Source organism: Trachurus japonicus, chromosome 3 (assembly GCF_045865225.1).
Source record: "Trachurus japonicus isolate A0001 chromosome 3, Traja_1.0".
NCBI lineage: Eukaryota > Metazoa > Chordata > Actinopteri > Carangiformes > Carangidae > Trachurus > Trachurus japonicus.
This window is the reverse complement of record NC_140909.1, coordinates 19,239,263-19,311,351: the sequence shown is the minus strand read 5'-3', so window position 1 is coordinate 19,311,351 and position 72,089 is coordinate 19,239,263. Positions and strand designations below refer to the sequence as shown.

General features: G+C 40.6%; 3 protein-coding genes across 3 annotated transcripts; all 3 read left to right on the top strand.

The window, feature by feature from the left end:
• The first annotated feature begins 6,128 nt into the window (after window positions 1-6,128).
• On the top strand, window positions 6,129-19,768 carry mmp2 (matrix metallopeptidase 2). The gene is made up of 13 exons (XM_085765625.1): window positions 6,129-6,402; window positions 6,578-6,804; window positions 7,850-7,998; window positions 8,492-8,620; window positions 9,162-9,335; window positions 10,119-10,292; window positions 11,105-11,278; window positions 11,926-12,081; window positions 12,241-12,367; window positions 15,718-15,854; window positions 16,468-16,627; window positions 16,897-17,006; window positions 18,588-19,768. Exons 1-13 carry the CDS (start codon window positions 6,247-6,249, stop codon window positions 18,689-18,691), a joined length of 1,977 nt encoding a protein of 658 aa, XP_085621751.1. The 5' UTR covers window positions 6,129-6,246; the 3' UTR covers window positions 18,692-19,768.
• A 2,077-nt stretch (window positions 19,769-21,845) lies between these two features.
• Window positions 21,846-30,499, top strand: lpcat2 (lysophosphatidylcholine acyltransferase 2). The gene is made up of 14 exons (XM_085765615.1): window positions 21,846-22,129; window positions 22,539-22,681; window positions 24,026-24,243; window positions 24,489-24,601; window positions 24,912-24,972; window positions 25,164-25,222; window positions 25,554-25,588; window positions 25,790-25,844; window positions 26,182-26,264; window positions 26,531-26,656; window positions 26,774-26,927; window positions 28,095-28,193; window positions 28,830-28,971; window positions 29,133-30,499. The coding sequence occupies exons 1-14, from the start codon at window positions 22,019-22,021 to the stop codon at window positions 29,309-29,311; spliced, it is 1,578 nt and encodes a 525-aa protein (XP_085621741.1). The 5' UTR covers window positions 21,846-22,018; the 3' UTR covers window positions 29,312-30,499.
• Window positions 30,500-36,029: 5,530 nt separating this feature from the next.
• On the top strand, window positions 36,030-56,684 carry slc6a2 (solute carrier family 6 member 2). Its single transcript, XM_085765603.1, has 15 exons — window positions 36,030-36,137; window positions 36,578-37,040; window positions 38,688-38,819; window positions 40,126-40,363; window positions 46,319-46,457; window positions 46,701-46,835; window positions 47,342-47,445; window positions 49,735-49,859; window positions 49,966-50,078; window positions 51,227-51,355; window positions 52,164-52,263; window positions 53,036-53,136; window positions 54,396-54,563; window positions 55,694-55,765; window positions 55,859-56,684. The coding sequence occupies exons 2-15, from the start codon at window positions 36,758-36,760 to the stop codon at window positions 55,880-55,882; spliced, it is 1,863 nt and encodes a 620-aa protein (XP_085621729.1). The 5' UTR covers window positions 36,030-36,137; window positions 36,578-36,757; the 3' UTR covers window positions 55,883-56,684.
• Window positions 56,685-72,089: the final 15,405 nt, after the last annotated feature.

The window sequence follows — 72,089 nt, the reverse complement described above, 5'->3', positions numbered from 1 at the left end:
CTTAGGCTGTACATGGTAAATGATCATTTTATTGGCTTTATAAATAATCTAAATCAATCTTGTTTTGCTTTTTTTATTTGGTTTGGCAATGCAAACATATACTTCTCCAGCAAATACAGTATATTTCTGGAGAAGCCTTGTTATTTGAGGTTTATAAAAGATAATCAGTCTTGTGAGTTTCTAGGAAGTCAGTGGGGTACTTGCAAGAGGAAAAAAAAAACTGTAATTCAACTCTCTCTTACTAACAAGGTGACACGGGGTCAAAAAAAAAAGAAAAAGAAGAAAAGACAAGTAAACTTTATTGAATCATGCTCCTTCACCCTCAGAGGTGACATTTAGCTTGTTATTGACAGGGAATAGGAAATTCACTTTTGTCTGGAATTTGTGAAGGTGAGCTTAAACCATAATAATGAATGACCTATTGAGCTCTAAATGCATTCCTGTTATCTTCCAGGAAACAGGTTTAGTAAGGTAACTGTGGGGTTTTGTTTGAGCAACTTCAAATAGGACTGATGTTTGAATTTCAAGGAAAAAAGCAAAAAAGAGAAAAAAATGAAGTCCAGCTGTTGAAATTTGCTCTTTTACTCAAAGTAGGCATGCATGAAGATACACATCAAATTAAATCAAACTCAGTCTGTTTGCCTGTTTGTGTGCTTTAATCATATTAAACTGCTTTACCTGGGTGTTTTTCACTTTCTCCAAACAGCCACTGAGGGACAGATCATTCCAGGCCTTAGCTGACTGACTCTGCGGCATCCTCTGAAAACTGAGGTATTTATGACAGTCAACAACTTTGAATTTACACTGCATGGCAAAGAAATATGTCAAAAGGAGCTGAGCCAGTTTTCAAGCTGAAGGAGGCAGGATGTTGCCAGCCTTGGCCCTCTTCTTCTTTTAATGAGTGAAAGGAAATGATAGTGAATCTGATTTCCCAAAGGGTCTCTGTTGTTTTGGAAGCACTATTCTTATTTTCTTTTAATGGACGATTACTTATCTTCTGATTGTTTTTTCATTGCTAATTACACTCCAAGGTGGGGGGTGTGGGGTGGGTGGGGGGGGCACCATTAGCATAAGAAACTGGTGTTAATGTATGAACTATGGCTGTGGTGGGACCTCAAGATTATGAGCCAAAATGTTGAGATAAATTGTCCCAGTGAAGGATGAACATTGGTGTAAAGTGGTAATTATCACAGGGTTTACTCATTCATATGCTCAAAGTGACTAGGAGACATACAGAAGTTTCTGAAGCCGACATGTGCAAACAACATAATAGCTAATCTGCGGCACAAGTCTCAGAACTGTCAAGAGCACCAGACAGACGACAATGTTTCAACACTCCTTTCATTCACTTTCATCATGCGGTATTTTATTTTCATCCCAACAATCCAAGTAGCAATGCTTTTGACTCATCAAGGCCATTCATTTACTGTGACGGCCAAATCAGATCACTACTGAAAAATTCATCCCAGAGTGTCAGCCTTTGCACAATAAGCAGGAGCTATTGCACTCCAAAAATACCACTTTGAATATTTCAGAATTACTAAAAGCAATCCAAGGTAGACATGCATATTTTATCTGTGTGTCCTCATACCTCAAGATATCTTTGAGAGTAATTTGTCTTTGATGTGAGAAAGGCATCAATATTTGAATTTCTTAAAAGATCGCACGCACAGGCTGATAATGTCTCCATCAGGAAACATAGGATTAACAAACAAGCTGTTCAGTTGTTCTCAGTTGTGAAAACTACAACTCAGAGGTCACATTCAACCTGAGTGAGTGTCCTGAGAATTTACAGGGAAATTTAGGAAGGGATGTCTGATAATAGTGGCATCGCAGGGAGTTCCTATGATACATAAATCAGATTTTATATAAATGGACCTGTCCATATAGAAGAAACAAACTAAATCGTTACGTTATAGGAAATAAAGAATCAAAAACCCAGGAGTTTAGAGAGAGACAGAGTGAGACTGAGAGGCGAGGAGAGGAGAGGAGAAAAAAAAGAGAAACATTTTGCTCAAAGAGAGTACAAACTGTGAAGTGCTGTAGTAGGGTCAGCCCTCCCCTTTCCTGCTTATTTCCATCTGCTGTTGCCAGCCTCTGCCACAGAGTGGTGCCGACACCGCTGTCTTGGAGTGAGGCAGGGCCAGCCCCGTGTCCTATAAACACACACAAATCATTTACATGCTGTACTCATCAAAGGCAACTCTTCCTCATCTCCACCGAGATTTGCTGCTGATCTGAGCTTCCAATATTGCATCTCAGAGCGTTGCGGCTAACCTTTGCAACTGCCAAGAATGTGATTAATTTTTTAAATACAGCTGTTGACCTATTATTGAGATGGAGAGGAGCCACGAGAGACACTCATCTCCTCTCCTCTGTATAATGGAATGCATTATTGCATCAGTGTTTACAAGGCGTCCTAAAAGAGAAACAGAATGAGGGAGAAAGCATTAAATAAAGCAATTCAGCTAATGTCGCTTTGGGCCTTGTGCTCACACAAAATGTCAATCAAAAGTCGCAAATCTTTGATTCATTGCCGTTTGCTCTGGCAGCTGCATCTGAGAGAAGAGTGGTGACACAATGTGGAACAATAATTACACTGCAATGTTAAAGTCCTCCAGTGTCTTGGTGCATTCATAAATAAAATATGTTCAAGATAATGGATTTATGTTCAATAATTCATCATCAGAATGTTTCAAACCGAGTGATATAATATGTGTCACACTATTCTGTAACACAGTGCTTAGCCAAATTAAGTTATCTTGAAACAGATTTATTGACAGGGCTGTTGCTGCATTCATTTACTCAGCAACCATTGCTTAATTACTCCTGCAAAGCACATAAAACAAACAATGCCAATAGACTGATTCTAAACCACTCAGTGTCAGAATTAACTGCACACCCAGGCTAACTATGCACTCATGTCTGAACCAAACCGCACTGAACATTACACACTTCATCCTCCCAAGCACTCTGAGCGGCTCTGAGTTGGAGTGAGAAGAGAGCAGTGGGACTGTGATATTTGTCATTCATGACCTTGGTGCTAGCCAGCCATACAGGCAGTTTGGTTTGATGACCCATCAGAGAATCTGTCTGGGTCCTTGCAAGAGCCAGAGGACCAGGGTGAGGGAAGAGGGTGACATCCAGGGCTGCGGTCTGTTCAGCTGGACTGGGGTCAATCAAGTGGGCCTGAAGATCCAGAGCCAGCTGGAGAGCTATGATACGACTGGCCCTCATGTCCAGAATGTCCCATTCCCAGTCACAAGAGGAGGCCACGCTGGCATGCTGGAGGACGCCACTTGTCCTCATAATTAATTACAGGAGTTTGTATGGTGTAGGAGCAGTGCAAGCATATTGCAGCTTTGCTTTAAGTTGCATTTGTGGAAATATGTCACTAAACTAAAAAAGAAATTGTTTATAATGAAGGTGACATGTATGATTTTTATGTGGCGGTGTAAATGTTGAAGTACAAATCAGCTGTACTAGTGTAAAGCATTCCATAAAACCATGATTGAGTTTAAATCAGCTATCTCAGCAACAAACAAATACAAATGGAAGAGATGCACTTGCAATCAACAGCAACAAGACACATTTTGAAAAAAAAAAGAAAAGAAAGAAAAACACACACACACACACACAGACTGTGAGGTTTTCCAATCTAGACAAAGCTTAAGCATTCAACAGAGGCAAAAAAAGAAAACAATTTACATGCAAATCAAACCTTATCATCTCAATCTCTTTATGCCACTTTTGCCTGCAAAATTGCATTCATATGCGCAAAGGCATTCAATTACTGTAGCTGTGGCTCAACTTTTCACATCTCAGCGTTTTCTATTTGGAGAGGCAGGCCCATGTACATTTAATAGGTAGCCATTCTGTTCCCCGGCTCTGCGAGGGATCACTGCGAGTGTGTCAGTTAAAGGAGATGGCAGCATGTATCAGTGCATGAAATAAAGCTCCTGCTCCAAAGTGACAGGCCCTGGATATTGTTGGCAAATGGATGTTAAATTCACTCTGCAACCACCAGCAGCAGCCCCGGCTATGAAAAATTAACTGTACTCTGGCTAAAGGGAAGGGAAATTGCTTTGCAAGATATACCACAAAATCCTGTTTGTGAGCTATCCATCTGTCAGATCTCTTTGCAAAAAAAGTCCTTCAGCTCTCTCTATTAAAGAGTCCACATAGTCTTCATATGCTGTTCGGAGTAAACCAGTATGAGTGGAAACAAAGACATGTCAAAGAGAGTTAGAGTAAATCCTAAATCTATGCCGTAGACAACAACTCCGTAAAGAAGACTGGCTCCATGGGCCTCATGTCAGACAGAGGTGTCAGGCCCATGTTAACCACCAGAGGGCAGTGACACCCTGGCTCTTTGCTGCAACCTCGAATCACTTTGCACAGTTTGTCTAAAATGTGTCTCTAGTTCAGAGACAGTGAGTCACTAGTACAGAGTGCCCTGATTCATTAAGAACCAAACACTGAAACTGCAATGAGTCAGTGATCTGCACCCTGGTTTCATCCTGCACATGATAATTCATTCGCACCAACATAATACTCCTCCCCAGGGTGAGGGAAGGACGGTGGAAAAAGCAGCTTAACACATCTGTTTAACATAAGTTTGATATAAGATGAATAAAAGATGAGTTTGATTTAAGTTGGCTAATTAGAGATAAGATCCTCACTGCATTTACAGAGCATTCTGGATATACTCCTGGAAGCCCAACTTCCAGTGCACTGGGATGATTTTGGCAACATCTGTAAATATTTCATCTGCAAATATTTACACTAACCATTTTCTTTTTCTTTTTTTTTTTTCATCAACAATGTGCTCTTTCATTTTCCAAGCAAGATATGCAGAATTTAAATGACAGAAACCTCCTCAGTTTCAAAATTATCTCAGTGAAAAATTACCTGCAATTACATTTTGGTGTATGCGTGAGTGAATTGTTTTTGTTGGATTTTTTTTTTTCATAACAAATGGTGATAGGCTACAAAAAACGTAAAATAAACCCAGAAAAAGTCAGTGTTGATAGGTATTTTTGACCTGAAAGCGAGGTGAGTTTTCACATCCTGCCACCAGATGTCAACACAGCACTTCAAATATCCTCTAGCCTGTCTGTTGCTGGGTGTCGCTGTGGTCCTGCATCATGTGACCCCATATAACCATATGATATTTACATTAAAATACATGTTTTTGTCTGTAAAACACAACTTGGTGGAATAATTCTCTTTTCTCGTATTAACATCCTGGTTCCCTGTTGGAAAAAAAAGATGGATTCATTGTTAAGTGTGCATACTGAGCAACATTAAGTCAGTTTCTTCCCCTAAATGCACCTCTAAAAGTTATAAAACACAACTGTCTTTGTGATTTTAGTAACATGTGTGTCTGCAGGATAAAGAAAGGGGTTTTCCTGATGTGAAAATGGTCGGCTTTTGTTTTAGGACTACTAAGGGGTGAGGCAGGCAAACTGAAATAAACAGATGTGCAAGATACAGGAAACGCCCACTTCTAGTTATCATTAAGTCATGTGCAAAGATACAAAACAGTTTGTAGGTTATCATTTTCTGCATCTATGTGTTATGGTAAAAAAAATCAAAAAAAAATCTGCAAGTTATGCAAAAGCCATCATAAGAGAAGGACTGTGTTCACCTCAGTGTGTGTGTTACAGTGTGTCTGGCTGCATTCTTGCAATATGGCCATGTCATCAAACTACATAGAGTAGCATCACGTTAAAAGATAAAGAAGACAGATGTGATTTTACTTATGATTTTTGATGACAGTTATGTCAAGTGTTGAAAAGAATTGTTTAATTAAATGTAACTGAATTATTTGATGAGGTCACTAAATATGCCGTGTTTGTGTAGACCTATATGAAATTGCCTCGAATCAGTATGTCACGTCAGGACGTCATGTCATTTAATCCCGCAGCAATCCGCCTGAAAACTCCATTCGAGGTTTCCAGTAAAAACAAGAGCGACTCAGAAATCCAACCATATGAGTAAGCATGAAGTTATCCCCCTGCTCCTCTTTCCCAACCTGGAGACTGCGCAGAAAGCGTCGGGGGAAAAAGTGCATGTGCAAGCAGAACTGAGAAAGTTCATAGAGCCGAGGTGCAGGATGTCCCGTTAAGGAGAAAAAAATTCTCCAGAGGAGCAGAGGCAACACAAGCTGACGGGCTGAAAGGATCGCAACCCGGACGGAACGGCATTATCCACACTTTAGATAGTTCCGTCAAGTTGTGGAAAATGGGTTTTCCGACGATATTTAGTTGTCGTCGGATTGTTCTCAAATTGTTTTTGGTTCAGTTCATCGTCTTTCAAGCAACATACGCTGCCCCTTCGCCTATTATCAGGTTTCCTGGAGACGATACTACCCCTCGATCAGACAAAGAAGTTGCACTGGTAAGTTTATTGGTTGTTTTTTCCCCCCTCTAACTACATCTATGTCGACCAGTCAGCTGTGAATACAACAACTCTGATTCGCAGAGTCGCCTAATAGTTTCTATTAATGTATTCATGTATGCATTGGACTAATTAAAGAGTGTTAAAATTATGTTTTTATATTTTTCTCTTTTAGCACTACCTGAATAAGTTTTATGGATGCCCACAAGACAGATGTAACCTTATGGTGCTAAAGGACACATTGAAGAAAATGCAGAAGTTCTTTTCTCTGCAAGAAACTGGAGAGATTGATGCCAAAACTGTGGATATCATGAAAAAGCCCCGCTGTGGCGTCCCAGATGTGGCCAATTACAACTTCTTCCACAGGAAACCAATGTGGCAGCAGAAAGGCATCACCTACAGGTCAGAGAAATACCATTACCTGCACGTTAGTGGAGAAACTCTGGATTATCCTGCACCAAGAGTGAATTCCTGCAAGGGCCATTTTATGATGGGAGAGTCCCATTTTTTCTGCCTTGGTTATTGAACTCAACTAATGATATCAAGAAAGTTTTTAACAGTGTCGCTCAAAAAGGTGATAATATTTACAAAGAACCCAGTGTTATTGATGCATGTCGTCTCCCTCATCAGGACATCACTTATGATGTCAGAGAGTTAGAAATCCTGACCCCACCCAACTGTTGCCCATAAAGCAAACTGTAAGTGCTGAGAAATCCTACTTAGATTATGTCTGAGTCACTCCATAACAATTTAGTCTGCCAGTTTGTATCTACTTACCAAAACAATCTTTGATGAGTGCAAAAAGGCATAAATTCAAGGCCAGAGTCTGTTTGCTTTGAGAGATGGGCCCACAGCTTGGCCCCAGCTGACCTCCCCCACCTTCTCTTCTCTCCCCCTGTCCACCCCTCTCCCATCCACCCAATCGTGAAGTGCTTGCATCTTGTGTCTTGCTAACACCAGCATTCCTACACAGTATGTGTCAGGTCTTTTGTTTTCATTCTGTTTGAGGTTTACAACAATGTGGAATTGGTTTATTTATATCAGCGGTTTTGTGTGTGCCCTGATCATTCTAGTCTGCCTATGTTGTTTGAAAGGAAGACTGCGAGCCAAAGACAATAACAACGAAGAGATCTTAGACTGTTTTTAGGAAAAGGACTGTGTAGACAGGCATATATCTGGGCGCTTGTGAGTTTTTTTTTCTGAATTTGAGGCTGAACATTGTTTCAAGAAGCATTTTCACCAGATGACTCATATACTGTTATTGGCTGGCTTTAGCTGGATTCTTTTCCGTGATCTTATGAAGAGAAAGAGGTCTACTGAACCACTGATAGGTTTATATGTCTTTCAAAACGTGATGCCGAATGAAATTGCTGATTACATTGGCCTTTACTAACTGTGATGAGTTGTCTGGGTTTCGAGTGAAACTAACTTTTCGTTTACCCTGTAGAATTCTGGGATACACTCCTGATCTGGATGAGGAAGTCATAAATGACGCTTTCTTCAGAGCCTTCAAAGTATGGAGTGATGTCACCCCACTCTCATTTACTCGCATCATGGACGGAGAGGCAGACATCATGATTAACTTTGGCCGCAATGGTATGACATGTGTATGGACAGGGCAGTATATGGATCATTGTTATCTGTGGAATATCATACAACTGCAATGAGAGATCATGCCTGCAACTCAAATATCATTTACAAAGTTTATCTTTTAAGAAAAATTATCTCATGTGGCCTCAAAAAACTGAGTTTATTACAACTGCCACATTTTGAATTCTTGTTCAATGATATGGAAAACAGTAGTGATTACTGTTCAGATCTCAGAAATGCTTAATGGAGTCTTAATACGGCACAGGAATTATATCTGAAATTCAAATGCAAAGATTTGCTGAAATTGATCTTTTAAGCATTTTAATAACCAACTTATCAAGTGCAGTTCCCTTCTACTTTAAAGAGGAAAATAGAGACCAGGCTTAAAAAAACAGTCGATCAAAAGGTTACTGTCTTGTTGAGTAATAGTGAAGGAGCAGTGTCACGTGAGAACACAGGATGTACATTGATTGGTTAATTTGAATGATGTCATCAACAGAGCATGGAGACGGTTACCCCTTTGATGGCAAAGATGGCCTCTTGGCTCATGCCTTCGCTCCAGGGCCAGGGATTGGGGGAGATTCCCACTTCGATGATGATGAGCAGTGGACACTGGGAGAGGGCCAAGGTAATGGAGAAATGCTATTTGTGAAAGCACAGACTGGGGCCTGCACTATTTTCTAACAGCATTAGTACCAGTAAAATAGATGTCCAGTCTTTTATTTACATTTACAAATTAAATCAAATTGTATAGTACATGGACTGTGCATTTGATTAACAGGGTAAGTATGTGTCAGATGAAACGCCAGAACACTTCATTTTGACATTGATAACACTATTTTGACTTTGAAACACTTTGTTTTGATTGTCTTAACCGTGTCTGAACTTTTTGGCACTCAGTATGGTAAATCTCAGCCATCTGGAAGCTTGAAAGAAAACAATTTCTTTGCCCGCATTTATATTTGCACACTGTGGCCCAGATATTCTGTATTTATTTCACATTATTCAGATTCTCTTGTCTGAATTTATCAGTTGTGTCAAAGTAAGCTATTTCTCATAACACTTAATATAAACTCTGAAACCTGGTTGGGTAGGTAGTCTTTCAACAGTATATGAAAGAATTACAGTAAATGAGCTGTAGCGTCACCAAGTATTTATCTTTTTAACAGTGGTGAAGGCGAAGTTTGGCAATGCTGATGGGGAGTTCTGTAAATTCCCCTTCCTGTTCATGGGCACTGAGTACAACAGCTGTACGTCCCAGGGTCGTGACGACGGCTTCCTGTGGTGCTCCACCACTTACAACTTTGATGACGATGGCAAATATGGATTCTGCCCTCATGAATGTAAGTTTGTCATGTGGTTTCCTTTAATTTTTTTTTGAAGCAATGCACAGCATATAATAACTATAACATTGCAGCATCTCATTGCAACATATTCTTCCATGGTCTAGACTTTTCCCACTCGACCTTAGCAGCACTGTTGCCGTGTTTTACTTGTATCTTACTCAACCACAAAGTCAAAGTAGTTTGGTAAAAGTGTTTCCTATAGAGCCAAAGTACAGCCTCATATCAGATTATTGCTATATTCAAAGCTGCTCTGCTGATTTTGGACAGAAAGAAAGTAGGTTGGACTGTATGCCAGGAAACAGTGTTTTTTTTTTTTTTTTGGGAGTAGAAGATGGAATATTTCTTTTCCAAGTTATTGCCCCACTTTAGAACACTGGGCTTTGTCAAACATTTTGTTTATCTGTGTTATGTTGCTGTCCATGGTACTTACATGATCACATGCCCATTACAACAAACTGCCAAAGTACACATGTAGTAAGTTGTTTTATATGATGAGAACATGGCGGAGAACTGTTTGTACTGGAGCCGTCTGTTTTGTTAAACTTTTGTATTGATGTAAAGTCCCAGTCCACATTTTTTTCTTAATTATAGTTTATCTTTCTCTCTTAAAATGTGCCTTAAATCATCACTCAGGGGTCAAAGGGTCTTGTAGTGATCATGTAGGGACTGTAGCTGATTCATTGTAAGCCATTAAAGCATTAATTAAGATGTCAATTATGTCATTACAGTCTGTTTATTATGTAAAATCTACATTTGAACTTGTTTACCTTTGTTCTACAGTGCTATTCACCATGGGTGGCAATGCAGATGGCTCTCCATGTAAGTTCCCCTTCAACTTTCAGGGGGAGAAGTATGATGGATGCACCACTCAGGGCAGAGATGATGGTTACCGCTGGTGTGCCACGACTGACGACTATGACCGGGACAAAAGCTTTGGATTTTGCCCTGAAACAGGTTGGTGGTGTCATACAGTGTTTATTGTGTCAGACTATGCTCATCACACAGTCAACTACGATGCAGCCAAGTAAAACCTTACTGTAGTTTCCTTCACTGTCATAAAGATGCTCACATGGTGTACTGTAGGTGTGCAGACCTGTAAATTCATTGTCTCCAGTTTATGTGCTTGCATAGATGCACATAGTACATTTTACTGTCTGTGTTTATCCTGTGTGCTGGAATGCTGCAGTTGGGGTTTTCGGTCTTGCTCGTGGTCTGCTGAATGGCTGCGAAAGTATTTTAATGTGCAGTGGCAGGGCTTATTTTCCATGCTGTCAGTGGGAATGGTTTTAGGGTTGAGGTAGTGTAGTAGGGAGGGAGAGACAGCGAGATAGACCGAGAGCAGTACAGCCACTGGGGCTTTCATCTGGTTCTAATTGATTGGGAATGTAGCTTTGTTGTAAAGCCTTGTGTGTTAGCTTGTGCTGAATAAGAAATGATTTTTTTTCTTTAACGCAGCACAAAACCAGTTTTGCCAAATTGAAAATGATCTCTCTGAAAGAAAATCAATTTGGGCGGGTGCTTCTTGGTTTTGTTCCAGGTGGATTAGTTATTGATGTTGTGTGCGTTATGCCAGCTGCTTTCATGATGTTGTTTTCAACATCATCTGCCTCAGTTTCACAATATAATACAAACCAAAGTGCTCCAGAGGAAAAAAAAAAGGATTGGCATATGAATGAGTTCATAAGACAGTGAGATGAACTGAGGCCATTGCACATTTCACTTTTTCCCCCTTTTACAGTTTAACTTTTTGTTTTCCCCCCCTCCAGCCATGTCAACGGTGGGAGGAAATGCAGAAGGAAGCCCCTGTGTCTTCCCCTTCACCTTCCTGGGAGACACCTATGAGTCCTGCACCACATCTGGACGTAGCGACGGCAAAATGTGGTGCGCCACAACCAAGAGCTATGATGATGACCGCAAATGGGGTTTCTGTCCTGACCAAGGTATGAAGACATGGGTCATATTTGTGGACAGTTCTTGCTGCAGTTGTGGTAATACCAGCCAAATGACTTTGCCACAAAGAACGTGTGCAACAGTTTAGAAGATTACGAAAGCTATATCAGTTACCCTCAGTATCTCAAACTGTCTGTCGTTCAGAACTGAGGGAGATTTTATTTATTGATGAAGTGTTTATTACTAATGTTACATAGTCAGCAGTCTCAAAGAAACATTGCAATTTCTGCATCAAACTTCATTTCTTTCCTCACCGAGAGCTGTCTCCAGCAGTGGACAGCAGTGCCAGTGTTACCAACTTTATCATGTCTTGTCTCCTGACATAAGCATGCTAACCAGCATCTAGTCACTTTTCAATAGGGACCCACTGGAACCTCCAGTCTGCCCTGAAGTGTTATCGCTGCTCAAAGAGTTAACTATATCCTCTTGTCTTATAAATGCAGTGATGTCTGTAGCTCTTCTCAAGCAACAAATACCACCACCTGCTCCCAGCCTCCCACCATAAAAACATGATTGGTGGCAGAACAAAACAATAGATCGCCCCTTACAGATTAATTCATCATACTCACCTAATTAGACTTAATCAACTGTCCCTGATGTGATAATTCTCAGTGTTCATTTTGTTACATGTTTTCAGGTTACAGTTTGTTCCTGGTGGCAGCCCATGAGTTTGGTCATGCCCTTGGCTTGGAACACTCTCAGGACCCCGGAGCATTGATGGCCCCAATTTACACCTTTACTAAAGACTTCAGACTTTCTCAGGATGACATCAAAGGCATCCAGGAGCTCTATGGTAAAATGGAATGTCATTTGTGGCTAGTTTCCCGGACAGGGATTAAGTCTAATCTGAGAACAAAAAAAGTATGATTTCCTTAACAGAATCCATGACTGACTATAAATCTGTAATTAATCCCTGAAAGATGAAAAATACTGGTAAATCTCTTCAAATCAGGTGTGCCGACAGACAAGCCTCTGCCTCCAACTCAGGGTCCAGTCACTCCAATGGACATCTGTAAGGAACCAGTTATCTTTGATGCTGTAGCACAAATCAGAGGAGAGACCTTCTTCTTCAAAGACAGGTAATCACATCAAACAGGAAGTCCTAGTATTGCTTTGACCCGAACTAGACTTCACCAAATGTGCATGGTTTGAATGTGCTGGCTGTAATGTTTTCATTAGCTCCATGTTTTGCTGTCTCGGAGCTTGCTGCCAAAGTCTGGCTGAATTTCCTGTCTGTGATCTATGGGAAGAACGACAAACAAAACCCAATAGCCTACTTCTGGCTTTATGACTTGTGTAAGTGAAATAAGGCAGTCTACACAAGTTGCATTTCATAATCATTTCCCCAACAAAGCCATTTAGAAATTAGGTTTTCTGGTCGTTGTTTTTTTTTCTATTGTAGTCTTATTGTGTCATTTGAAGATTAAGGGTTCGATGATTGTTTCATGATGTGACAATTAGTAAGAGGGAAAAACAAGTTATTTCTCCATGCATGCAGTGACAACGAAAACAGTCATCAGTCATAAACACAGTTCTGTCTTCTGCCGGCGCCAGTGAATCCAAAGTCTTTTAAGATTACTGTGTCTACTGGCCAACCCTGTGTTGAAGAGGAGTTTCATGAAGTGCTGTGGTTTGGTTAACAGTCATTGTGAGTCAGTGCATTTTCCTGGACAAAGGTGGGCAGTCTCAAAACCAGATGAAATTTTGTACAGTCAGATTTTCATCCAGTTGAACAAAAACAATAATGTGGGGAAAGGATCTGATAGAAAACAAAAACAGTGTCTCCTCCTAGTTTTTTTTTTTTTCAAGTACTGTGTAATATCTGCTCACAGAGTTGTATATCACTCATGGCCGTTTTGGAAAATTGTCCAAAGTAAACAGGCCAGCAGACGTCCGTACCAAAGAGTGTAGTCTTTCACTTAGCCTGGTCTTCCTCCCCTGAGAACCTGAACTTAGAAACTGAGAGAAACAAGCTGCAATCCTACTCACAAATCCTGCTTCAGTACGGAATCATTTTTCACATTGCTGTGCTTCTTTTCCACACTTTTGCAGCGATTGACAGAGCAGCACATGAACTCACATAGTGCTCTGTGGACCATGATTCTTTGGCCCAGTTGTTGGAAACCAAGCTGTTCTGAAACTTTATTCTCTTTGATGAGTCAGACGGAGCTACTGTGAAAAAAAAAAGATAAACATACAAGTAGTTAACACATCATCTGTTCTGCCCTTTATGATTGGGTACCATTGGACGACATTTCCTTCAATACTTTTTTTAAAAGATATTTTTCATAGTATCTCTATCTCAGATTCACTATGAGCCCTGTGTGCTATTTGAATGATGGGACTCAGCCATTCGGCCACTTGGTTTTCTGCAGCTTGGCCTATTTCAACATATGTTTAAACTATCATTATCCTTTGCAGTGGTTTGTTCGGCAGATCACTGTCTTTGCTGGCTCTTGTGTGATTGTCGGGCTTTGTGCTGTATGATAATTTTGAGCAATTATTCATTTGATACGCCTTAATTTCCATTATGTTATGTGAAAATGTGTCAGTGCTCAAGAAGACTGTAAGACAGTCGTCTGAAGGCAAGGGAGAAAAATTGAAGGCAGGGTTCTCTCAAGTCACTGAAGTGAGCGTACAAGAGAGTATAACTCTACAAAGTCTGAGATTAGTCAAGTTTCAGTAAGGGCCTGTTGTTCTGACCTTCACTCTGACTTAATGAGTTGCCTGAAGGCCATATTAGGCTTGTAAGCTGCAAAGCCCTGTATTAAGCTAGCTTCAGGGAGAGAGTAGTGCCCTCTGGGCTCCGGGACTGATGCTCACTTGACTCCTTTGTTATACAAGTTGATCCCCACCTTTCTCCTAGCTCGGCATATTTACGATTTAGGACAAATCTCGACATGATGCAATGAGCAATGCTCCCTGAGCTCAGCACTTAAGTGTCTCTGTCTGTCTGGAGATGTAGAGAGAAACCAATTATACCGTCCATATCATAGAAACAGTTTGGCCAACCTACAAATTAGGTTCCTAATTATGATTATAAGTTTACACAACAAATGGGCTAAACATTTTCATGGCTCTGTATCCTAACATGTAGCCACAGACTAAGGTTGATCTTAATTGTCATAATTTGGGGGCCTGTTTGCATTGGACATCAGTAGTCATCCTTACTAGAAATAATAACTTAGCCCTAACAGGAATTGCAGTTTACTACAACTACACTATGACACTCTTTCAGCCGCTTGTCAAATAGCAACTGGTCAACACAACCAAACAAATTCATGTCATTTCAAGATAGAAGTTAAGCAAGAATAATTTCAACCGCAATTTTTGTTGCACATGATGCCAGTGTTTTTCCATACAACAGTAGGTAGTAAGTAGTAAAGTTTGTTGCGCTGCTGAGGAGTTGGAGTTATGTTGCCACTGACAGGATTCCAAAAACAACCATTGTTTGGCAATCGGTTTTGTTTTTGCTGTTTCAAAATAAAGAAGTAGGATACTTTTGATGTGAAGCCACAGCAGTTAATGCTCTAATGACAGTGAAGACAGATAACGGTAAACGGTGAATGTGAACTACATGCTGGCATTAGTATCCTATGAGTCAACTGTGCTTACAAACTTTTTCGTAACTTGCCAATCTTTGTCCAATTAGAGCAAATCTGAAACTTAACACATACTGACATTTTCAGAGGCAATTTCTGATTTAAAGTTTTTATGTGTTACATCTCAATGCCATGCACACCTTCAACATCAACTTTGCCTCTATGATTTGATGACAACACAAAAATAGACTACTACATCCAGGTTTGAAGTCTCAGCAGTTATTTAATGACAGTGTACAAAAGAAAACTAGAAACCAAAGACTGCCTGAAAGGTACAACAAAAATGGAAAACGTTACCAGTGCTTTGGGAAAAGGTATTTTCAACATATTGATGCAAAATGAAAACAATGATGTCAATGTTCAAGATGTGATACAAAATAAAAGCCCATGAATTTTAGCTACAGGCAAAACTGTGCAAAGAAATCTGCATGATCACATCTCTATTTTATCATTTTCATAACTCATCTTTGCAATTGGTAGCTCTTTTTCTTTTTAAAAAATAGGTCAGTGGAAAAGAGTTTGGGAAGTGGCCGTTGTTGTGCAGCTGTGTATTGGAAATCCGGGCAAGATGGGTCTTGTTCCGCTGGCGTCGGCAGCCTTAGTCCTAACGAGAACCAGATGCTCATGAATCAGGCCATTGTGGCTGGCTCAGCCAGTGAAGCACTTGCACTAACCCCCGCCACCCCCCACCCCCTCCCCTCTCAAACACACAGACACTCTCCCCACCTCCTCATCAACCCCCGCTGCTCCTCTTTCACTCTCACTCTCGTTTCACCCCCGGCTCATCTACCTTACAGTCGCTCACCCGCTCATTCTCTGTTTGCCAGGTTCCTGTTCAGATCAGTCAACTTCAGAAGCAAGCCCACTGGCCCTATGCTGGTGGCCACCTACTGGCCTGACCTGCCTTCCAAGATAGACGCTGCCTATGAAAACCCAGTGGAGGAAAAAACTGTCTTCTTCGCAGGTATGCAGGAGAAGAGAAGCAACTGTGAAGAAACAGCTGATTTAGACCTTGCTCAGTGTTGATGTCATATTTCATGAGCTGTCTATATTATCCCTGTGCTTTTGTAGTGATCTCAGAAACAGACAGTTCCACTTCCATAAGTAATAAAGAGGTGTCTTCACTTTTTCTCTTTACCATTTGGATGCTTTTCCCTTAACGGTCAAGCACTTCTGCGAACTGAAACATTAGGAGAAGCAGGAATGTTGGCCGAGCACTCTTGTGTGCAGTGTGCAGTGTGTGCACTCTTGGGACACTTGAGATATTCCACCATAGTTATTAGTGGTTTATGATGCATTCTTTGCATTTTACTAATATGACAATATTCCTGAATACTGATGAGATTTACATAATATATTTGTCAGCTTTGAATACATTAGCAGCAGGGTTGGGTATCGCAGGAGACTTACTTACTTACTACCTTAAATGGTTAATGCATAATCTCACAGGCAAGATATGATATATTTGGTTAGATATATAGGAATATTGGATAAAACCATGTTGAACGTTCAAAAAAAAAAACATCCACATAACATACTGGTATGCCTTTATTCTCTACCTCCTTTTGTCCTCCTAGGCAACGAGATGTGGGTCTTCAAAGCAGATGAGTTGGAGAGAGGTTACCCCAAGAGGCTGTCCAGCCTTGACCTTCCCACTGACCTGCAGAAAATCGATGCTGCATTCAACTTTAGGAAGAACAGAAAGACGTATCTATTTTCTGGGGACAAATTCTGGAGGTAACCTATGCAACACTTCATGAGCCTAAAACCTTTCACTGACACACCCTTGCTTGTGCTGTTGCTGTCATTACCTCTTGTTGCAGCACTGGGCTACGTCTGGATCTAATTAGTGTTTGGTGTGACACAAACTGTACTGTAAAATACAACAGCTCGGTTGGCTCTTGCACAATATGGGGATTCAAATTGTTGATGACTAACTGTTTTATCACCATGAGAAATATGGGTATGTTTATTAAAGGATGCATTTTACTGTTGTGTGTGTACAGATATGACGAAGACAGGAAGAGGATGGATCCAGGCTTCCCAAAACTTATTGCTGATTCCTGGAATGGCATCCCAGATGACATAGACTCTTCCTTCAGTCTCAATGGCATTGGTAAAAATAAATGTGTATTTAATATAACTTTCAACTTAGAACCAGATGAAAAGCCACAGGACCAAGTTGATGTGAAGACATTTTATTGGAAAAAAGAGAACAATTCCACTTACTGGTGATGGTGGAGGACAAGTTATTGGATCAATGTAGTGATTAGTATTCATTATCCTGAGCTGTAGATATTTGCACTAAACTTAATTTCCATCCATCCAGTAGATAGTGGATCAGTGGATTGGAAATTGAACTAAAAACAAAAAGGTCACCCTCATGGTTGGACTAGAGAAACATTCAGGGAATAATAACTTATGAGGGTATAAACTCTTGGAACTGTAAATGTCTGCTCAAAATTTCACAGTACAGTTAATCTTTATGGAAATGATTCATCCTGGACGAAATAATGGATTTACTATTTGCCAGAGTAAGAGCCATGTCACTAACATGTCTAAAATACACCATTGACCACATTGCATTGTCACAGCATGAACACTGCAAACAACAAACAAATACACCATATACTGTATATGCAAATACGTAATCAGGAGAGGATGCAGTTTAATAATAAGCCATCAATGATCACTGTTCCGGTTGTACATCACAGAGACAAGATACTAGCAAAAGGCATCCTGAGCCTGCACCCTTCTCTCTGTCTTTAAGTTGAGGGAAAGTATTTTTTTTATCCTTTTGCTTTTGCTTGTCTTTTGATTTGTAAGTGTCTGTTGCTGTGTGCTAGTTCTCTGCAGTCTGGCTTCCCCCCTGGTAAAATTGCAGACAAATCCAATCAGCTCTATCAGCGAGTCTGGAACTGTGCCTCTGTCAATAAAAATCTTCATATACTGTACCAGAACTCAGCAAGCAGTGATGATGCCATCTAAACAGAAGTGAACTGTTTAAAGGAACTGACTAAACAGACAAAATAAAGAAGTAAAACAGGCCAAAGGGAGGAGTTCTGAACTTAGGGAGTCATCTGTGGTCTAATGTTGATAAAATAAGACAGTCAGTGGGTGAGCAGTTGCTTTATATCTCTTGCTCAATGCTTGAATTTGCTGTGAGTGAATAACACATGACGGGTTGTGTTTGCTTGGCTTGTTAGCGAACAGGACGTTGCTGTACAAGAGGTCTGTGGCGGAGAATTTTAGACATGATACTGGTAAACTTACTCTGAGGCTGTCACTGTCAGCTATGTATCCTTGAGGTTAGAGGTGGTAGGTAGATTTTTGTCGGTGGCAAGCAGCCAGGGATTTTTCCATTACTGCTCTCCTAACGTACACACAGCACTGAAAGCATCACATAGCCCCTTCCCCACACAGTGAACAAACACATTTCTATAAAGAAAGTCTGTTCCCTTCCACAGAGGTGCGTCTGTATACTTCCTGATTAGCATAATTCAGAGAGAGGGGGAGAGTCCTGAGGCCTGATCGAGAGTGATTAAACTGTTAGTCTATATGCTTTTATTAGCTTCATTATTTTACTGGTTTTACAAGATGGTTTTCCGCTTGTTTTACACAAACAATTTTTTATGCTGTGGATGTTTAACTTGAGGAAGTATTTAGAACACACTGTGCTTTGTGCTTGTTTTAACAGATTACAGCTACTTCTTCAAAGGCAACCACTATTTCAAACTGGAAGACAGCAGCTTGAAGATCGTCAAGTTGGGCGAAATCACAAAGGACTGGCTCGGTTGTTGAGCATTTTCAAAATGTCTTGCAACTTGCTAATTCCTGTAACGATGTCTGGCCTCACAAGGACATTGCTATAGTATCGTACACAACTTGAGGTCGCCGCAGTGCACACTGTTGTAAGTTTTTATCCTGGCAACTATGCAAGCTTCTGTTGGAGACCTGTCCCTTCCAGCCTGTATAACAAGCCTCCAGCTTTGTAGAAAGGCACTTTGGGACCTTCTACCAGGCTGAACATAGGCAACTGGATATTTGCTATATTACTGTGTGATATTGACATTGTATTTGTTATGCTGATGCAGATTTATTACAGTATGTACCCCCTCTTTTATTGTTTTATAGTTTTTTTGTTTGTTTTTTAAAACTCAGACATCAGGTATGTCCACACTGCATTGAACGCAGTGCTATACTGTGCTGTGAGATATTGCCGTTTTATGCAAATTTGATTCTGAAAGGTTGTTTTACACCATATGAGGAATTCATGTTGATTTAGAATCACTTTTATGTCCAGTGTACTAGATGCAGTTTTATAAATGTATCAGTTTTAATTAATTAATTTTGTCATTGTTGAGCAATACATTTGAAAAAATGAATTTGCACAATGTGTCTGACCGAAAATGGTGCTTTAGAGATTGCTTTTTGCATATAGTCCTAAATATACATATATATATACACAACTTATATCCAGTGTAACTATGTCTGATGGGACTACTTAGTATTCTCTGAATGTCAGTAGTAGTATTCGCAGGCACACATTATTCTTCATTTGGTTAGCACTTTTTGTAGGACTATACAAGGGAACCACACAATATGGAGACCAAATTATTGCCATGGCAACTCCATGATGCATTTCCCTTCACTAATGGTACAGAAAGATTAAAGGCACAGGTTGCCTCTAGAGGCTGTATAGGTTTGCTGCATGATGGAATCATGACAAGAGTACCGCAGTAGTATTGTGTAATAATCTTTTTTATATTCTCTTTTCTTCCTTGGGTTTTAGCAATACAGTCATTGTGTTTTGTGTTGTTTTTAATGCTTGTGCACTTTGTTACTGTCATCAATAAAGATGAAAGATGGTCAATAAAATGTGGGTCAGTGATGAACAGGAGGAGGAGCTCCATATAGTTTTCAGCAGTGGGTGTGGTGGGCTGACATAGTTACAGGAGTTGATAATCAAGCTTGTGAGCATAGCAACCAAACAATAAATAACAGCGATGGAAGCGTGTTTCAGATCGTTTTCTGTCAGCAAAAGTAGCAACATGATGTTAAAGTATTGTGCTACAAGTGAAAGTCCTGCATGAATTTTAGCAATACATTTTTACTGAATATACTGTCCTGTAACCTTCCTCAGGCAAACAGTTGGCGCTGAGGAGAGGCCATCTTGCTGGATTCTGTATATTCGGTACATTTGCAGATCTCTTCGTCCCTTTCCTACGCACCTGTCCAACAAATAGATGTGCAAATTATTTTTTTCTCTAGCAATACATTTTAAAATAGAAGTACTCATTGTGGACGTAAAATGGCCTCAATAAGTAATATATTTGTTGTCATTATCGTAACTGCCACAAGATGTCGCAATACACAACCTGCATCTCAGACCAAAACAAACACTTTGTTGATTACACCTCTGTTTGGCCACAACACCCCCCTGCCTCCCTTCACGTTCTCAGTCACCACTGTGTTGTGAAGCCTGAGAGCAGCCACCAAACACTTAACATGAAGCACATGCTAATCGTAGAATCAGGGGTCATATTTATAACCTGAAATTATCCCAGTGTACACGAGAGCCAACAGACAACAAACCCACCACAGTCATTAGCCCACTCTATATTATTGCTGTGATATTCTCCACAACAATGCTGGAAGTAAGGGGTCATAATGCCTTCTATACAGTAGTTGGTCACTGTGGGGAACATACTCACTGTCATCAAGTCACTTACAAATAAAAGCCGGTTCCAAGACAAGATGGAGCCCTTACTGTAGGCTTACAGGGCACTTGATCTTGTAGAGCTACCAGTATTGGCTCCTCAGTTTGGGACGGGGGAAGAAATTCGGTCTTCAACTTATCCGCTGAGAATGGCCACACAAGCAGAATGATAGAATGAAAAAATTAAGTACCAAATTCCTAAAATTAGTCAACCATCAGCAGTGCTTTTTCATTTGTCCATTTTATCATCGGACCTATTCCAATTTTAGGTCCATAGCATCTGCCTTTGAATGTTATTTTTACTATCTTCTGTCATTTTGTTGTATTCTGTAATCTCGCAGTATAACTCAAGACAAATCATATTTTGCTTCACTTTCACTGGATCTCAGTTGTGAAAAAGTTAAAGTTGTTTTTTTTCCTTTTGCATGCCCCTTACATCTCGTCAATCATCCATTTCATTTATATGCATCTTTCACAATGGGACAATGTTGTCAATGTCAAATGTTGACAGTGTCAAACAAAATTGATTAAAAAGACTGATTAGAACCACCACATAGCCTACATATTTACACCTCAGTTATACATTGTGAAGTCCTTCTTTAAGGCCCCTTTTTTTCTGTCATCATTACTCTTACTAATTTAAGACTCAGTGAACCCTAAACATAAAAATGATCATGGATCACTAAAAAAAAAAGAGGAGCGTAATCACTAATATCACATTAAAGCAAACCACTTTTTGCTTGTAAGAGTGGAGCATTCATGGTGAATAGTCAGGGCTTTCTTTATAGGGCATGACCAACTGAGATTTATTCTAATGAAACTGCGCCATCTTGTGGGCTTTTCGAGAACGCCTACAGAAACATATTCCTCACATATTATGTTCTTGATATCAGCAGCACTCCGTGTATAATTGCATGATCTGTAGTAGGCTATCTGAGGACCTCTAGCCACATATTCTACATGTACTATTACAGTCTGCACGAGCTTCTCAATCAGCAGTTTCCGACTGTATGTATAGCCCTACCTAATGAGTTGACTGTGCCTATTTTATCTACTTCTTTCATCAGATTCGTAACATTCATACTAGTGTAACACCATCCTGCAACATTCACAATGAGGTTTCACAGACTTAATAAACTGAGAAGTGAGACGAATCGTCGTCGGGGGCTAAAACAACACACCGATCGCACTCGACCCCCGGTACGGCCACGTTGGAGGTGGAGCTTCAGACGCCAAGGTCCAGACGGTTCCGCTCTCGCCCGTGTGGTGGCTGCGCTCGCCGGTGCGATCGTCTGCTATGGTGCGGAGTGAGAAGAGAGAGCAGGCCCCCCCGTTGAGGAAGTGAGATGATAACATAACGGCGCCTTGACTACAAACATTCGCCTGCGTCTTCGCTCGCTGGAATTGCAATGCCTCCGCAACGAGTGTTCACCCTGCCGAGGCAGCAATCTCTGCTCCTGCCTGCGGTCATCAACCCGTTTGTACAGGACACAAAACTAACCACAGCCACTATACTGAAAGTGAGTATGGTATTTTTAAAAAAAGGCGCAATGCTCATGCTTTGAGGAATATAGCCATCGCTTATAGAAAGAGGGCGCGCACACCGCAGTGTTTCATCTGATGTGTGAGATTACACCCACAGGCTGCATGTTGTAGCCAGGGCCTATAATCTTCTCCAACAGGGCTTTGACAATCGGCTTGTAACGCCTCGTTATATGCAGCACAAACAATGAGAGCCGTTGTGTGTGCTTTTCTAGAAAGCTGCCCAGTGATGTGGATTTCCACACTGCTGCATATTTCCGCTCTGTGGAATGTCAAAAAGCCAGGGTGTAGTTGGCTCTGACAGCAGTCTTCCCTTTATGGTAGATATAGGCCTAATTGATGGTGTGTCTATTGTAACCCCCCACCCCCCACTCTCTCTCCATGCAGTGCGTCCTCCTGGGAATCTTCCTGGTCCCAATCCGCGCCATCCTGCTGTCTCTGGTTCTCATGGTGACATGGCCAGTGTCTGTCATAATAACCTTCAAGCATCCTCTGAAAGGAGCCGTGGAGCCAATGACAGGCTGGAGAAGGTAACAAGGATACAGATATCATCCTAACAAAGTCCTAGACTGCCATCAAAGTCCTGTGGCCCTTTGGATATCAGACACACTCAATTGATCAGAAAATGCAAAACCTGCTACAAAGTGTATCCTACTGTGCCTTTCTTGCATCAGTTTACATCACATTGTTTTGTTTCCTGGATGCTTAGGTTTATTGAATTTGATTTAAAGATTAATACTTTTTTAAACATAAGCTATTGGTGAAGAAATACATTAAGATCTAAAAAAAAAAAAAAAGATACATTGAATTTAATTGCATTAAATTGTTAATTTTACTAAAGAAGTAGAAGCATTGCATTTGCTGGGTTCATAAACTTGACACTAAAACACAACAGAGGCAGTATATTTTCAAAATAATGGCTCCTGACATGGCTTGAAAAATGTGTAGCAGCTTGCACTTCTGCCGAATCATGCCTCTCTAGATTGTATCTGCAACAGAGGCATGACTTAGAGTCCCCTCTCAGTTCCTGTGGGGGCCTTAAGGGGAACTGAAACCTGAAAACGTAATCCCTTTATATACCAACATGTTTTTTTTTTTCATCACTGAATGGTTATGACCCTAAACACAGCTACTCCAGTGTGACATTTTGGGCACTGTATCCAGTTAAGGTTGTAATTGATCTTACTTTACAATATCAAACAGTCTCCAACAGTTTGAACCACTAACTTGCATAGTAGGTGCAACATGCACTGACAGTGCACTGTCCTGCAGCTGACCTATGACTAAGTATGCTGTATGTGACTGAAACAACAGTAGGGCCTATCATATACAACCATATAGTTCAGCCATTTATTGCTTTCCTGTTAGCACCTTCAGAAATGTTCTTGTTGGTTTGAAGTCTGTGGTTTATAAATAGTTACATTTCACACAATGAAACCACTAAGACATGTAGTGACGAACTTCAAATGCAAGTCCATGTTGCTCTGTATCTTTTGCGTTTAAGCAGGCAATATCGTATCTGCTTTATAAGCCAGTGTATCAAGATGGTGTAGGTCTGTTCATGTTGGACACTTTACACCCTCAGCACTGTGTGACTGAGCTTCCTGTTATTAAGCTTCTCGCTTAAGATTAGATAAGCAGAGACTTGAAGGTTCACAGTGTCTCAAGCTACAGTAATATGTGACTTCCTACCATTTCCTCAGGTTATGAGGAAGTAACTGTTCAAGAGAAATTTCTTTGTGATTACAGGCTTAGAGAAAAGTACAAAATGGTGTAACCCTTCCTGTTACTACTACCATTCATTTAATCTGTCAGTTTGGATTTTATGCAATCACACCTCATTCACTAATCTAAAATGTTGTTGTGGTTCCCAGGTTCATGTGTCGGAGGGTCATGGCTGCCCTAGGGAGAACTTACTATTTCTGCATGGGCTTTAGGGTGGTGGTAAAAGGGAAGCAGGCCAACAGCACTGAGGCCCCCATCCTGGCTGTTGCTCCCCACTCCACTTTTTTCGATGGAATTGTGTGCATCATTGCAGGCCTACCCTCCACTGTTTCCCGGGTTGAGAACCTGGCCACACCCATCTTTGGCAGTGAGACAATTTTTCTTTAATCAGTTGTTCCACTACAGGGAAGTTGGTACTTAAGTGTTTGTCTGCGTGCTCTCTTTTTCTCTCAGTCATAACATAATCAGTAAATTACTGTGTGGTGAAACGGCTTACTGCTAACAAATCTATGCTACTAACGAGGACAAGAAACATGACAAAAGTCAGGATTTTCCTCCTCTAAGTGGTCCACAGTACATTAATGTATGGTATTTTTGTTTCTCTCTCTCAAGGGTTTGTGCGATGTCTACAGCCAGTGCTGGTGTCCAGAAAGGACCCAGATTCACGGAAGAACACAATCCAAGAGATTGACAGCAGAGCCAAGTCAGGGGGCCACTGGCCTCAGGTCTGTTATAACACAGCAAAGAAAACATCCACATAGACTGTCAGCATAGCTTTCTGTCTGGTTGTTGAAAAAACACTGAGCTTGTCAGCCAAGTAAACCAAAGAGCCTTTTTTACCATTTCCTTTGTCAGTCCCGTATTCAATGAAAATGCTTCTTCTTTAATACTATCGCCGAAATAGCCAAGGTACATACAATGTCAGCCAGAGTTGTTCAGAAACTTGCTTTGCATACAGGTGGCTGTATTTTACCATCACAGAAATTCTACAGAATATGATGATAAGATTAACTAATGATGCTTTCTCACCCTCAGGTTTTGATATTTCCAGAGGGAACATGTACAAATCGCTCATGTCTCATCACTTTCAAACAAGGTAAGGCCTAAATGACCTCATGAAATTTAATGTTTCCCTTTACATACATCTGATCCACTGAGCAAACAGGCTGCACAATAGAAAGAACACTTGATACTACACCCTTTTTATTGACTATACGATGTGGTTTATACATAGAATAATGTGCAGCATTGTTTTTCTTTCATACTGTTTTCCAACCCCACCTCTAGGTGCCTTTATCCCGGGAGTCCCTGTGCAGCCTGTGCTTATAAGGTATCCCAACAAATTGGTGAGTGACTGTGGCCATACAGCATTAATGAAGCCTTGAAAGCCAAATACGTTGTTGCCACGCAGCACCCTACTAGCTTGCACAAAAGATAAACAGTTTGATTCCTTCTGAGCAGAACACAAGGATTGTCAGTAAGACAAATCTGAATAAAATTAGATGTGGTTATCCTCTTGAAATTGATGTTTCTATTGCTTAGTTTTGCTGATGGGAATGATGGCTAAACCAGAGACTTGGCTGCAAATCACACTTACCAGTTAACATGTTACTACCTAATTCCCCTGTTAATGTTTCATGAAGCTTCATGCATTCCTCTCGTTTTTTTTACTTCCAGGATACAGTGACTTGGACTTGGCAGGGCTTCAGCTCGTGAGTATGCTCTCTATAATTGTGCATTTTTGGCTTTTTTGCATGACTCACCTGTCTGTACTGTATGTATGTTTGATTTCTATTGCCATATTCTCATGGACACTATTATAGTACAGACACCCACCCATGCCTTGTACTGGAACAGCTCTACTAGTCAACTGGTACATGAAACAGATCGTACTCTGCTTGTGTTATGTACAGGAAGACACTGCTGCTTCTAACGCTGTGCCAGCTGTACACCACAGTGGAGATAGAGGTAACAAGCCTCCCGTTTTCCTAGTATATGGCACAAATTGCGTTTGTTTTCTTACTGATGAAAAAATCCACAGTTTCACACAGTACTTTGTTTGAAATCTTTTAAAATTACTGCAGCTTTACTGGTGCTATCGGTGCCACTCTCTGCTATGGCTGCTGAAATATTTTCGGATTTTATACTGCACTATATCAACCAGAGGGGAAGGTGTGTTTACTGCAGGATGGGATTTAGTTTCCACAGACAGATTTATGAGTTCCCCTTCTGTTTGACTTCTTGTGACCTTTTTTAATTTTTTTTATCAGTTTGTTTTTTTGTTTTTTTTGTTTGTTTTTTTCAGTTCTTGCCACCACATACCCCCACAGAAGAGGAGAAGAAAAGCCCAGCTCTGTTTGCCATTAGAGTGCGAGAAAGTATGGCCCAGTAAGTGAAGTCTTCTGACCTTACATGCACATTTCTTTTTTGGAGCATGCAGTGGAATAAGGTGCAACAGAAAAGCAAAAGCATATATCTTTATACAAGTGATAAATCCGGTGTGTAACACGTAAGTGAAGCGTGGTAAGAGTATACTGTTAGATTCACTCATACAACTGAACTGAATTTTTGACCTTTGTGCACATGCCTGACATGCTGCATCCAGCTCTTTACAACCATCACAAGCATTTGAACTGTGGACTGTTTGCTTGCAGTGCTCTTGGAGTTCCAGTAACAGACCACACTTATGAGGACTGCCGCTTGATGATCTCAGCTGGTGAGCTAACGCTGCCCATGGAGGCCGGCCTGGTTGAGTTCACCAAAATTAGCCGCAAACTCCAGTAAGAACATCTCACTTTGACACTGTTGTGTCACCAGGCATTTAAACTAAGACAAATGTGGCTTGAATAGTTATTTTTATACATTGTTCAGTATGACATACACCTTTTCTCACTTAGACTGAAGTGGGACAATGTGAGAAAAGAGCTGGAGGGCTTTGCGGCCATGGCCTCATCATGTAAGGGCGGGAGGATTACCATTGAGGAGTTTGCCAGATTCCTGAAGCTACCTGTCAGCCCGGCCTTGGAGGAGCTGTTTGCACTGTTTGACAGGGTGAGACACCTATCACACATATAAAGTATTTTCTATTCCAGTAGTTTGCTGAATAATCACTGACTGATTAAGCACGTGCTTGTTGTTGACACACAGCCAGGGTATTGGGATAAATTGGCCTAAACCCAACACACAGGAATCACACCTTGAATGTTTAACAACATACATTGTTCCCATCTTCACATTAGCTTCACAAGACATCACTGCAGTATATGTGTACCAATGAAAGTCAAATAGAGAGGGCTTCATATTGTCTGTTGAGGATTTATACAGTCTGAAGAGGAAACTATGATCAAAGCAGTTTGGCCTCATTCCCTGGTATGTTCGCCAGAGGTCGTGTGGGAAGAGGATTAAAAGCATAAAAACAGCCTCTAACTTGCAGTTCAGTGAATAAAAAAAGAAATCCCTTTCCTAAGAATATGTATACCTCATCATTTTCCAGTTATTGCAAGTTGCCATTTATAGAAATCGCTCGTGCTTTTGTCCATGTTACCATTTAGACTCACCATACCTCAGACAGACATATTTCTATGTTTTTACCCATCATAATAATCTGTGTATTTAAAGCAGAAGTAAGCGGAATTTTTGTGTTAATATAAGCCTTAAATAGTTATATCTTCCGACAGCAATCACTTACATAGAGTGTTTGGTCTGAAACACGGGTCTGTCAGTCACTCTGCTCTGCTGTAAGCCGAGGAGAAAACTTTTCTTGTATCCTACAAGTTTTATCCAATGAGGAGAGAGAATGGCATGAAGGGCTGTGTGTGCAGCCAATATGCGCGTGAATGTGGTGACGTAGGGACGAGGACCAATAGATCCATGACGAGGGCGGGGGCTGCTACTCCATCGGCTGACAAGAAGGTGGTGCGTTCAAGGCAACCCGTAACTCGTGTTTTTCCGACCTGTGAAGTCGTACCAGTTCGATCTGGTACGAGTTCACGGGTCGGAAAAACATGAGTGGCCGTTATAGTGCACTTTCACAGGCAACAGGTCGGTAAAACATGACTTACGGGTTGCCTGGAACGCTACAAAGTCGTGACTTGAAGCCGTAACTTACGGTTTCAAAAGCCTGCCTGGAACGCAGCATTAGCCAAAACGACCGGATCGCTTACTTCTGCTTTAACAACTCCTGCTTTTTTTTCTCACTTTGGCTTTCACCCCTGTCAGAACGGAGATGGCACCATAGACTTCAGAGAGTATGTCATCGGCGTGACCATTCTGTGTCGACCAGCCAACACTGAAGATGTTCTTCGAATGGCTTTCCAGGTGGGGAAGAAATATTTTGCCACAGGTCTGCTTCTACTTGGGTCTGAAGGAAAAGAGAGGGACACAAGTGTGGTGGTATCCATTTTCCTTAAGCCAACCAAGCTTTGGAAACAAACTCAATTATCTAAGCCAGGTTGTAGCACTGTATCAGAAATGTTCCACACCCATCATGCAGGTTCCATTGAATCTGCATTTTTTTGGTGCTTAATCTTTTTTATGCTGTGTTTTATAACAGTTAAAAAAAATTCGATTTGAAAAAGCATTACATCCAAGCTAAATCACCCAGCACTACCTTTAGTTGATATTAGAGCACAGCAGGCAGCAGCAGTGCAACTGAAGGAGAAACAGAGGCAGCATTCAGAGAGGCTTGGATAATGTCAAGTTAACAATGTGTGTCTGTTGTGAGAGCATGGAGTCATTTTGCTGGCCATAAGGTCAAATGTGGTTTTGGACAAACAGTTCAAATAGTGTTTATGTAACTTGACTGAAGAGCAAAAATTATTTTTCCCTTTTTTAAATTTTGGGTTTATGGTTAGCTTCCCAAATGTATATGTTAACTAACCATTATTTTTCCTGAATATACAAACACCTGAAAGAGAAATGCAAACCTCTCCCATGCTGTCCTCTCCCATGCAGCTGTTTGACATCGATGAAGATGAGAAAATCACCCGCGAGGAGTTCACTGCTCTGCTGCGCTCCGCTCTGGGTGTGTCAGACCTAAACATGAACAAGCTCTTCAAGGACATTGATGCTGACGGCTCTGGTTTCATCACCTTCAGTGAGTAGTAGACAAACTCCCAATGCCAAGCAGCAAATTCTGTTTCATTTTATTGTATATTTCCAACAGGGTGTGCAGTAAATGGATGCATTCAGTATTAGCCCAATTTTTCCTGTTTGTTTTTTTCACCCATGTTTTTCTCCATGGCTGTGATTCTTCAGGTGAATTTCAAAACTTTGCCACGACCCACCCGGAGTATGCCAAGCTATTCACCACCTACCTGGAGCTTCAGAGATATCAAGCAATTCAGGAGGCAACGCCAGGGGATCTGGAACTGGCTGGTCAGGCCACTTCAGGAGAAAATCAGGAAGACACCACCTCAGACAAGAAAGATGACTGAGGCAGATGACAACTGTAAACACCCCACTTAACTGCACTGATGGACAGAAAACTGTATTCACTGCACTGAGAAAGAAAAAAGGCAGAATCCAATGACTTTTAGCAAATTCAAGTCATTTGCTGCAGCAGAGCCATAATATAGGTCATGTGCTTGCCTTTGTACAGACATGGGTTTTAAATCGCTTCTATTTTCAATTTTAGTGCCTTATAGAGATTTTAAAGAACAACTCCCCAAGTCACTGCACAACAAATGTCATATTGCAGACTATTTCCATCTGTTGTGTTGTGTTAAGTGTGTGTGTGTGTGTGTGTGTGTGCGCGTGCGTGCGTGCGTGTGTGTGTGTGCGCGTGCATGCTCTGGTGAGGGGAAAAAAACAAAACAAAAATAAATACAAATCTCGTCAACAGTGACACTGAAATGTCAGAAAACTCATCAGTGTTTTAGTAAACTGTCTGAACCTTGCTGCCTATAGAGTTCTAACATTAGTGACAGTGTTTTATGATGTACTTAAATATTTCTCCTGATGGCCGTAAACTGCCACGCCATGTTTCTGACTGGGATACACCACCCTTTGTAGCCTGAGCTTACCCTCGCTAGGATCGTAGCTTTGTGAACCCAACCCCTTTGTCTTTGTGGTCTTCTGTAAACGAGTGGAGAAATTGCCAAACCAACACCTTTTTAAATATAAAGCAAAGAGTCCTTGTGTTTCTGTGTTGCCGTATAATTAGTGTACAGTAAGCTTTATTAAGATCTCTCCAACCTGGCAACATGCAGATGTTCTGTATTAAAGCTATGCCTACCAAGAGCATACATGCTGTGTGTTACACTTTTTTCCAGCGCTCAGGGACACAGACCTTGTAAGACGGCTGTATAATTAGCCAGAGGTTTGCTTTGCATGTGTATCTATTTGCATTTCTACAGAAGATTGTTTTGCTGAGACAGCAGCGTATCTGTGCAAGCTTTAAGTTTACTAAAGCAAATCAAGCAATGAAAATAGGGCAATTTGTGAGCAAAAAGGCAACAGTACTTCTTCACAACAGCATATTCCAGCGGGGTATGCGTTCAGATTAACTAGCACCGATGTTATTTATTTAGCATGGTGAATTGCAATTATGTGATTTTTCTTTTTTCTTTTTTGTCAGCTCTGCAAAGTTTGCTTTTTGAAATAAAACAAGGATACAATTTTAACTCTTTGCCCGACTTGTGCTTTCATATTCAGTACCGAGGAAACTTGCAATGACTTTCAGGGACTTTGTTTGTAATGAGACATGAGTGCCATGAATAGAGCGTAGCTGTGCCACTGGTTCTCCAAACCACCACCAGGTGCCAGCAGTTACCTACTTCAACTCCATGATGTGTGTGTGCCTGTGTGCATTTGTGGTCTGCTTGTCAGTATCAACTTGAATTTTAAACCTGATTTGGCCAAACCCTTTAAATTGAGCCGAAGGTTTAACAATGGTGAAAAAGAGGTGTGTGACATGTAATGGTAAAAGGCATTGAACTCAAAAGTGTGTTTGCATACATAACCCAGTATAATACTGCAGGGAGCTTTTCTGTGTGTAGGCCTACTGAAGTTTTCTCTTATTTGTCTGATTTAATAAATCTGTTGAAGTTAATCATTAACTTTCAAAATGTTACATTTAATCATGTGAACAGAAGGTGAGGCGTGACATGAGGGATATCTTAAGCAAAATGATTGCGCTATTATGACTTTTGCTTTAATTGCTCAATTTGTCTGCGTTAGGATTGTGTATTCCATTCCTTCATTTGACCTCTCTGTGGCAACCTGTTTCCACTTTGAAGCTGGAATGAGACCAGATTGAGAGCAGATACAGTATTTGTATGTTACACAAACTTTTATTGTCAAAGAAACAACAAGGAAAGACCCACTCCCTGAGAAATAAAATCATTTAGACAGGTTTTTAAGGACCTAGTAAATGTTTATTCTTGATATCACATACCATACATGTGCTCATGTATGTGATAATTTCTCAAACTGAACATCAAATATTCTTAAATACAATGTGAATCCAATAAATGTTTTTATTCATCACTGTTTCTTCCTTTCCTAACACATCGATGATCATTCCATTTGGAGCAGTTTTTCTTGTTTCCAGATGGACTGCATGGAAGCCATAGTGCTAATGCAAACCTAATACAATGTGTATTGTGCTCGAGAATGTGGAAAAAAGAAGAACAGCCTTGCTCCATATGCACAGAGGTGGTTGAAATGAATGATGGAGAGTGCTTTGCTTCATTAAAAGCCCACTGTTAGACAAAACTGAGATACCAGCTGTGATTTCCACCTTCAATTTGTTTTAACCTTTTCAAACGTACAGAGGCTCATTTCATTTTAATCAAAATTGATGAGATGGCATGGAATCAATTAAGTCACATTGTTGCTGCGCTTACAACAGAGTAACTCCTCCCTTACCCACACAGCTCCTGCTCTCCTCCTCAGCCCCACACTCCTCCATCCTCCCTCTTTCCGCTGCATGGCTGTTGTATATTGCTGTATCCATTTCAGCCCTGCCTGGGGGGTGATCCTGTCGCACTAGATTGTGGGAGATATGTGTTGGTAATCTGATTTGGTCTCCATAGGACCTGAGTGAGTGAGCGGCCTCTGTTTGTGGACCCAAGTTGGACACAGGCCTCATACGGATGAAGGCGGGGGGGGGGGGGGGGGCTTGCTGTGCCAGGCAGAAGGGAAAGGTCAGAACCGACAGGCCTCGCTGTTAAAATGATGTGACACTGCTGTGTGCCTCAATTTAAGCAGGGGGCCCCGCTTTCTCCAGCAAAATGAGGACAAGCTCCGTCTGAGCGCCGCTCTGTGAGTCTTGATCCAGAGGACCATTTATTTCCCAATGGTTGAGGGTGTTGAATGTTGCATACTGGTAATTGATTTTAATTATGGAGGATAGATTCTGTAGTACATATTGCCTTAACCTTCTTATTTCATCCTTAGTCACATTATTTCTACCACCCACTGACCCTATCAACACATTTTTACCATTTCATTATACGCAGGCTCAGGCAAGTTTTACCTGCTCTATGTCAAAACCACAAGAAACACACTGCCTTGTCTGTGCAAAAGTTCAACTGATGATTTCAGTAAAAAAAAATGACACAGCCTTATTAGTGCGAGGATGTTTTTCAAGTGTTGTATAAGAGGAAGAAAGTTATTTTGTCTTTACGTTCCTATAGAACGGAAACTTCCTGCTCAGAACAACAGGATACCTGGGAGACCCCTCCTTTGTCCTGCATGACGAACATGGTTATAGAGTTTCAAGCAGGCAGCACAGCGTGTGTTAGCATGTGACTACTACAGCTCAGAGAGGTGTGCATATGCAGTGTAGAAAAAACAGTCTGCTCTACCTCACACATAGCCAAAAGAATGTACAAGCTATGATGCTAACATTAACAGAAAACCCAAAATAACATGTTGGGCATGGTTGTATTAATCATCGGATGGAAATATTAAAGACATCTTGCACATTGTTGTAGACATTTCTCTATAATTCATGATCTAATGGGTATTTTGGCAAATGCTGGGATGTCCAGTCATACCTTTGCAAGGGAGGATTGGAAAGATGAAAGATGGACCTGCTTCTTTCTCTGCTCATGGAGCAGATATGGCTCCATCCCGCTGCTCAGTGCACAGAGTTCACTTATCTCTAATGAGTGTTCACTCATAGATGCTGGCATGGTGTGTGTTAGTACAACTTAGATTTTGTGGGTTTTGCACTCACAAACACACATCCCACACAACACACACATTACCCTTGACTCTTGCAGGCTTCAGCTTGGAAGGCTGTCTCCTTCAGCTCTTCAGGGAGTTCCTCCAAACCTCATTGTTACGTTTCCTTATCGCACCAGATGACACCTTGTTGATTTTTTCACTCCTATTATTCTCTCAGGAAAGTGATTGTTTCTCATTTCCCATGTGATGGTTTATGGGAACAGTGAGGGTCCTGGTGAGGGCAGTGTTTGGGGGAGCCATATGAAACATCAGTGGTCTAACGGCCGTATCTGCACCGGTATCTGCCTCCCAAAGTTTGTTTTCCTGGACTTTGGTTTGGCTGTTTAACATCCCTGTGTTTGATTCTTTTCCAGATGGTCTGTGGATGATGGGCAACAATGTTTCCTGTGTAATATTCAAGGATAGGTCAGTATGAGGTTGTGATAAATACATTTGCCTTTGATTTCTCTCAGATGGATTGAATAGAGTATGGTTGCATTTTTAGATTCAATGGTCTTCGTCAGTATTTCTCCTCTTATTTATAGAAACCATTAGGGAAGGATGATGTGTTACACTGTTTACAAGTGTGCAATAATATCTCGCGCAACAATTACACAAGAGAAAAGAAGAAATGTCCTTGAAATTTAATGTCAGACTTGTCAATCAATCACAGCTCTTTCCTCAAACACCAGTCTTCCCTCTATCTAGCCTCCCTTTTTGCGGCCCCTAATTACAACCCACCATCGAAACTCAACATGTGCACCCCCTATTGTGTTCTCCATTCATCATTCACTTGGGGATTTAAGGGTTGTGACCTACTGAGAGATAAAATACTTTGATATAGATGCAGGAAACTGCCAACAAACCTGGTTATTATTTCAAGCATTTTGAGGACAATGGCACCACATTCTCGCAAGTGTTTGCTCTGGAGTGCAGGTGAAGGTTGAAGCACAAGATGAGGTGCTGCTGAAGAGTTCACTTTCCTGGCCCTGCAACTTTTTTCTTTTTGGTGGGAATCATATGCCACACCTCCCATGTGCTGTTGGCTGCACTAGAAAATCAATGTCTATCCACCATTTCTTCTCATTGAATTTATACAACATGTAGGGAACTAGCAAAGCCCTGAGAGAAGCTTAATGACACTCTGTCTTTCGTTAGGCCTGGAGAGATTTAAACCCCACTAAGTTTAGAGTAAGGTGCAGAACAAAACCAACCCCACTCATTGCTAATACCGTGACCTGATTACTGTGTGGTAATGCCCTGGTACTTTAACTCCATGGAATGACAAAGCAAGAAAAATGCACATTTCCTTTTCATTTGTGAGAATAAAGGTCCTTGATGTCACTCCTTAAGAAAACGAATCAACAAGCACAAGCACTCCTGACTCATAAACACAATCTGGAAGAACTCCTTTAAGTTCTGTCAAAAATAATCTGATAAATGCCAAAGGCTTGTTTGCACTGTGAAGTTATTTTATGATGACTGTTGCTCGAACTGGAAATGTGAAGTCATTTACATGCTCAGAGCAGATGAGGAAAAAGGGGGCGTGTGCCTGAGTATGAGTAACGTGTTAGGTGATGTAAAGAAGTAACAGCGTATGTTTGTGCACATGCACGGACATATAGGGAGTCAAAAGAACAAAAGGGAATCTTTGCTGTGACCCCTGACAAATGTTCGGGTTAAATCCAGAGGGTCGTATAGTGACTGTGGAGCGGCTGTGTCTTCTTTGATTACCTTCTGATCCTCATGTGAACATGGGAGAGCCCGAACCTTCAGGCAGAGTGAGAGGTGAAGTCTTTGCAACTGTTCACAGCCAGAAGAGGGGATCTGAGATGATCAAAGTAAAAGGTAAAGGGTGATATCATTTCCCCTGCAGCAGTCCTGTACACCTCCATGAAATCAGCGTCGTTTCCTTTCTGTTAATATTCCTTCTCAATACAAAACATGTGATTTTCATCTGCACTGTAAGTTGCTTCTTAGAGGACAGTTTCCATGAAACTGCATATGCCACTACACATTAGGCTACTTGTGCCTTGAAGTTTGAAGAAGCCCAGTTGTTGAATGCACAACATCACACAAGTACAGATTGAGAAATACACTCAATATGTCTGTTGTTGCAAAATAACCTGAAATGGCATATTCAAATACACCTGACAATAGAAAGTGCAAGTGCAAAAGAATAGAACTAATTCAGGAGAAAACATCAGTAATAACACATTATCCTTCCTTACCTGGTCTTCTGCTTTACCATCGCTGCAGTTATTCAATCTTCACAAACAAAACACCCAAAACCAGCCCTATTAGGGTTTTATAAAAACAAGCACTGGAGAGCAAAGAGGACATTCATTGACTTTAATGGGATGAACTGATCAACCATATCTAATAGAAATCATTGCCCCTGGCAAAAGCTGCTGTAGAATTGAATTACACATGGAACACAATGCTTTTACTGCTTCTTAGAAAACTGTAATTCAATCTGTTTAGTACAGAGAAGAAACAGATAAAGTCTAAATTAAAACATTAGAAAAGTTTTGTGGTAAGTGAAATTCAAATACTGGAGAAGGTAAAGGGACCTACCTGAAAAACGTCAAATCAAAAACATAAATCTGAAACACAAAGACATGGTCTGTCCTTTTTTTCTTATCCTCCTCTTCACATGGAAAATCTCGTAAATAAATTAACATGCCAAGAGATATAAAGTTTAAACTAAGTTTTTTTTAAGACAACATCTGATTCATAGGGGAGGTAAGTATCCACATCATGCACCACTCTAGATGGATTAATCTTAAAACCACTCTCTGCTCTCCACTTACTGTTTCACTGTCATGTCAGAGGCAGATGCACAACTTTAAGGGAACTTGAGCTCATCATGCCAAGTCAACATCAAACTGGAGAGAAAGTGTTCAATTATATTAAAAAAAAATCACGTGGAAGAGAGAGAGGTCACTGACTTAAAAGCTCGCATTTTATATCGTGTCTGCTGGAGAAGGCGAGTCTTATAGTTCCTTCAGAATGGGCAGTCTTCCCTCAGATGCATTTGGACAACAGCAGCATCGGGTCATGGAGAGGTGTCCCTAGCTTTACTAAGTACGGAGGACAGCCTTTCAGTTGTGGGGCTTTAAATTACTTTAGCAACAGTGACATATTTAGATAACAATTTATCTTTCTCATTATCCTTATGAGTGATGTTTTGGGGTAATTGTTTGTTTGTTCAGCGCACAATGCGCTCAGTGCGCGCCGTGACGCAGAGAGGAGCTGACTCCGAAGTGTCTTTCACTTTACACCTGCTGCTGCTGCTGCTGCTGCTGCTGCCGTGCATCAGACTACAGAGACAATGTTTATCTTAATGCTGTACTTGTTTTAGTGGCACGCAGACATTAGGTCTGTCGGCTATAGGAGGGATAATGTCACCTATTCCCCTCTGTCAGTCCTAACTTGTATTTTCTCGCTGTGCGCAACTGTTTCAAAACTTTACGCACAAACACCCAAACCTTTCCAAACTCTCTGTTTCTCTTCCCTCCCTCCAGCTCATGCACGCGGGGGTCTCTGGTGTGGATTCGGAGGAGATCGCTCGTTTATCCGGGTTTTGTCAGCGGAATTGCCGTCCTTATTCAAGCTCACCGACTCAGACCATCAGCTCCACCAGAACCCGCAGGGGGCCGTGAGAGCACCGGGCCAGCGTGGGCTTCCTACGCACCACAGAGAAGATGAATATCCAGGTTTTGCCAGAGCACAAGCTGTCGTCGGTGGCCCCGCTGAAACAGTGCAATGTGGAGAAAAAGGAGGTAGAACTGATACTGGTGAAGGACCAGAATGGCGTCCAGTACACCAGTTCCTCCATCATTCCCACCCCTGGAGGTGCTAACGGACCCGAGGACGACCGAGAAACTTGGGGCAAGAAAATAGACTTTCTCCTGTCCGTCATTGGCTTCGCGGTGGACCTGGCCAATGTTTGGAGATTTCCTTACTTGTGCTACAAAAACGGAGGGGGTGAGTAAACCGTGTTATTGCTGATGGCACACAAATGTAAAACGCTAAGAGAAGTCATAAAACTTGTCATGGTGTGCCACAAGGTTCAAAGACTGATACAGTTGAGAGGTCGCACATGAAGACAGCAGGTTATCGTACAATGAAATTGTAGTATCCTTTCTTCATTGCTGTTCAGCAATCTCAGGCGTCAGGTGCTGAGGCATTTCTATTTCTTACTTTCAAGTGTTTCAAAAATATGTGTTGGAATGATCTTTTTTCTTCTATGCTGTTGTTTATAATTTTAGCTACTTTAATCTCTTTGAACTGGCGTCTTAATAGTCCCAGGTGTATTGTTGAGGAAGTGCATTTAGCCTTCATGATGACGGAAATACCTCATTTCACATGAAAAAAAGATACTGTGTAAAACATCTACTTCTTAACTGTACCACGCCAGGCAGTCAGATATTTAAAAAAAATGTCAATACCCCCAGGCAAATACACAATTTATCGTTAAATACACATTTTACATATACTGCAAAAATAAATATAAAAACAGTGGAAATAGCTACTGGTTGTCCTTATGGTAATAACAACATGAAACTGAAGGTGCAGTGCAGTGAGTAGTATAGTGCGTGGACTTGGATCACTTATGTAAGACAGGTGCTCAAGGTGTTTCAAAAACAGTTGAAAATCTTTCTTTTAATAAAGCTACTACATTATGTTATACAATTTACAGTTCTTTACATCCCCAATAGTTAATAAGAAAACAGTTAACCTTCATAATAAAGAACAGGTTTCCTTTCATCAAGGTATGTAGATGTGTGTCTTAAAGTGACCCTGAACATTTTTTCTTGTCACACTTAATGGAAACAACTGCTCACAGGTGATTTTAATTCATTCTGTTGAAAACAGTTATATAAATATCTGTGTTAAAATACACCCTGAGGGTTTATTTGCTCAGACACACTAATAACTTGAAAACAAGTGTCTGCGCTCTGGTTCTCTCAGTAAGTCTGAATACAAGAGGCTTGACAGACTGCTTACTTGCACTGTTTTCAAAACAGTTGAACACTGAAGCTGCAGTGTAGTAAGAGAGAGAGAGAGAGAAAGAGAGAAGTACTGTACAGTGTGTGTGTTTGAATCAACAAAGGACGGTTGTAAACAGTGTTGTTTTACCTACAACACAACAGAGTGCTCACTAGAAGGTGAGCTCTGTCCTCTGTTTGCCTGCGTGTCCATTCACGAGGTGAAAATCAACATGTTGTGCTTGGTGCCCCAAAGGGTCAACTCCACTGCTGGCCTGTCAATCATATTGGCCTTCAGCAAAATGTATTCATTACTGTACATAATGTGTCATTTGTGATGGACAGTGTCAAGAACAATTCAATTATAAGGGGTCATTTCCTTGTTGGTTGATGTGCTGCTGAGGCACAGCATGAAAATAGCTGTGAGCCTTCCTGCTTATATGGTGGTGTGTTGTTTTTCCAAGAATGTCAAGCTCCTGCCAACACCACTTTTTTTGGTGCAGTATTTTATCAAACACTCTTTTCAATGTTGACCACCTATCCTATTATTTTACCGTAATAAATTTGTGGCCATAAATAAGCAGAAAAAATACTCTAAATGTAAATTTATTGTAATTATTTCATTCTTTCTCTCTCTTTTCAGGGGCCTTTTTGATTCCCTACGTTCTTTTTTTGTTCATTGCGGGGATGCCATTGTTCTACATGGAGCTTGCCTTAGGCCAGTATAACAGGGAAGGGGCGGCCACGGTTTGGAAAATATGCCCTGTCTTTAAAGGTGAGCTGTGACAGACACACACTCACACACATACAAGCCTGTACCACTGTTTACAGTACTTCAGCCTCTCTCTAACATCTTAAACTGTGCTTCTCTTACTGCTCTGTCATGCTCCTTTCTTTCTTTGCCTCTCTTCAGTATCTTGCCCTTTCATTTCATCCCTTTGCGCTTGTCCTTTTCCTCTCATAGGTTCAGAAGTGTCACTTGTAACTAATCTCTTTGTCACATCTCCTCTCTGCATTTTTTCTATTCACTCTCCTTGTGCTTGTAACCTTATACCCCTGTCTATGTTCATGAAAATGTCAATTTCAAATGGCTGAAACAATGCCAAATCAGGACAGTGCCCACAGCGCATGGGGGTCAATTTAAATGCAGTCAACTATAAACACAACCAAAAATCTCATATTAGGCTAGATCTAATATGTTTACTATTAGAGAGGAGCTGACTGATAAAGAGTTATACCGTGCAGCCTTTAAACTGAAGCTTTCACTGGACCAAAGCTGCAAAATCTGATGAACTTCACTCACTAGCATGAGATTTGCCTGGAAAAAGAAATCTAACGACATGTTTCTCTAAAACGAAAACTGCACGTAAAAAACAGTTTTTTCTTACATTAATAGTTTCTTATTCAGCAAATTATTATTTGATACCTTCTGATAAGCTCCTCTGTCTGCACTGTTGAATCTGCACCAGGCACTGCTTTTGTTGGCTCCAGCGCTGAGGAGGGTTTGTTATCTTCCTGCCTAGAATGAGTGGGTGATGGGTTTATGGACTTCTCTGTTTTTAAGTAAGGACCTTACATTCCAGTGGAGACAAAACAACACATCCCAGGATATATCAAGAGAAGTATGCATAAACGCCCACTGGATGTGTGTGCAATGGTGTAACCTCCAGAACACCGCTGAGGGAGTGATATAGTATGTCCCTTATGGTGACAGTGACAAGGAGATGCAACCCGTGATAATGCTATTGAAATTTATATTACACAAAGGGTTGCAAAATTTTGGGAATTCATGTGTTTTTGAATGGTTTGCAGTTAACTCTACAGTATATACTCTTGACTCTGGGATGCAGCATATATTCAAATGATATGGAAACAGAAAGAAACTCATATTAACAGGCACCTCTTAAAGAGTGTGTGAAGTGCAAGCGAATTTGCACTAGGTTGATGATGTGATTGAAAATCGGTTCTTCTAATCCTATAGTTGTAGTGCAATGCACAGAAACTAAGAATTTCATGCACTGCACAATGTGAGTGTAAAACATTATTTCTGTCTCCCTTCTTAATTACCCTGTGCTCCTCAGGTGTGGGCTACACTGTGATCCTCATAGCCCTGTATGTAGGCTTCTACTACAATGTCATCATTGCCTGGTCCCTCCACTACCTGTTCTCCTCCATGACCAAAGAGCTACCATGGCTCAGATGTGGCAACATCTGGAACAGTGAAAACTGCACCGACCCCAAAGCCATCAACGGATCCGTCCTCGGCAATGGAACTTCTTACGCCAAGTACAAGATCACTCCAGCAGCGGAGTATTATGAGTAAGTGATTTCAGACAGTCTTTTATCAGATCGTCACTTATGTTTCTTCCATGACATGACATATTACTCTGCACTGAGAACATTCAAAAGTCAAGCCACCTGGTAATTGCCACAATGCAGTCATCCTACATGGATGGATGCAATGTGATTAAAACATTTACACAGAGCACACATATTTGTTTAATTTGGTCAGTTACTACAATGTGGCTATTACTTTGTAGAGAATTGAACACAGTCCACCCAACAACACCATCACATGCTCGTCATGCTCTCTTCTATTGTGAATGTTGTATGGTTTATACTGTGCTAGTGCAGTGCGTAAACATCCATCGAGCCACTGTCCATGTGAAGAGGTTGACCGGTCACTGAAACATGAGCAGAGGACTTGAAATTATCCAGCCCCAAATGTTTGCACTACAAAAGGTGTATACATAAGACGTTCAAATATCCTCTTTGAAGTGCACGAAAAAAGCTCTGTCTGTTTATACTTCAAAGACAGCCAGTTCTTCCCCAGCTTCTGTGAAGACTGTGCAGCCCAGAGGAAGTCTGTGAAATGACTTGGACAATACAAGGGACACATGCTAAGCATGACGCACTGAGTACATTTAGCATGCAACCCGGCCAATATTCAAGCTCGTTAAAGTCCACTCCCATTTTGCTGGGCTGCAGTGGCTCCTACAGTATGTTTATTTAATCAGTATCCCTGGATACCTTTCAATACCCAGGGAGCCCCAAACTTGATAAATTCAAAGTAAGTCAGTGCCTCAACTTGATATGTGAAGGTCAGCCACATGAATGACTTCAGATCTTCAAAAAAATGATGCAACATCCCTCAAAGAGTTGACACAATCCCTAAAATCAAGAGGCAGAGCACATATTCCTGGTGGACTATTATGCTACGCTTAATAAATCATGGGAACAAAGACAGTATATGTGCGTAGATGGACACACAATAGAATACTTAAAGACAGATCTTGCTTGGGGTTAAGCTCTGCAGGAGACGATAAATCCTTCTCCTAACAGCTAGCTTTGAGCCCAGGAGCAACGCCAAGGCACAGCATGAGGGAGTGAGGCCAACTGAGTCAACAATTCTCTTGCCTGACCACGTACACTGCCATGACCATAGTAGCAAAAATCATCAGTAGCCTACCACAAACTATATAATGGAACTTTCTTTTAGTCACAGGCCTGAGCTGGTGTGCTTCGATAGTTAATGAAGTCTAGGCTCCTCAATCGGTACATACTGTATTATTATTATTAATCTTATATTCTAGCTGATAACTTACCTTCAAAATTGCATTGTGCTATAAAAACAGGAAGACCAAAAATTGGGTATCCCAGTATCTTTAAACCTGTGTTAGCTGAGCAGCATTATATAAGCTGTTAGCATGTCTTTTTCAGGCTCTTCCATGTCCAGAGGGAATTATTTAGTTCTTTAGTAGCTGCACATTGTGTTCAACAACTAGTTCCTCACTGTGTCTGTCTGCCATTTAGTGCTGGGTAGTGTACAGTTAGTTTACAGTAGAGTAATGATCCAAACAGTAAATTAGCAAACCACAAAGAAAGACCTACAAGATTTTAACCTGCTCTTATGAGCTGAGGGGAACTGCAGAGATACGTGATCATTTTCACTCTCACACATTGTCATTTGATTAATTGTTAATATAAAAAGCAGGGCAATTCAATTCAATTCAATTATTAATCAATCTGTCAAACTGAAATTATATGCTCTGGTTTATGGGTGATTTCAGCGTTGTGTCACGAGCTGTATCTTCTCTCACCATTCACTACTGTTGCCCAGCAACCTTGATAAGTCCTAACTTGGTTTTGCAACAGTTGAACCATTAGCTGTTCATTTTGTTTAAATTCAAAAATCAAATCATCAGGCTCTCTGTCAGCTTCGTTTGCTGCCATATAATTTTCATTACCAGCATGCAATAAATCTCAGGATAGGTTGGACCATGAAGGATCCACCTGCTGGAGTCCTCATTGCTTTTCTCAGCTGCACTTGAAAGAGCCTTTGAAATGGGACAGTCAAACCGCACCGTGATGCAATCTGTGTTTAAAACAAGCTGCAGAGGGATGCAGCCCCCAAATTAGGACACACTTGTAACTTTTACAAATGTTTTCATAACCTTTAACCATAAATATTAATCTGATTTCAGCCTTTAATTTATTCTCCAAAAGTTATGTAATGCAAGTTCAATTTTACACCATGGTGCAATTTACAGCACTGAAGAATGAAAACAGTCCAAATCAATCTAGCTGAGAACAACAAGCTGGTGTGATTCTAACATGACATGTTGGAATTTATCCATAACACAGAAACTGCATATGACCTGACAAAATGTGGATGATATGAAAGTGGATCTCAGTTCATGTGACAGTGCCTGTTTGGAGGACGTGGAGTAGGGGCCACGTGAGGATGGCCAAAAACAATGACCTCTGCCAAAAAACTGACCTGGAGACTAATCACCTGGGCATTTCTTTGTGATTAATTTGATAACTTGTGCAGCCACAAGAGATGAAAGAAACCTCACAGATGTTAAGATCACAACAACATGTCAATTAACTTAACAGAATGAGGCCGCATCGCTTGAAAGCATACAAATCACGCAGTTGGAGCTGAGCTTGCAGGGTTCTTAAGCTGCCAGTGGTATGGTCAGACAGCTATGAAAACCCTCTCTGCTCCAACATTTTCCCCACATCAACATCGGGAAGGTTGTGTCCGTCAATTTTGGCAACTTTCTGAAACCAACAATCCAACACCCACACCCACTCCAAGCAACGATTGGATACGTAAAAAACAAAAAACTAAGTCCCCTGTACATTTTCAGGAATAAAACATTTTTAGGACTGACACCATAAATGTTTTTTTCTCAAATTTCTCAAACTCTACGTAGATGAAGATATAAACTAATTCCAAATAAAATAGAAAATAAAATTTGACACTAACAAGAATACCAACTCATTTCATTAGCACACATCCATATCCTTCCTTTGCTTTAAAGCTAGCCTCAAGCAACCACAGCTGATTTCATTGTCAAGGATAACTAGACTTGATAAATAGCTCTCATTTAAACTAAAAGATCTAATTACACAGACACTCAAGAGGATTGTTTTCACTTCAGTCTTACGTGCAATTTAACATATTTGTTGAAATAATTGCTTTTAAAACAACAAGGAGAGAATCATTTGCAATTAATTAAATAAATTAGGTTGAAACTAGATAGAACTCCTCAGCTGTGGTCTATAGTCCTTATTTATTTATTTTTCATATGGACTGTTTCTCATCCTGTAACCAACATTAAGACTGGAATGCAGGCAGTTGTGTGCCAGCCTTAAGCACACAAAGACCAACTAATAGCAGCGCTGAGTGTGAGGATAGCATCCTAACCAGCTCGTAGAGTGACGGAAAGAGTAAATGTGTTTAGATTAACTGAGCCAAAGGGACCTAGACTGATGTTGCTGTGATCATTTACTGGCAGTGCACTATCAATACTATCAGATGAACAAGGACGACTTGAGGTATTATAACACAACACCAGACTCTACGTTTCTCTCTCCAAATAAACTGATGTCTTCACGTCGCTATCTGCCTCCCCAAAGACCTCATAGCTTTGAATTTATTATCAGGCAAAAGATAAATAAATGCTGAAGAGGACTTTCACAGATCCTTTGGTCCCTTTGGGTCGTAGGTCTGGACATACAGTACTTCAGTTTGTGTTTCTTGCTGTTTTTTTTTTGTGTGTGTGTGTGTGTGTGTGTGTGTTGAGCTGTTGTGTAAGCAACCTGAGTATCAGATCCTAATCCAGTTCCGCTGTTTATCCACCCATAACATCACATGCCAACTAAATTGAATCTTTCTTCAGGAAAGTCTTTGGACAAATGTGAAGAACAAAGGCACTTTAAATGTTTTACTGCAGCACAGTGATATCCAAATAAAATACAACCTCCTCTAAATGTTCCTCAAATCTGGAGAGACATCTCAGTACTTAAAACATTACATAGTTTGTCTTGACTTTGTCTTGTTGTTTGCTCATGAGTCATGGACAGACCCATCTTTTTTTTTAAATCTAATGTGGCCTTGTTGGTGTTGGTTACCCAATATTTGTGAACAGTAATAACAGAAAGAAAGATTTTCAACAGTGATGGTGATTATGTTGGTCACTATAAAAATTCAAAACATATGAGCAATACCTGTAAAGGCAATAAATAGAAACTAGTAGGCTGCCACTGCAAGTGATATCAATGTATAAATCAGCTTGGGAAGTAGGTTCTGCCCTAAAATTATCTCTTAAAGGGATAGTTCAACATTTTGGCAAATTCGCCTATTGCCATAATCCCTATAGTTTTAGGAGTAGGTTCATTAGGTTCATACACCATCCCACAACTCCAAAACACTCTTGTGGACGAGTTGGACCTGCACATTTGCCACACTATGAAATAATAATGTATAATACTTGTTGAAACATTACGACACATGAAGCAAACACTCAGAACTATTTGTGCTTTTGTTGTCACTAAACCTAGGTTAACCTCTCCTGTTCACAATGCTTAACTTGTTTGTTTAACCCATACTTGAAAAGAAATGTAACAATGACAGTTTATGAGTGTGGCTCTCTCACCTTTTAAAGGCATGATGGTACCTGTCGTTCTCACTGTGACAATAAAACATCTGGAAGCTTTAGAAGAAGAGTTACAGCACTGAATGTCCTACAAATCCTGAAATGTAATTTTTTACAATTGCTATAATGCAGCTTACATAGCTTCAGTGGTAACTAGTCGCTTTTACAGCAGGGGTAGTATTTTATTTTGCCTTGGACACATTTGCCATCATGCTTCCGCTTCTTACGTGTATGCAGACTCCAGTTATACACTAAACAATGTTGAATTGCTCTTTTAAAGATACTTTAAGCTCATGTATAAATGCTGAACATCATTTTGAAAAGATATGCTACCTAAATTGGTGCCTTTACTGTCATTAGCTGACTGGTCAACATACTGACAACAGCTCATGGCCAGAACAATTGTATATAATGTGTGAACTTTTCTCCTACTCTACTATTGTTAACTGAAGTTGTGCGCTTCCTTCCCGCTACTCAGCGCAGACATTTCAAGAATGAGTTTGCACCTGGAAACAATATTTAGTCAGGGAAGTAAGAGACACCATTTCTCCCCCCTTGTTTCATTATGTCATAATAAAACACTTGAACCTTTGAACACTTACCTTGATCTGACAATAAGCACTGAGCTCCAAGATTGCTGATAATAGCAAAACAATACCAGGGGTCATTATTGACCTTTCAAAGCATCTGTGTGTAGTGGGTTGAGAGAAAGACAGACAGAGAGAGAGAGAGAGAGAGAGATTTCACTTTGCAAATGAGACAATAGATGAGTTTTTCATCCAGGGCCCCTTAGCTTTAACCCACATAGATTTACATTAGGTAAAAAAAAAACTTCAATCTATCACACTGAAGAACATCAAATGCATTTGTTGTCAGTGTTAATCTGTGGTGATCTCATGCTTGTTCCAATGCTTGTTCCAGAGAGCAGCTGTCCCATATTTCATCTTTCATCTTCACCTCAGGCAATAGAGCGTGAGATATTTTGTTTAGATACTCCCCGCCGCTGTGGAACCTGGGTGGGCCTGTTCGACAAAAACATGTATAAATGTAAAGATAAAGCCAAAAAACATAATGTCCCATACCACAGGAACATTTTCTCACAATATTTCTAATATCTCAAACCAATGTGCTTGAAAAGACCTAAAATGTACTACTTGAGCATGTATGTTAATATGAGTATTTATCTTATCTTTTAACAATAAAATTATTTCATGTAGTCAGATTCATCCTGGGATATGAGAATAAACAGTGAGCCTTTTTTCAAAAATTAAAGATTGCCTATATGTCATGATGCATTTTTCCGTTTTGTCTGTGTGTTGTGATGCAGACGGGGTGTGCTGCATCTCCATGAGAGTAGGGGAATTGATGACCTGGGCCTGCCACGCTGGGAGTTGAGCTTGTGTCTGGTTGTGGTGGTCTTCATCCTCTACTTCAGCCTGTGGAAAGGTGTCAAGTCCTCAGGGAAGGTACAGGCCTGCTGGACCACCAAACACGATACCATCTCATAACAACATACTGTATAATATCGGCTGCTTTATTATTTCTTCATTTGATTACAAAAATTATAAAAAGGGGGTAGTGTTTTTTTCTTTCTTTCTCTCTACTGTACATTGTTGAGCACATTCTGTGTCTGAGTGGTTCAATCAATGAGAAACAAAATGATGTACTTTTTACCCCCTTTTGTCTGTTTGCTCTGTGTGATTATCCAGGTGGTGTACATTACAGCTACTATGCCCTACGTGGTCCTTTTTGTGTTGCTGATCCGAGGCATAACTCTACCAGGGTCCATGGACGGCATCAGGGCCTACCTCACCATCGACTTTGAGAGGCTCAACAATCTAGAGGTTAGAGATTGTGCTTGTCCGTAACAATTGGAGATGTTGTGGATGAATTAATACAGGATTACTAATAAACTGATAAAAGAAATGATTGCTGTCTTGAATATGAGTCTGTGGTTTTGTGTTAACTTGAGAGACTTTTAGGTCTGTCCATATATCTTAAAGTATGTGAGTAACCTTTACGTCAGAGCCTGTGTGTACTTAGAAAGCCCTCTTTCTGTGGTCCTTATTCAATGGGTGGAGTGTCTGAGGGTACATTCCTGCTGGTACCTCCCCTACTAAATGTATGGATAGTATATGAATGAATGTACTGTATACAGTACATGTATATTTAAGATCTTATCTCCTACTAGCTGAGCTGTTGTACATGTGTTGGAGTTGACTCACACAGACACACACATACATTTGAGCTACAAATATTGAAAACCAGCATTTATATTTAAGTCACTCTCTATCTGTGTGGCGTTTAAACCTAGAAAATGTTTCTTATTTCTCTTTTATCTTTGCTGTAGGTGTGGATTGATGCTGCTACCCAGATATTCTACTCGCTAGGAGCAGGATTTGGTGTGCTTATTGCGTTTGCCAGCTATAACAAATTTGACAACAACTGCTACAGGTAAGAGTTTGACTCTGCATTTGTGATTTTTGAAGCCTACAGCAACATAACATCCTGATGCTGTTTGGCAGTCGGCTGTTTCCAACATGTAACTGGATCACAAAGCAGCAGAGGTGATGCTAATCTGCCCAGCTGACCCCAATGGCCAGGTGTTATCAGGAAAGATAAAGTGCAGGCCAGGAAGGGTTGCCAGATTATAGCCACAGGCTGTATGTTGACTGGTTTGTCATAGTGCTGCTCCCCCTCAGAAACAGCAGGCATGAGGTTGGCTAATCTCTTCCATATTAATAAGTTGCAGTGGTGCTGTTAGTAGCAGATGCTAGTGGCAAAATAGCAGTTTAACCTGTTGTCGTTGTAAATGACAGACATCACATCTTGGCAGCACTAAAATTGTCATGACCCTGTTGTGTTCTTGTCTTGTCTTAGTGTTATGTCCTTTTGTGGGTCCCTGTTTAGTTAAGTTTAGTTCCTGTTTTATTTTGAAGTTCTGTGTTGTCCTATCTGTCATGGTCTGTGTGTTTCGTTTCCTGTTATGTTCCTGTTTTATTTTGAAGTCCATGTCTTCTTCCTGTGTGCTCCCTGCCCTTGATTACCTAATGTGTCTCACCTGTGTTAATTGCACCACCTGTGTCTCGTTCCCTCATGTATATAACCTCTGTGTTTCCCTTTGTCTCGTGTTGGTTCATTTGTCGTTTGTCCACGTCCTTCCGTGGCGTGTTTCCTATGTTCCTGTGTCACATCGAGCCTGGTAAATAAAGCCTTGTGTTCATTGAGAGTCTGCATTTGGGTCCTGCATTCCCACCAACCTGACAAAAATGCTATGCCCACCGAACACAGACTGTTGTTTGAGTACCCACGCAGATCTGTGACAGTAGTGTAAAAATGAAACAACTAAAAACTAAGATTTTCAGATTAATTCATTTAAAACCCAACACAAAACGCATTTTTACTCTGACTGCATGTTTCCTTCTTCGCTAGAAAATCTGAACAAGTGTATATGAGGATAACAGAGCACTGTTGTCATTCATTGTTGGCTACGTCTAGATTATGTTAAATGCCTGTGACATTGCCCTGTGGCGAGTAGGACACACTGAAAATGCACATCTGGTTTATCTCTAAAACATTCACACGTGTGGTCTTACAACCACAAGATGAGGCCTCAAAATATATGAGTTAGAAAAAGCAATTAGAGGAAGGGTGTTTAATATAAACTGTCGGTACACAGGAAGGAAGTCAGTCAGGTAAGGAAAACAAATCCAATCCATCCTGGCATAATGAAAAAAATGGTCATACACATGGTGAACTAAACACAGAGAGAATGCTGGAGGGAGGATGAGCTGACATGGCAGACAGGGAGCCCCCACTACTGGGGATGGGCAATAAGACACAGGTGCAATGCATAAGGGGCGGCGTCGATAATCACAGAGGTGGGAAACGCATCGTGGCAGAAATTACATACATAGAAAAACCTACAAAAACTTAGACATAAAATCGGGATTATTTCCCAAGTTGAGCAAACATTGTAGTCTTGTAGCTATTAAAAAACTCCACTATAATAATTGAAAAGAATCAGTTAAGGAAAAACTTTAAATATAAGATTTTCATTGGAAGCTTATTTACCAAAGCTTTGTTCAATAGACCTACTTGAACTCGGCTGTCTCCACTTAGGCACAAATTCCTTGTTTCCTGTATGAAATATGTAAGTAAGTGTGTGTGTGTGTGTACAATACAAATAAATGAGAGAGATCATAGGGGGGAAGTTCATTCATTCACAGCGCTCTACTTCCTCAGCTCAGGAGGTGGCCGAGGTCAAGTTGACCTTATTCATTCTGTCAGACAACCGCACATGTGGCCACAAAACAACACGCCAATTACTGCTCAAACCACCAACCAGAAGCGGAGAAAAAAAGCCGGTCATTAACCTGAACATCCCCTCTAAATCACATGGCTGAATATCAACTCATGGAAAATTTTAAAGATCTCAAGTAACACATGTCCCCATTTTGACTTTACTCTGCAACTCTGTAGAATGGAAAATTGTGTGCCTACCATCACATGTGAAATACTATGAACAGAAGCAGTGATTTAAGCTGTGGCTCAACAATGTTAGTAACACAAACAGTGTCATGCTTAGGTCAAAAGACTAATACTGACTTAATGGTCTGTGTTAAAAGGAGAAATTGAGTAAACCCCAAACTGAAAAGATGGAAAACTACAAATAGAACATGTACAGCATGTGGGAGGGAGCACTGCTTTCTTTGTAACTTCTTGTGTGTTTTCTCTCTCCAGGGACGCTCTCTTGACCAGCACTGTGAACTGCATCACCAGTTTCATCTCAGGGTTTGCCATCTTCTCTGTGCTTGGATATATGGCTTACAAACATGGAGTGAAAATACAAGATGTGGCAACAGAGGGTAAGGATATTTTTCTCACTTGTTTTTAAACGATAATTTTCCACTTTTCATATGTTTTAGAAGACATACCTTTTGTGTCTGCATGTTTCTGTGCATGTGTGTGCAGGGCCAGGATTGGTGTTTATTATCTACCCTGAAGCGATTTCTACACTACCTGGTTCAACATTTTGGGCTATTGTGTTCTTCATCATGTTGCTGACCCTCGGCATTGACAGCTCGGTGAGTCCCAACAGCCATATATATCACATTCTTATAACACAAGCAGGATGAAATGGACAGAGACGCTGTGCAGATAACAATAATATCCATGTTGTTTGACTTTCTTCAGTGGGTTGCCCACTGACATGAATAATTTGTCAGAAAACAAAACGCGGTGTGCAGGAGATTTTCTAAGAAACTGATATTTTAATCAAAGCACTTTGATTATGTTTATAATATGAATAATTAGCCTGCTATTATGTAGAATGTCATTGCGTTTTCTTGTCTTTCTTGTCCCAAACTTAGGTTCTATGTTATGTTAAAACAGGCTGTAACAGTAAAGAAATAAGTATCATTAACATAAATTATATGTAAATCAGTTTGTATCTTAATAGCTGATGTCATGGTGTGGGCAAGTTGTAGGAATTTGAGTGATAAAAGTAAAAATGGGTAAACTATGTTTTGTTGTCTGTGGCAACAACAACTGCCTTCTCTGACATTTCAAAAGCTGTACGCAATTATTTAACCAAACATCCTCACAATGTGTCACTCAGGCACTAAATAAACTGTCAAACCACATCCCATCTGTCAGCAAATGTCCCGGAATAATTAACTCATTCTTCCAAATAATTTCTCAAGTAGATCAGATGAAATCTGTGTCAGTATGACATTCACTAATGTACTGGTTATGTGCACTTTATTGTATCGTATATATTCTATTGTTATCCTTGTACGGTAATGGTGAGGTACGACCGAAGACACTCTAGTTGGATGATAAAGTTCTATTCAATTTGTCAACATTGAAAGCAAGCATTGCAAAAATGAGCCAATTAACTTTTGTTGGATATTAAATTGTTACATTTACCCATGTCAAGCTGAGTTGATGTCATTATGGTACATTTTGTCATGCTGCACATCAATGACATTTTCATTTACTTTAAATACACATATGCAGTAATATTTCTGGAAATGTCTCTCAAAGATGCATCTGAAATGTTGTTCAATACCATTTTAACTAATACTTTTTGTTGATCACTGCATACTTTTTAAGTGTGAAGATCTCAAACTGTCACAAAATATTTTATGATATGATGATCTATTGATCAGCATGAATCTAGAGATCTAGAGGGATTTCTTAGTGCCATGTCTGTCTTTGTCTCGTCTATTAGATGGGTGGCATGGAGGCAGTCATCACAGGCCTGACAGACGACTTTAAGATCCTCAAGAGGAACAGGAAACTCTTCACCTTCGCCACAGCCTTTGGGACCTTCCTGTTTGCCCTGCTCTGTATCACTAATGTCAGTATCGAGTGCCACAACGTTACAATACCTGAATGATGCAGTCTCAGAATAATGCTGGCTGATGTAACGAGTGGTGATTAGTCAGGAAATATGAGCTTTGTACTCTCACTCATATGGGCAACACTCATCCTATATGGTGCAATGAAGAACTAGGACAAACCTGGCTGGCTGTTTGGCAAAAGTAAATATTGTTTTGAAAACAGATTAATTCAGTAATATACTTGAAATAGGGGCAGTTTGTGCTGTCAAAACTTAATCAAATTCAATTTGCACGATCCCCATGAACTCAAGTCTCATATTTTGTTGTCACAGAAAAAATACCTTTTTACAAATGTCAAAGAACTCTTTCAAACAAGCCGTTACATCAGACTCTGATATCAGAATTTAATTAGAGGCAATGTCCAAGGAGCTAATGATTATTTTTCAGCAAAATTCCTGTTCATCAACATCTTCTCAGCATTAAAGAGAAACGATCACCGATTACAGAACTACAGACTCTGGAAGACAGGAAGACATTATGTTAGCAATTCACATGGTTTTCTTCCCTTAAATCAAATCAATAAAAATTATTTAGGAAGTGAATGATTCCTTTCCCATGCTAGTTCCCTGGCACAAGACACTGGATACAAATCATGTGAGGCTTGTCTACGCTCAGACGTCAACTCTTGGTGCAAACGTGCAGAGAAGCATATACATATTATGTCTGAAAGACCATTGCTTATTGTCTGCATACAGAGTCCACTTATCTTCAAGGGTGAAGATTTATTCACCACACACACTCACACTAAATTCTCTCTGTTTCTAGGGTGGAATCTACGTGCTGACCTTGTTAGATAAGTATGCAGCAGGGACTTCTATACTGTTTGGTGTGCTGATCGAGGCCATTGGCGTGTCATGGTTTTATGGTAAGAGATTTGGCATTAAATTATTTTACTACACTTATATTATCAGCATTTGTTCCCACTATCTTAGCAGCACTGTTTTGTAATGACACTGAACTTATCAAGTTGAGGCTAAAACATCTCACTCACTTAAAGAAAAAAAAAGCAGTATATATAAGCTATGTTCAGCACAACATAAAACTATCAACACAAAATATAATCAGATAATCAGGTTTAGTGATTGTAACTTACATGATGTACTCAGTATAATTTCTATAGAAGTGAATGAGAAGTTGTGCTGAGTCTTGTAGCCTGTTGGCTTGATGTCTGTATCCAGAGTTCTGATCAAACACAGACAAAAAGATGCAAAAATACATGAACAACCTATATTATCTAAACTATCTAGCTCATTCTATCTGGTCTTTCTCAGAAAAGGGACAGTGCAATCGCAGAGACACAGATGGATGAAACTAAGAGACTCCCTGTGTCAAAAGGGCAAATCATCCTTTGGCAGGCAAATTGTGCAACTGGAACAAAAAATAATAAATATGGATAACCACATGGCAATCTTGATAAGATAATGAAGCTAATAGGTCAAAGACACATGATGTATTATGTCAGTCCAGGTCAGGCTGGGAAGAAATATCAGTGTACTATGAGGGTGTAGACCATCGTGTGTTGTGTTCCCTCCTACCGTCCACAAGGACTGCATACTTGGCATGAGAAAATTGCTGTAGCCCAATGTGTCTAACTTTATTCCCTACAGTAATCTTTGTGTAATTTATGCTCTATCCAGGTGTGGACCGCTTCAGCGAAGATATTGAGCGAATGATGGGCTTTAAGCCAGGTCTCTACTGGAGGCTGTGCTGGAAGTTTGTCAGTCCAGCTTTTCTTCTGGTAAGGAATAAAAGAGGTTACATTTAAGGCTAAGGTTTCCTTGATAGGATAATGTAATGTGATGTGACAGGAAAAAATAACCACCATTATAATAAATATCATCATAAATGCTTGCAAGATCTATGACAGTATCACTCACGCCAACATTCAAAGTAAATTAGAGCAATAGTTTGGGTCCCAGAGCACTATGTTCAATCATCAGCAGAGGTGCTTGTGGCTTGTTCCCAGAGAGAGGGGATGAGGAGGATAGTTTCACCTTTGTGCGCCTCCTGGCAAATTTCTCACTGGCCGGTTAAACAAGTGGCAGCGACTCCACATGCATTAGATGAAACATATGATTGAGAACATTGTTGTCCAGGGGTGAGTGTGGAAAGCCACAAGCCCCCTTTAGTACAAATGGCTGTCAACATCCTCCTCGATAGAAGGAGATGTTTAACGTGATTGAGAAAATAATGATCCAACACCAGACCTTACAGATGAAACTCCACTTCATCCAGCCTTTTTTCCCAGATCATCCATGGAGGGTCGTGCATTTGAAAATACCTAGTGTAAACAGGCTCTCCAATTGTAGTCCATTAGTACATGAAGCACTTCTTTGTATTGGACATTGTGTCTGCTGGCAGGTAAAAACAAGGCCCTACAATGCCACATATCCTGTCCCCACAAGTGCTTGTGCATCTAATGCTCAACTAGACCAAAGAGGTCTGAATTAACTGAATGACTGACCATTATCTTCTGACCTCCACATTCACCTAAGCAGGTCTAAACCTGTTATTAGTATAAACATGTCTACCGAAGAGCAGCTCAGTCAAAAAAAGTTTGGCCTATACAAAAGCTCACATTTTACATGGACAGAATAGACTTCTCTAGCCAAAGGTAGTCAAGCAAAATAGTGGTAATACTGACCTCTCCATGATACATGACAATGAAATGATGTGATATGTAAGGGATAGAGTGCAGGTTGTTCAGCCATGAATGAGGTTACAGAGGGGGAGGAGAGTTCATTACAGTGTAAGCAGACGCCCGGCTCAATTCAGTTTCATGAATAAAAACTTTCAATGACATTAGAGAGGGACTTTAATAAGGAGTGTCTGTTCTGATTTAGTTGATGTGGTTCTTTACCTGGGTTCACTGTTTATTGTATCACTCTATGCTTCCCTCAGTTTCCCTTTCTCTCTTTGTCTCTCAAAAAGATATAACAAACTACTTATCTGTGTGTTTCTGTTTTTCTTCCCTTTCCTTCGTCCGGTATCTCACAGTTTGTGGTTATAGCCAGTACTGTGACATCATCAGGTCTGAAGTATGATGACTACACCTTCCCTGGTTGGTCCAATGTACTTGGCTGGTGTGTGGCCATGTCGTCCATGCTCTTCGTACCATTGTACGCTATATATAAATTCTTCAGCCTACCAGGAACTTTCAAAGAGGTGAGTGTCAAAACATGTTTGTCATAACTATAGGGCATTGGCTTAAATTTCTGTCAAGATCACTGAGGAGGAGGATGTCATGGTGCCAACAACTACAACTACTGTAACACAGGCACTTAGTGAGAACAGTTTTCTCATGTACATAAAACAGGATGTCACACAGTGGAAATGGACTTGCGTAACAGTAGCCAAATGTAATCAGCGGTAAACAGTACAGGACTTACAGTATGTTCGTCTTTGAAAAAAAAAAACGTGGAAACATGTATCTGATTTAGGACCAAACGTTCCTCTCTAAACCCAATGACACTGGCGGTATGAGAACACTTTGAAATGAAGTGATCTCTTTAAAGAATCAAGAGTTTATGATCATAATCATCAAAGCACCAGAGAGCTATTTTCATCCCTCAGCAGAGTAAAGTGTCAGTTCCACTCTACTGTAACGACTCCCACACCCCATTGGCATTTCCCATTGGTACTGAAGGTCTCTCGTAAGTTCTTGGGTCGCAAGTTTACCCTGAAAACTCCTGTCGCTGCCTATCAAGTTTTCGCTGCAGCTCCAAAGTTGTTGATAAGAATTCCTCACATTTTCCAGCAAAAGCATTGGCACCACTTATCTGAGATAAAGTCCAAAACTTACATTTTAAACTTTACGTTTTACTTACATCTATTTTATATTCCATCCTACATCTTAAGTAGTGTGTGAACTCTTTGACCTGAAAATAAGAGAGAAAAAAATTAAGAGGTATGGATGTCAAATAAAGAATTGAATTTTTAGAACACGCCTATTTTTGCTGTATTTATAGTATAGTTGCTGTATTTTTCTCAATCAAAAAGCCAGTGCATAACCTCCAATGACAGTCCTTACAATGTATAATTTCACATAAAAGGGACCTTTATCATAGACGCAGTGTGCAGTACCTTTCTACTGTAAGATGCACTGTATGTTGCTATCAGAATGTTGAGAAAAAGGAAGACAGTCAGACAAAATTTGGGAAAACTGAGCTGTTTAAAAACATTTGACTGATAGTTTGAGATTTATTAAAGGGACAGTGTGGTTTATGCCTTGCAGATGATAGACAGTTTGTGGGCTAAGTGTTGAATTGATGTGCTACAATGCCTTGTTTTTGCAGAGGATAGCCTACTGCATTACTCCAGAACATGAGCATCATTTGGTAGCTGAAGGAAATGTGCGGCAATTTAAAGTAAGTGTAATTTTTTTTTGTCCCTATACAATGAGTCTGCAAATCTGACACAAAGTCACAAAACACACTGATGGCGTCCTTTTTGTTTTCCAGCTCAAACACTGGTTAGCCATCTGATGACAGATGCAAAGAATTCCCTCATCCATCCTCACATCTGGTGTTTGGAGCTCCTGTGTACCACCAGTGGTCGGACACACGAGGAGAGCGACAGACTCCATCCTCTCGCTGCAGACCCCTCTTCTGTGCATTTACCACCCGAAAGCCTTTGTTTGTCAACAGCGGCTTCAAGCACTTTGATTTCAGAGTTATGCCCGTTAATATTTTAGAATAATTCTACAGCTTTGGCTCATAAGGGAGAGGCACCCGATGGGGAAAGTCTACTGTTATTTGCCCATGGACATCATTATAGTTTTTATATACTATTTTAGTTATTATACTATTTAATTTTTATAGTTTGAGATGTGAGACTTATCTCCCATAAGGGATAGAAACTAAAATAAAAACCAAAAAAATCCTTAATCCCTGTGTATTACTATACAGGAGACCGAAATATTTCAATTTTTAAACTTATTTTTAAGCCCATGATTATTTATTACCATTATTGTCACTGTTGCCTCTCTGTTGGCTGAGTGACTTTTTCGTGTCAGTGCCTTATCAAGCGAGACACTCCATGTTTCTTACATATAATGAACTGCGTTGACTCAGGAACCCACTAAATCAGCCCACAGTCTGTGGATGCCTATGGTTGGCTTTAACCTTGTCCTTTGATATTCAAATCAGAGAGCTGGGAGTCAACAGACCATCAAGGTCAAGCTCCTGAGCAAAGAGAATACAGGCCTGATATTACGCTTTTGTGTCACGTTGTGTTACAGAAAAGGGAATAATGCATGCATCACTCCAAAGCTTTAAAAAAAACAAACACTGAGGCAGGCTTCATTCACCTCAGTATGCTTTCAAAGGCCAACCAGGTCTAAATCTTGGTCAATGTCTGGCTGCTCACTTAAGATGAAAGGGGAAAAATTCAGCAAAACAAATGGCGTAACTGTTACAGTTTTGTGTTATTGTTGTGTGGCTTTTACTTTCATAAATTTTGTCTATTCAGTGCGTGTGAGGAATATGTGGCTTTTCCTCTGAAGACAGAGAGAGAGAGAGCATGTGTGTGTGTGTGTATGTGTGTGTGTGTTTTCAGATTTTGTTGCCAGCCATACAGTGTTGCTGTTAGAGTACAGTACATGGAAGAGTGACAGCTGTAAAATGCCTCCTCCACTGCACTCTATATTGACTATTATGTTAATGCATGACAACAGCTCATCAACATATCTTGTGATGTTCCTCCTTTCTGTCACCATTGTAGTGCCATCATGTTCCTTCATCATGTTTTCTATCACCATCTTCTGTTTTCTCTCTTTTAAAAAAAAAAAAATTATTTATTGGAATGAAGTTGAAGTTGAATTTTAACCTTGAATCATAACAGAACACCCTTACTGAAAGGAATAAAGCCACAAAGAAAATAAAAATATATGTGGAATATATAAGAAGATATAAAAATATATAAATATATTCTTTTGTTATATCTAATCTTCTATTTATCAAATTGTTTATAACAAAACGTGAATGTAAAGTATTTTAAATGTAACTGTCCACAGTCATAACATCGTGTTTGATGTATAGCTAAGATGAACTATAAAAAATATTCTCCAGTGTAACCCTGGGTTACTTTGTCACATATCAGTGTGAACAAATACATCCCTGGCTTTCCTGGACTATGTTTACAAAAATACTGTGTACACCAATGTCCCGTTGAACGTGAGTGACAAATATCTATGAAGAAGTCTGAAGTATTCCCACTATGATAATAAAGAATTTCTTCTACACACAAACTTGAGGGTCATGTGCTGTCATTTTATTGTGATCACTTTTCAGCAGGACCAGAGATGCCCTTCCATATATCCTTCTCCCCTGTCAAAACCTGGCACCTACATTACCTACAATGGAAATCTAACAGTTAGTTTGGTCACAGTTGACTGGTGATTCAGATGTTTTACACTGGTGGCATCAAGCAGAGAGGAAGAGCAGGTTACTGATTTCTAGCTTGGTTAGGAATCACTCCAGATAGTTTTCACTTTCAGAGTTATGTTCTTTGCCTCAAGTGACACAGCTGAACCACTTAAGGCAGTTTTCTTTTTCTTTTTTAGATTTTGCACAGCTCTCTCCGGAGCCCCAAACAGCTTTGTACAACTTTTTACATTTAGACTTTACTACCCAAGAGCTGCAAACACACTTTGATGTGTAAAATCAGTGGCGTTAATAAAACATTACCAGCATTCTACAGTAGCCTAAATTAAAAAAAACAAAACAAAAAAAACTATCTAGGCTATATGAGGAAGTCACACCTAAAACCCCACTCATCATTCTTTTATCCTGAGTAAGTGTTATTAACTTGGGATGGATACAGGTAATATAAATGTAGCCAAGTGAATAGAGGTGACACAGTGTTTTCAGTACATGTGGTGTATTTTATTGAATGTAAGGTGACTTAAAGCACTGCATGGTAGGAAAACCCACAAGAGTAAGGAAATCACAGAAGACGTGAATTGCCCGTGAAATGCAGCAACACGATGTAAACAATGGCGGTAAAATGTGCATGTCACCTGTGTGAGTAAGTCAGGATAATTTAACGTTAAAAACGTGAACCACAGCGAGATTAGGTTATACAGTTGAAAGGCTAGACGAACTGACAGGCTGACATTCATGTCCGGAGAGTGTACCTGTGTGTTCGTTGCCGAGGATTGATAAAGGGTGTGTTTGCGTTGTTCCCTCCGTGCCGAGAGTGGCGCTAATATAGCATTGGAGCAGCGTAAGTCGCCGTAAATGTGCAGTTAATATCCTGGTTATGACCGTTCGGTCTTCAGGCATTGTTTATTTTATGGAACTGTGATGTTATTTTGTGTTGATATGTAACCATTGAGGGCCGGCACAAGAAGGAGGAGAGGGATTCTGCACTGTTTACAGCTTTATTTGACCCAAACCTGCGGGCGACAGTTCAGAAATGTTGTCATCCGTCTTTTTGTCTCATGCCCTCAGCCATTGTAAACATTACTGTGCGTTCACACCAAAAGCTTCCAAAGCATCAAAAACGCTTGAGGGTGCGCTTCAGACAAGACAGCTCACAAAACGGCAAATATTTTCAGCCGCTTTGGTTGCTCGTCACGTGACTGACGTCAAAGTTTGATCGTGCTGGTCATTGAAATACAAAAAAAAGGAAAAAAAAAAGGCAGCCGAAGTACCTCAATGATATAGTACAGTGTTTCTCAAACTTTTTTCAGTCAGGGCACCTTTCAAAAGTGCATAAAATCTCAAGGCACCCCTGTGTAAAATGTAATTCAAAATGACACTGCATAGCCTAAATGTAAATGTCCTGTTTATTTAGACGGGACAGTATTACAGTATTTATGCATATGTGCCTCTGTAGCCTATGCACACACACGCACACAATAATCCGCAATGTGAGAGGACGAGAGAAAGGTCTACATGAGCGCAGCGCAGGCACACGCTCAAATGAATATCCACCAGCGTCTCCGCTCCGTTCTGACTCCGTTAGGAACAATCAGAGAATTTCCACCGTGTGCACTGCAGTGTGTTTTTATACATCAAACGCACCGGAGTGGGAACAGAGTGGACAGATCCACTGGAGAGAGGAGGGGGTGTGACTCACCATCAATGTGAGACGTGTGCCTGGTACTACGCATTTTTTTCATAGCGCCTGGTGTCCGGTGGACACGGCCCCCACTGCTCTGAGTACCCGTGACCAACGGCCGTGTCCACGGAGCGGTCTCTCTCTCTCTCCCCCTCTCTCTCTCTTTCTCTCTCTCTCTCCCTCTCTTTCTCTCTCTCTCTGAACGCTGCCGAAACCAGCCGCCTCACGTCCGAGCCGCTTGATAAGTGCAGCGCTGTTCCATAAGTTGCATATTTAAACTCTGAGCGCTCTGAGCGCCGCGACAAAAAAAGCAAGCGCCGAGAGCTGTTTTCCGAGCTCCATAGGATCTGAATTAAAAGTAGACGCCCAGAGCGCTAAAAGGGCGTCCGTTGGACACGGCCCCTTTCGCATATATGTAAAGAGAATGTATTCTATGAAATGTCAGAAGAGGTATTTTTTTCACGGCACCCTTGACGCAGTCAGACGGCACCCCAGGGTGCCGCGGCACCCACTTTGAGAAAGGCTGATATAGTATCTCAATAATGGACCCCTTCACTCTCCTGTTGTATACCTGAGTGTGCCTGCCCTGCTCTTTTTTGCCATGATCTTGAGTTATCACCATTGCTTCTTTCAGATCATCGGTGAGAGATGCCACATACTTATCATAACTTGTCACAACGGAGTCATGGAGGACAGAGCGGAAGAGAACATCAACAGGAAGGCGGGTGACACGACCAAACATTAGGTAAAAAGGAGGGAAGCCTGTCGTCTCATGAACCCAAAGACACAAAAGTACCAGTCCCAGAGAACCCTTGCCACCTGCTTAGCTTTCTGGTCTTTGCATGGAAACGCCTGAGCCATCAGGGTAAAATGGTCAGTAACCACCAAAACGTCAATAGACCTATTTCTGGAGTCCTCGGCTGACCAGAAGTCTATACAGACTAGCTCCAGCAGTCTGGTCGATGTTATGCTTTCTAGAGGAGCCCTTCCCTCAGGCTCAGCTGTCTTGCTGACAATGCACCACTGACAGTGGCGAACATAGTCTCTCACATCCCTGTCAAGGGACAGCCAGAAAAACCTCTGTCTTGTTAAGCTGAGGCTCCTGAACTGACCCTGGTGTCCAGCCCCGTCATGAACACCTTGCAGAACCTCAGGCTTAAGCGCGCCAGGAACAACATATTGAAAGCGCTTTCCCCTGGTCTTCAGGTCCTTTGAGATCCTATACAATACTCCTTGAAGTAGAGAGTGGTCTCCGGCACAACTTCACCAACCCACAAGGTGCATGGAGAGTGGAAACACTGTGGAAAATGTTCAAAGCAGCTCCAGCAGCACTCGTGATGTGAAAAAACAACTTTATTTGACCAACGCGTTTCGGCTTGTGACCCTGATGAAGGCCACAAGCCGAAACGCGTTGGTCAAATAAAGTTGTTTTTTCACATTCCAAGTGCTGCTGGAGCTCCTTTGAACAGATCCTATACAACATGCCATTAATCACAGTGAGCCTATCCCAGTGTTTCAAATATCTTGTGACAGAGACAGATTCATTAAACCTCTCTTTCCTAGAAGGCCTTCTGCGCCTCTCAACATAGACCAAGACACGAGAGAGTCCTATCCTCCAACTGTTTATCACCAAGCTCTTTTTCAGTGTAAGCAGGTAAGGTGTCTAGGCCGGGTGGAATCAACTAAGGTAGGTACTGCAAGACATCAACAGCACGGGCCCTTGGGCCAGTATCCCACTCAATGTGAGACTGCAAGACAGCAGACACATCCTCTGACGCAATACACTGAGTGTGCATGGCAAGTGGGCTGCATGGGGAGTGGGCAGTTCTGCTTGGTGGAGAGGGTTTCACACGACCACTAGATGACCTGAAGGCGTCCTGGACCAACACACTCAACATATCTATGGCTGCAGAAAGGAGACCTAGGGTTCAGCAAGCAGCCTGCAGCCAACACTCTCTTTAACAAACGGCACATGGCTCAAGGCGTCAGCAACATTGTTCTGGTGGCCCGGTACATATTTAAAGCAGAAGTAAGCGATCCGGTCATTTCGGCTAATTTCCTGTCAGCCGATGGAGTTAGCAGTCCCCGCCCTCGTCCCTACGTCACCGCATTCACGCGCATCCCTTGGCTGCACACACAGAGAGGACCGCCCCTTTATGCCGTTCTCTCTCCTCATTGGATAAAGGTTGTAGGATACAAGGAAAGTTTTCTCCTTGGCTTACAGCAGAGCAGAGTGACTGACAGACCCGTGTTTCGGACCAAACACTCTATGTAAGTGATTGCTGTCGGAAGATATAACTATTTAAGACTTATATTAACACAAACATTCCGCTTACTTCTGCTTTAATATCAAAGTCATAGCTCGCCAATTTAGCCACCCACCGTTGCTCACAAAAGTCTAGTTTTGGCTTTGTCAGTATGTGAGTCAACGGGTTATTGTCTGTCCAGACTGTGAACTTGTGGCCCTTTAACCAGTGACTGAACTTGTCACAGACTGATCATTTCAAAGCCAGAAACTCTGAGTCTATTGATCCACGCGCAACCGATCAAAAAGCCACTTATGGCCACAAATAATGCTCAGAACAGCACCAAACGTCATCAACAGTACAAACACGGCCCCAGCACATAATACAAGGGATCAAACATCTGTTAGCTTTGCCTGGTTTCTATTGAAAAGAGACGAAAACAACTCACCCACTCTCCTCCAGTTATACGCTATGCAGCAACTTTCCGTGTTCAGCATATCGTCCAGGCACTGACAACACACGTCCGAGTCCGACTGGCAGCACAAACATCTGGTTACAGCGCCACTGGCAGGCAGTGACCACACTGACTACTTGATTCCCCCAGGTCAAGCACATAGACTCCACCGGGCAGCTGTCCCTCTTTCTTCTCCTCCATTTCCTTCAGCTTGTCTTCAGTAAACTTGGTCTCGGTCTGGAACCACAGTCTCTGTAGCCTATGTAGCTCTAAACGAGTCAGCCGAGTGGCGCCGATCTGTAACATAAAATAGTTTATGAAACTTGTTCTGAATGTAAAAACTAGTGAAAACAACTGATAAACATGTTTACATTCTCAGTGCACATTTTTCTTCACACATTCAATAGGTTAAAACCACATTTACACGGAAAACAACAACCGGGATTTCACGGCCGAACTCACCCTCAGCCATTGTAAACATGGGGAGGGGCTACAGAAGCCTGGAGGACTACGGGGACTCAAGAGGAACAAAAAGAAAGCAAAATGTCCTCTCACAGGTAAAAGGAAAATAAAACAATTTAAATAAGATAAAATTCACAAACCAAATACAACATACATATTATAAATAATAAAGGTGCATTTTTAACTCTGTTACAGATACACCTCGCAGAGGGGAGAGAAAACGGAGTCTGAGTGGCGTCGGGTGTGAGGTGAGGCTCTCAGACTGCATGTGAGCAGTGAGTGAATCTATTTTTTTTATATATGTATACTCAAAATGTTTTGAATTGATGGAGAAACATGATTGGATAAACATGCATTTTGTTTACAGAGATCTATTGAGTTACTGTGATTCATGGTGTTTATTGTAAAATGATTGTACAGAGAGTGGCTGGAAATGTGTATTTTATTCATTTTTGTTTATTTTCTGTTTACAGAAAGAGATAGCCACTGCTGTTGTCTGTATTACTGGAAGTTCACAAAACCGAAAGAGTGAAAATAGGAAATTATTTTATTTCTTGTTTTTCTTGTAAATCACAACCTCAAAATTCTAAGTTTAATGCTGTGCCTTTTCCATGAAAGTAGGCTACAGTCGGGGAATAAACAAACCCACAGAAAAAATATTTTATTGTGTCCGGTCGTCTCATTTATGATCTGGCCACATAAATGATATTTCTTTTTGAGTCCATATTTGACTTTTGACTTTATTGGTTTTCAGATAAAACAAAGAATAAGCAATGACTGCAATTCCAAATCCCTTTAACGTAGTACAGTAGTGTTACCCCCTTCCCAAATTTTCTCCAGCATCAGAAACTTGACTGTTTCGTTTTCCTGCTGACTGAGGGCCTCTCATAGTGGCTGACAGTGCCTTTCCACTGCCTCTCCCTTTGTTAACCTGCTGTACCACTGGCTCTGTGTTACTTCTTTGTGCCTGCTGGCTGAGCAACGACTGTTTGTGATCCTCTGGTGCACACATGCCAGCTCTCCGTATTAATTACTCCTGAAGAAATCAGCTCCATAAGCTGTAGCCTTAGTGTTTGAAATACTGGCTTTGGTATTTTACTGGGAAAATTCATTTGTGCCTATAAACAGAGATACCCTTTCTCTGCATTTTCTACTAATAGTGATAGTGTTTTTTGACTAATTTCTCCTTACACCAGCTTTCAGTAATTTCTCCACTAATTGGGGCACAAGCTTGCATGCTGATATTCTGAGTACATTAAAAAAAATCTTTTCCACTTCCACACTACACTAAAAATAAAATATAAGTAGGTATGGCTTCCATTTAAAAAGAAACAAGGTTAACAGGAAATAGTGTTAACATGCAGAAACAGTGGCTAAGCACCAACATTAATGGCAATTAGGATAAATTAGGGCACATAAAATCTATTTATATATTCATGTAATGCACTTCAAAAATACTATTTTGCCAGAGATACAGTATTGGCACATACATTCTATTTACCTGAGAAGCTTTTAAGCACAACCTGGCTTTGACCTGTGCTGCTGAGGCACAAAGTGGGCTAAACTATTCTTGATCCGACCCAACACACAGGCCAACACAAAAGCAGAGAGAAACTAAAACTATGTTAAGCTGCTGGAACAGTACAGTGCGGTATTTCGCCCTGTACTTTCATAGCAAGATAGTTCTGGATTTTAACTAGGATGTTGTAACTCTATATTACTTGTAATAATAATAATCTTTGTTCATATACCAGCTCTCTTAACATAATTACACGGTACTGCACAAGGAAAAGCAATAATAACTTAGGCACCCACCAAAGTAGACTACCTCTGCTCTCTGTGCCCTGTTGCACCAGTAACGACGGCCAGCAGTTATCTTGAAGTATCTTGAATTTACCGGAATGGCTTTCCTACTTGGTTCAGTTAGTTTACTAACCCAACACTTATTGAGGTGATTATTAAATTAATCTTTCGTAACATGAGATACAGTGTAATAATATCCACACTGGCTGTGTTACAGCATTTTTAGCAAAGTGCAATAGACAGGGTTAAAAAGTTTTTGTTCTCACACTGCAAGTTTTTCTTTAATATACTATGAACATCCAGTTTTCTGATGGGCCTTGAATGTGTGCTCAAAGGAGCAGACCAAATGAAGAACACACAGCACTGTGTCTCCAGGATATGATGGATATTAAGCATCCAGGACAGTTTATTGAGACAGACTATTTGCAAACTCGAAATAACATGATTTCACTGAATCAGAAGGTTGAGATTTCTTCTTCCAAAGCGTCTAATTTGATAACAAACTGTTCGATAGCTGATAACCAATCTTACTCCTTCCTTTGATCTGTTGTTCTGGAAAAAGACTGAATTCTCCACCTTTTCCATCTCATCTCATCTCTCCCCTGTTTCTCAATGCCTCCAGTTCTACCTTAATGCAGCAAAAAGGTCAAAACCACAAACTTTCATCAAATTTGTTTAGCCAATAAAAGTCAAGTCCGACCACCACAGACTGCCTCTTAATTGGCAGCTCTGTGCAGCACTAATGTGATTGGGGAAAAGGAGAGCCATTTTTTAATGCGCCTCTTTAGAATGAGTACTTGTTCTATACTCTTAATCCAATTGTCAGGGAATAATCCATGTGACTGAGTGGCAAAATCCTTACATGGTTGACAGGAACACTTCATGGGGAAAATCCTGACAAAAGGAGAGCAGTGAAGATTTTGGTACAGAAACTTTATAGCATTTACCACTTAGGTTTATACATTTTGCCTCCTGTAATTACGTATACTTGCAAATGTACTCATGAATGCAGTTGTTATGGGTACCAGATCATCGTCAGTGTGTTCAATTTCAGATTGAATTTATGAGAATTACATCTTTTATTGTGTCCCATGAAATGTGTCTACAGCATACAGTACTGTAATGACAGCACTCTTCTTTCTCTGAACATCTGTTAATACAGCGTGATGTAAACACAGATGTGTACCATGGTGGTGATTTGTAGCTGACTAAACTAAGGGTTATAGCAAAGTTTAAACCTAAAGCTGAATGTGTTTAACAGAGAATGTCAGACACCAGTGCTTCTCTTTGGTACAAAAACATTATTCTTGTGTTTTTCTTGGAAAGAGGGGAGAGATGAAATGAGGGAAACTCAGTGAGCGATGAGGTTTTCCATGTCCAACTGTGACAAAAACAATCTTTTCATGCTTGAGGTTGAACAAAAATATTTGCAGGTACTTCACATATGACTGATTTTCTATTTTTGATGGATAGAATTTTAGGTCCTATTTTAGGTGTTTTCCATTAGTGACTGCCAAACTTGATTTTTAAAGGTGTTTCATTTTGCAGCTGTTTTGTTCTTATCTTTTTCAAATGGAGTCTCTGAAGGCTTGGCGCTCCACATAACCACATGGCTAACTTGGGCATGACTATTCCTCAGCAGCAGGAAACTCCTCTCGGCCCATGGGAACACTCAGTGGATGATGTGTTTCCTGTTTATTTCTTGGGCCACCCCTACAGCTGTGAGTACCATATAAAACCTGGACTATGTCCAAAGTTTTCACAAGACTATGCAACATTTCCCCAACATTTATTGTTTCACTCTATTCTTATTTGTCCAAGGGTTTGCATTTAATGTAGTGTCTGTTTCATGTCTCACAAGCAAAAGCGGACATGAATCTAATAGATGCCAGCTTCTGATTGCCACATATGATATGGTTACATATGGCTGCAGCTTCTCAGTGGAATAGTATTTATTTGAAAATGAGTTAGTAGTTTAGTTTAGCAGCTATTCACTTTTTTATTATAACATGCACACAGAAAAATAACAGACAAACATTGTTAATCCACACAACATCACACTATCATATGTGGGAGAGAGAGATGCTGTTAGGTTCATCAGCATCTATAAAGCTCATCAAGCTACAAAAGGCCTACGCATACAAGTGCATAGGCACGCACACACAAACTGTGTGCATACAGTACAGTGTGCACATACTTAACTCGCTGACCGCAAACATCTGATATAAATCCCTCTGGGATGGTTATTATGACGTTCACATTTGAAAATAAACTCCCTGTGAAAAATTGTGTTTTGGAAAATAAACTGGAAAATCAACTGAGGTAAATGTTTGCTCACACAGACGGAAAATAATCTGTGCAGTCATTTAAACACTCTCGGCATTATTCTGTTTATTTTAATTATTCATTTCATTTTTCATTTTATCATTGATATAATCTTGATTTGAAGATTTAAGCATGTTAATTCTTGCTCTGTTTTCATGATGTCTTTCAATAGTGTGGCAACTGATATGGAGGGGATGAACCCACTGGGTATGGTCATTAAATCTTTCTGACCCTAATAATTTGAGCAAGTTAATATGGCAATTTACAGCAGGTCTTTCCAAATCCTCACAGAGAGGACTGCAGCTCTATACGTGCAACTCTGCAGCGTGCAAGTGTTCATTACAGCAGTGTCATGGGATGAGAAAAAATAGTAAGGAAGCCAAGGGAAATAGGTTAGATCCTCTAAAAATAAGTGTGCCATACGCATGAGGGTGTAATCATTTCAAGATGCACCTACACTGGATTAAAAAACCATCACACATCGCACACAGCCCAGCACCACAAGATTATTTGCAATGCAAAGTTTGGGAAATTCAGAATTTATTGAAATATTCAGCAGAGAACTACCCAATCAAGTCGCTAGTGAGTAAAGTAAAGCATTAAGAATACCAAAGAGAGGATTATTGCACTTGTGGGCTGTATTGGTATTGCAAATTGCCCAAGAAATAATTTGCAAATCAATACAAATTTGTTGAAGAGGTGTACTGTAAATACACTACTCACAAAACATAGGGATAGTTTCATGGGTGAAATTCATGGAATATGTTAAATGTTCATGTTACATTGATATTATATCATGAATGCAAGGCATTTGTATAAAAAATATGGAATGGTAATTTCTTCACCTCGAACAATTTATTGAACAACAGTGGTGGGTACATCAAAACAAAAAAAATGTCAATGTCTTAACTTGTCATGTGGCCAAAGTAGACACTTTGTCCACTTTTCTGCCTTTCTGTAAATCTTCCAGTCTCTTTTTGTCTCTGTTGCAACCTGCTGATGACATTCTAGCTCAGTGACAAATACCCTCTGAGAACATCCCATTTGAAGCCTCGACATGGCCAGGTACTGTTGATTGACTGTTAGGTGTCGTCTTGGTCTCATGATGTCAAAATGTGAACAGCACGATGAAGAGATCAACCATGTTGTTCCCATGCAAAGAATGAGTATAAGGGCTGGTCACAAGTAGCCTCGTAAACCAGCCTCTCGCGGAAATGCATTTCATTTCATTTCTCGGGAGAGTCTGGCCTCATCCCCCCTCTAAGCGTTTGGGGTGGGCGGCAGCAGGGCGGGAGTAGTAGCAAAGACGGTTTAATATCTTTGGTAGTAGCGTTGACAGACAATCCCATTCAGCCAATCAGCAAGTTGGTGTAGTGACGGGGCTTTGCACCAGTCGGTCCCTGATTGGCCAACGTGCTGTGTCAATCACAGCGGGCGACGCTGATTGGCTCGGCCTTCTGAGTGTTTCAGTCCAAACGCTTAGAATGGGGATGAGGCCAGACTCTCCCTCGGAATGAAATGAAATGCACTTCCGAGAGAGGCTGGTTTACGAGGCTAGGTCACAAGCAGGATTGGGACAATTTAGCGATCTGTGACGATAAATTGGTGGTAGCCTATACATCATGACTATACAGTTTTAAGTTTTTGGTTCCTTTTTTCTTTATGCAGCTCCAAGGACAAAAAATGTTGGAAAAAAACTCATGAAAGTGATACTAAGCTAGGCTAATGGAGTGGTAAGTGTAACTTGTCAGATAGTTGAACTTCAAGTAGAAGGTGGATTTGAGCAAGAAATTTGTGTGTGTTCCTATGTGAAAAGGGGGACGTAGTGGGAAGAGATGGAAGTGAGTGAAAAAGATAAGCAGCTGCAGTAGAAATCCCAAGCTACAGCATGCTTGCCACTTTATGTTCCACTTTTCATCTGTCCTCACAGGGAGTGTTTCGGAAAGTGAAGTGTTATTTTAGCAAATAGAAGCTGCGAGTAAAGGAATTCCCTATCTGAAGAATAGAGTTTTCTTTTTACAGTGCACTAATCTGTTTTTTCCGTTGCCAAGAATAATGTGCAGGTCTTTTTAAACTGACATTTACTGAAATGTTTCCAGCACACTTTTTTTGTTCCGAAGTAAATGTGTTACACTAATGTCTTACACTCTAAAGTTTTATTAAGTCTTGCTCAGAGACTTTTTATTGAAATTACAAGAAATTGGAAAACTTACTTTACCCATACAATTCACTCCATGAGTGAATAACCCTTCACCTAGGTTTCATGGCAACACCTGAATAGTGGAGCCTTTGACATACAATCTATACACACTGAGGACTCTTTGTAGAAAGAGAAACAAGACATGTACTTACAACTGCATGGTACAAGGTTTCCACCAGAAACCAAATCCTGGAACACAATGGCTGGCACACACAGTGGGCCAATAAAAAGAGTGACATTTGAATTGGCTGATGCAGTGACCCACCACGATTTGTCCCAGTATGCCCAATGGCCAACAATACAGTAGTCACTGGTGAGCATCCCAGCTATTACAGATTTCCAACAGTGCAGCCCAAATACCTAGATGCTTAAGCCTTGGTACATTTCAAAAGCCTTGATTGATACCTTCTTTGTTCACCATTATGCAATTCAAGTGCTAAGGTTAGATCAAGAGCAATGGCTATCTAAATAAAAAGTGGAGTGGAATACACTGGAGGCAAACACATCCTATGGTGAGTGAGGAGTGAGCGTTTGTTTTCACCTGACCCTGGGTTAATGTCTCTTCCTCTTCTGATGTCTGACCCTTAGTTTTGCTTCAGTTTTCTTCCTCTCTTCCTCTCCCACACTCAGATTTTCTCTATTTTTGCCCTCCCACCCTCCAACACCACCACCTCCTCCTTCTCCCCTGTATCTTTTCTCAGCCTTTCATTTGTAATCCTGTTTGAGCTGGTTCCTAGCCTGCAGTCTGTCACAGAAAGAGTATGGTCCTGATGTTATCATGTCCATCAGCAGTAGATTTCCTGAAAAGAGATGGTTGTATGTCTCTGCATGTGTGTGTCTGCCTGCATCCTTCTGTGGTATAGCCTACACACAAAAGGAAACACTATATGTTGTAGAAATTCGTTGAATAAACAACACCAGAAAAGAAATGTAAGAGGAAACAAGTACCATAACACTATTTCTTTTTGCACAAATTCCATTCACAGTTAGCTGTCTTCAACTATGTATTCCACATCACTGTGAATTATTCTGCTTTGCCACAGTATCTCTGTGGTATACAGCATGTGTGAAAACAGAGAGATGGCTATGTTATCTGGGATTTTTTCTTATCAGACAAATGATGCAAGAGCTGAGGTCCATGGAAGTTATGGAGACCTATGATCTACAAACTAGGAAGTTATGGAGACCTATGATCTACAAACTATAGCAACAACATGGTCACAGACAGTGGCTATATAGTATCACTGTTGAATATAGGGTGACCAGATCCCACAAAAAGAAATATGAGACAAAAACGATATTCATGTGGTTCAATGTGGTACAACCAGTGAAACCAGTTTCAAAAAATAAACACACAGCAGGTTTCACTGCTGCTTTCATCCTCCAAATGCAAGACTGCATTACAAAGTAGAAATTGCAAAAATGTTGAGAGTGCCATGGGTGGTGGGTGCTGCTGCTGTGGTGTGTTCTCTGTCAACATGGGAACCAAACCTTAACACCAGGAGCCTCACATACAGACAGAGCTGATCAGACAGACTCATGATCATCCTTCTCTTGAAACACTGACATGAAGGAGGAGTGCATTTGTGAAAGAGTAAGTAGTTGAATCCCAGTCAATTGTCTGGGTCAGCTAGATCTACAGATGAAAAGGTCAGAGACATTTTTCTATAGCTTGAATAAAGTAGGCTACAAAGGTGTAGCCCTATGGGAAGTGGAATTAAGAAATTAAATTAATTGTGTTGTTATTATTATTAGGGCCGCGGGCAATCGCACCGGGCACTACTGTTATTGTGTGGATTTTTTCTTATTAGTGTGAATGCTGGAAGCATTCACACTATTGTTATTCGGTTCGGCCATTTTCAGCCTTTCTTCGTCATGTAACTAGTCCTTCATACTTTGTGCTATTTCAACAATTCAAATATCAAAATGTTCAGCCTTTTCAGGACAGGTGTGCTATGTCTTTTCTCTTTTCAACTATTCATACTTTTTGCAATATTCAACTATTTCTGATTTTTTTTTCCCCATAGAGAATGCATTGGAACAGTCTTGAAACTCTTCAAATCTTCTTACTTCTTTCAGCCTTTAAAGTGTCCACATACTTTCAGCTAGAGACTTCATTTAAATTCTGAGCTGTAGACAAACTTTTTAAGTATTCCTCTATGACTCAGCTTATTGATATCTTCAACAGTTTCTGATATTTGGCCGCTTTAAAATCATTAAGTTTTTTGACAAAATCCAGCTTTATAATGGGTGTGTGTTGCGTCTAACGAGCAGGGCTTAGAGTGAGTGACATCATCGCTAGAGTGAGAGGGATCGAAAAAACATTCAGGATTTTTTCTGGATAAATTGCCAGCACGACCACAAATTAAACTCTAGACACATGATTTCCTCACTGGTTTGTAGCCACACTTGTCGTGTCTCATTTGATGTGTTCAAAACAGCAGACAGACTTACAGAATTGTCTCTATGAGCCTAATTGTGCAGCTAGACCCGCTCCAGTGGCTCATCCACTTCAATATAAAAGTAGGAGCTGATTCTTTTAGAAAAACAGAAATGCCCCCCTTTTCTACCTTGCGACCCTGAGAAAAGTTTTTGCCCTACAAACATTTAATGCACATCAATGTGCTCAGGAAGGTCTCCTTGCCCCAGTAGTCATGGCCACATTCTGATAAGAGGTACGGTTCTCTTTTTCTGGGCTGTTTTGGGAAGCTGCTCAGAGCACAAATCTCTCTGCTCTGCTCTGCTCTGTGTGCAGTGGCCAGCTGTTGGGGCCAGCTCGTTATCAAAGTCTATAAATAGAACAGTGCAGGTGCAGCCTGGCCGCTCGTTAAAATCGCCTGTTTGGTTTTTGGTCATTTTCTCCAAAACCACCGGCCCAATTTCAAACAAACCTTCTGCGTTGGACTCCCCTTGGAGCCCCAGATGATATATCCGAGTTTGGAGAAATTTTAATTTTTGGTAAAAAAAAAAAAAAACGTAAGCCGCGCGCCTGTCGTCTTTTTAAAATCGCCTGTTTGGTTTTTGGTCATTTTCTCCAAAACCACCGGCCCGATTTCAACCAAACCTTCTGCGTTGGACTCCCCTCGGACCCCCAGATGATATATCCGAGTTTGGAGAAATTTAAATTTTTGGTCAAA

Excerpts from the sequence above, each read along its gene's own strand:
- mmp2 (XM_085765625.1), top strand. The coding sequence starts at position 6,247 with ATGGGTTTTCCGACGATATTTAGTTGTCGTCGGATTGTTCTCAAATTG. Across the intron at positions 11,279-11,925 it reads GGGTTTCTGTCCTGACCAAG|GTTACAGTTTGTTCCTGGTG; the intron begins GTATGAAGACAT and ends ACATGTTTTCAG. Across the intron at positions 16,628-16,896 it reads TCTGGGGACAAATTCTGGAG|ATATGACGAAGACAGGAAGA; the intron begins GTAACCTATGCA and ends GTGTGTGTACAG.
- slc6a2 (XM_085765603.1), top strand. The coding sequence starts at position 36,758 with ATGAATATCCAGGTTTTGCCAGAGCACAAGCTGTCGTCGGTGGCCCCG. Across the intron at positions 46,836-47,341 it reads AGAGGCTCAACAATCTAGAG|GTGTGGATTGATGCTGCTAC; the intron begins GTTAGAGATTGT and ends TCTTTGCTGTAG. Across the intron at positions 53,137-54,395 it reads TCAGTCCAGCTTTTCTTCTG|TTTGTGGTTATAGCCAGTAC; the intron begins GTAAGGAATAAA and ends GGTATCTCACAG.
- lpcat2 (XM_085765615.1), top strand. The coding sequence starts at position 22,019 with ATGCCTCCGCAACGAGTGTTCACCCTGCCGAGGCAGCAATCTCTGCTC. Across the intron at positions 22,130-22,538 it reads CCACAGCCACTATACTGAAA|TGCGTCCTCCTGGGAATCTT; the intron begins GTGAGTATGGTA and ends CTCTCCATGCAG. Across the intron at positions 26,265-26,530 it reads GTGCGAGAAAGTATGGCCCA|TGCTCTTGGAGTTCCAGTAA; the intron begins GTAAGTGAAGTC and ends GTTTGCTTGCAG.